Source organism: Microchirus variegatus (genome assembly GCF_963457635.1).
Source record: "Microchirus variegatus genome assembly, chromosome: 19".
NCBI lineage: Eukaryota > Metazoa > Chordata > Actinopteri > Pleuronectiformes > Soleidae > Microchirus > Microchirus variegatus.
The window spans coordinates 8345198-8417286 of record NC_139820.1 but is presented as its reverse complement, the minus strand read 5'-3'; the positions used below and the strand labels follow the sequence as shown (position 1 = coordinate 8417286).

Genomic DNA, 72089 nt, shown 5'->3' with positions numbered 1-72089 from the left:
AATATTCCGTGCACCCGGAGACGACGCAGAGGCTCTTCAACAGGTTCTGCGTCGACGCAGAGGACTCTGCGTAGCTACGCAGAGCACTTTACGCAGGAGTATAAATTGGGCTTTAGTCCACTCCTGTGAGTTGTGAATCAACACAGCAAAGCACAACCTATAAAAATGCAGAGCATAAATAATGTTCCTAAATTGTATTCCTCAACAAATGATTAATTTAAGTCACATATGGATAATGTCAATAAAGCCATTAATCCAACAAGCAAAATCAGATCTCACATTTACTGGAACATTAACTAAACTACAACACTATCAATGTCAACCACTTCATTCACTGTAGGGTCAAGTAGTAAGAAGCTCTACTTTGACATGATAAACGTTCACGTTAAATGATAAACATTCACGTTAAATGATAACCACTCAGACCATATACCCTTCTTCTAAGCTTCATGAAGAAGCAAAGAACAGTCATCAATGACACTAAACATATGAATTGAATCATTACTTAAAGCCAGCTTCATGCTCAGAAGAGAATATCAAAACTCATCATCGTGGTAAGCGAAACCAAACTCTTTAGAAACACATTTCTCAAGTCAGAAACTATAGAAATGATCCCTGAAAGTATAGTCTTAGTTTGAGAGAAGGCAAAGACAGGATTTTACTCTTCAGACTATCCTGGTCACTTATGGTTTTCTCCTACTGTCTCACACAGTTTGCCAACCGTTCTTTTTTATATGCAAATTGTATATCAGTGTCATTTTTGATTTATTGGCATTGAAGTTAATTGTAGCCTGCTAATGTTTTTATTGTGCCACAAAGGTTTTTATTAGTGCTGTCAAACGATTAATCGCATTAATGTCATAGTTAACTCACGATTAATCACACATTTTTTATCTATTGCAATTTCAAGACACAATATTTATAATATATTTGTTCAAGCCTAAATCTTATTTTAGATGAATTATTATTACACATCTTATTCTACAGACTGAACCACCCTGACAGACAAACTAATCTGTGCTTAAAAGTTAAATTATCATAAAAGATAAAACAATGACAGCATGAATGATTGAAAAATCACTATTTTACCTAACCTATAACGCGCTTTCAACAAGTCAAAGATATCTTGTGCACTCAACAGCAACAAATAGATGTTTCATTTTTTAAATATAAACATGTGATACCAAAATCAAATCATGTTGTCCATAATATAATTGATCTAAAATAATTGTGATTACTATTTTGGCCACTACAAATGAACAAAAAATGAGGTGAACAACTAAACGAAACAACATAACCTATTAGATATGTGGGCTGTGACATGGGAATGGTGCACTATTCACAGGATGACACATTCAGGCTATTGACAAGTAAAAACTAAACATACTATGACTCATTTCAGGTTTACATTTAATAATGACCACTCTGATCATATTCTCTTCCTCTGAGCTTCATGAAGAAGCAAAGAACAGTCATCAATGACACTGAGCATATGAATTGAATCATTACTCAAAGCCAGCTTCATGTTCAGAAGAGAATATCAATACTCATCATCGTGGTAAACGAGACCAAACTCTTTAGAAACACATTTCTCAAGTTAAAAACTATAGAAATGATCCCTGAAAGTATAGTCTTAGTTTGAGAGAAGGCAAAGACAGGATTCTACTCTTCAAACTATCCTGGTCACTCATGGTTTTCTCCTACTGTCTCACACAGTTTACCAAGCGTCGTTCGCAAGCCGTTCTTGATGCAAGTTGTCCATGCTATCGTTTATATTGTTTTTTCTGTATTATATCAGTTTTTTTTATCTTAAATTTTTTTTTTCTAATTAATTATTGTTAAATATATAGCACTGCCTTTTTTACTGAAACTATTTTAGTAAAGTTTTTTTTTTTGCATTGAAGTTAATTGTAGCCTGCTTATTTTTTATTGTGCCACAAAGGTTTTTAGGTGAAGGAAAAGCCAAAATAGTGATCTCACTGTCAAAGCATGGGGATGCAATGCTACCTTATCGAATGTTTACAATGAAAGCACAAGCCAAGTAAAAACATGATCAATATTTGAGAAAATCTTCCACCAAAAAAGTATATATTGGTGGAATGTGTAAATTTGAATCTGATTGTGATTATTTTATTGATGACAATCATTAACCTTATATCAACAAATATAAGAATGAACAGCTACTCAAGTTGAGGTATCCTTCAAAAACCCATGATACCAACAGTAGAACTGAATACATTTTGACCATAAAAACAAGTTAATATATGTAAGTAGATCTCCATAACCAACATATATATGTGCAACAGGACCACTCTATGTGAGCTTTAAACAGACTTTCTAATCTCTAGTAGAAACTTATTTCTATTCACTAGATGGATAACCACTCTGATCATGTTCTTTTCCTCTGAGCTTCATGAAGAAGCAAAGAACAGTCATCAATGACACTGAGCTTATGATATAAATCATTACTCAATGCCCATTTCATGCTCAGAAGAGAACATCACATCTCATCATCGTGGTAAGCGAGACCAAACTCTTTGGAAACACATTTCTCAAGTCAGAAACTATAGAAATGATCCCTGAAAGTATAGTCTTAGTTTGAAGGTGGGCAGAGACGGGCTTCTACTCTTCAGACTATCCTGGTCACTCATGGTTTTCTCCTACTGTCTCACGTAAACGACACAACACGTCAACTCACAAGTTAAGACTTCAATAAAACATTTCTAACCATTAGTTCACTTCAAAGAACCACTCTGATCTTATTGTCTTCATCTAAGCTCCATGAAGAAGCAAAAAAGCCTCATCAATGTCAGAGAGCATATGAAATGATTAATTACCCAGTGTCTGCTTTACACTCAGCAGATAATATCACAGCTCATCATTGTAGTCAGTGAGACCGTTCACTTCACAAAACACATGTTCATAAATTAGAATTTACAGAAATAATCTCTGTAAATACTGTTTTAGTGGGCTGTGACAACTGGCAAGACAATATGCTGCTCTTAGTCCACACCTGTGAGTTGTGAATCTAAACAGCAAAGCACAACCTATAAAAATGCAGAGCATAAATAATGTTCCTAAATTGTATTCCTCAACAAATGATTAATTTAAGTCACATATGGATAATGTCAATAAAGCCATTAATCCAACAAGCACAATCAGATCTCACATTTACTGGAACATTAACTAAACTACAACACTATCAATGTCAGTCACTTGATTCACTGTAGGGTCAAGTAGTAAGAAGCTCTACTTTGACATGATAAACTTTCACGTTAAAGGATAACCACTCAGACCATATGCCCTTCTTCTAAGCTTCACGAAGAAGCAAAGAACAGTCATCAATGACACTGAGCATATGAAGCAAATCATTACTCAAAGCCAGATTCATGCTCAGAAGAGAATATCAAAACTCATCATCGTGGTAAGCGAGACCAAACTCTTTAGAAACACATTTCTCAAGTTAGAAACTATAGAAATGATCCCTGAAAGTATAGTCTTAGTCTGAGAGAAGGCAAAGACAGGATTCTATTCTTTAGACTATCCTGGTCACTTATGGTTTTCTCCTACTGTCTCACACAGTTTGCCAACCGTTCTTTTTTATATGCAAATTGTATATCAGTGTCATTTTTGATTTATTGGCATTGAAGTTAATTGTAGCCTGCTAATGTTTTTATTGTGCCACAAAGGTTTTTATTAGTGCTGTCAAACAATTAATCGCATTAATGTCATAGTTAACTCATGATTAATCGCAATTAATCGCACATTTTTTATCTATTGTAAATGTCCCTTGACTTCTTTTTGTACCATTATTTTTCCTCATTTTAAAACTCTTATAAACATAGAAAAGTGGATTGGCCTGCTTTGTGTAAATGTCATTTGCATATTTTGGCATATACTGTAGTGTAGGGCTCAACAATTAATTGTAATTTATCTATATTGCAATACAGCTTACTGCAATTTCAAGACACAATATTTATAATATATTTGTTCAAGCCTAAATCTAATTTTAGATAAATTATTATTACACATCTTATTCTACAGACTGAACCACCCTGACAGACAAACTAATCTGTGCTTAAAAGTTAAATTATCATAAAAGATAAAAAAAATGACAGCATGAATGATTGAAAAATCACTATTTTACCTAACCTATAACGCGCTTTCAACAAGTCAAAGATATCTTGTGCACTCAACAGCAACAAATAGATGTTTCATCTTTTAAATATAAACATGTGATACCAAAATCAAAACATGTTGTCCACAATAAAATTGATGTAAAATAATTGTGATTACTATTTTGGCCACTACAAATGAACAAAACATGAGGTGAACAACTAAACGAAACAACATAACCTATTAGATATGTGGGCTGTGACATGGGAATGGTGTACTATTCACAGGATGACACATTCAGGCTATTGACAAGTAATAACTAAACATACTATGACTTATTTCAGGTTTACATTTAAGAATGTCCACTCTGATCATATTCTCTTCCTCTGAGCTTCATGAAGAAGCAAAGAACAATCATCAACGACACTGAGTATATGAAATAAATCATTACTCAAAGCCCATTTCATGCTCAGAAGAGAACATCACATCTCATCATCATGGTAAGCGAGACCAAACTCTTTGGAACACACTTCTCAAGTCAGAAACTATAGAAATGATCCCTGAAAGTATAGTCTTAGTTTGAAGGTGGGCAGAGACGGGCTTCTACTCTTCAAACTATCCTGGTCACTCATGGTTTTCTCCTACTGTCTCACATAACAACACAACACGTCAACTCACAAGTTAAGACTTCAATAAAACATTTCTAACCATTAGGTTTTGTTCACTTCAAAGAACCACTCTGATCTTATTGTCTTCATCTAGGCTCCATGAAGAAGCAAAAAAGCCTCATCAATGTCAGAGAGCATATGAAATGATTCATTACTCAGTGTCTGCTTTACACTCAGCAGATAATATCACAGCTTATCATTGTAGTCAGTGAGACCGTTCACTTCACAAAACACATGTTCATAAATTAGAAACTACAGAAATAATCTCTGTAAATATAGTTTTAGTGGGCTGTGACAACTGGCAAGACAATATGCTGCTCTTAGTCCACTCCTGTGAGTTGATGTGAATCAACACAGCAAAGCACAACCTATAAAAATGCAGAGCATAAATAATGTTCCTAAATTGTATTCCTCAACAAATTATTAATTTAATCATGTCAAGTCACATGGATAATGTCAATAAAGCCATTAATCCAACAAGCACAACCAGATCTCACACTTATTGGAACATTAACTAAACTACAACACTATCAATGTCCTCCACCTTATTCACTGTAGGGTCAAGTAGTAAGAAGCTCTGCTTTGACACGATTAATTTTCACATTGATGGATGACCACTCAGATCATATTCTCTTCCTCTGAGCTTCACAATGAAGCAAAGAACAGTCATCAATGGCAGAGAACATATGAATTGAATCATTACTCAATGCCCATTTCATGCTCAGAAGAGAATATTACATCTCATCATCGTGGTAAGCGAGACCAAACTCTTTAGAAACACATTTCTCAAGTCAAAAACTATAGAAATGATCCCTGAAAGTATAGTCTTAGTTTAGTAGAAGGCAAAGACAGGATTCTACTCTTCAGACTATCCTGGTCACTCGTGGTTTTCTCCTACTGTCTCACATTAACGATACAACACACACCACTTAAATAAAGCACTATCTTGACAGAACCACACAAACCAGTGTAATCTACAATATTGAATGTATCAGTTGCTTCCATATTAACCCATAGTGTTTTCCTCTAGGAATCAAGAAGAAGTAAAAAAGAAACATTAATCAGTCACAAACAGCATTTTTACTGAATCAGTCTTCATTATCTATGAAAGGTTCAGAAGAGGAAACCATTTCTCACCATCGTGTGAAAGAGTGGGGTAACTTCATGAGAGAATATTAGTTTCAGCAGCGCAGTAACAAGAGAAATGTGTTGAATCGTGAAGCAAATAAAGTGCACATAGTTTATTGTAGTTGGCTTTCATCATTAAAATTACAGTTTGGGGTCCTACGAGCCTCTATGACAAGACTATTCAACCTAAGGCCCGGGGGCCAGATCAGGCCCTTCAAGCAATTTGGACCGGCCCACGGCCCATTAATCCATAAATAATGAATGTATTATTAGAAAGCCAATAAAACCGTAGCTTCGCCTATTCCTGGCACTTTGCGACACTTTGTGATACTTTGCGTCCCTTTTGGGCAAATACTTGTACAGCTGTAAATGTCGGCAACATGTGTGTGTACCAGAATATTTTGCACTAAGAGCCAACTGTAGCAGTTGTATCTGAATATTATTGGTAGGTTACTTATATTTCTGCAAAAATAGCCTATTGTGGCCATTGCACCTTAATATTGTTTATATTGTTACCTCTAATTTTGTAAGAGCCAATTGTGACTTTATACCCAAATGTTGGTGTAACTGTAACTGTAACCTTTTTGCACTATACGCAAATTGTATTGTACCTGAATGTGGGTGTTTTTGTTACTTAACTTTTTAGCACAAAACTAGCAGCCATTTCAATAAATAAGTGCTAAATAATTGAAAACATTTTGTATCTATTTGTATCCGTTTGGTGTCCATGTAACACGAAATAGTTGTACAGGGGTTGACCGGCCCACTGGCTGGACAGCCTTCCGAAAAGCTGGCCCTCTGGAAATTTTAGATGAACAGCCCTTCTCTATGATGCTGAAACTAATGATGTGCTTAAAAGTGAAATTATCATAAAAGATAAAACAATGACAGCATGAATGATTGAAAAATCACTATTTTACCTAACCTGTAACACGCTTTCAACAAGTCAAAGATACCCTGTGCACTCAACAGCAACTTAAACAGGTGTTTCATTTTTTTTAAACATAAACATGTGATACCAAAATCAAAACATGTTGTCCACAATAAAATTGATTGAAAATAATTGTGATTACTATTTTGGCCACTACAAATAAACAAAACATGGGGTGAACAACAAAATTAAAAAACATCCTATTAGATATGTGGGCTGTGACATGGAAACTGTGTACTGTTCACGGACGACTCAGTCAAGGAGCATCATCAAACTATACCAGATTCTGCTCTTTCCACAATACAAAACACATTCAGGCTATTGACAAATAATAATTAAATATACTATGACACATTTCATGTTTACGTTTAAGAATGACCACTCTGACCATATTCTCTTCCTCTGAGCTTCATGAAGAAGTAAAGAACAGTCATCAATGACTCTGAGCATGTGAATTGAATCATTACTCAAAGCCAGCTTCATGTTCAGAAGTGAATATCAAAACTCATCATCGTGGTAAGCGAAACCAAACTCTTTAGAATCACATTTCTCAAGTTAGAAACTATAGAAATGATCCCTGAAAGTATAGTCTTAGTTTAGTAGAGGGCAAAGACAGGATTCTACTCTTCAGACTATCCTGGTCACTTATGGTTTTCTCCTACTGTCTCACACAGTTTACCAAGCTTCGTTCGCAAGCCGTTCTTGATGCAAAACATGCTATCGTTTATATAGTTTTTTCTGTATTATATCTGTTTTTTTTAATCTTAAATTTGTTTTTTCTTATTAATTATTGTTAAATATATAGCACTGCCTTTTTTACTGAAACTATTTTAGTAAAGTTTTTTTTTTTGCATTGAAGTTAATTGGAGCCTGCTCATTTTTTATTGTGCCACAAAGGTTTTTAGGTGAAGGAAAAGCCAAAATAGTGATCCCACTGTCAAAGCATGGGGATGTAATGCTACCTTATCGAATGTTTACAATAAAAACACAAGCCAAGTAAAAACATCATCAATATTTGAGAAAATCTTCCACCAAAAAAGTATATATTGGTGGAATGTGTAAATTTGAATCTGATTGTGATTATTTTATTGATAACAATCATTTACCCTTATATCAACAAATATAAGAATGAACAGCTACTCAAGTTGAGGTATCCTTCAAAAACCCATGATGCCAGCAGTAGAACTGAATACATTTTGACCATAAAAACAAGTTAATGTATGTAAGTAGATCTCCATAACCAACATATATGTGCAACAAAACCACTGTATGTGAGCTTTAAACAGACTTTCTAATCTCTAGTAGAAACCAATTTCTATTCACATTGATGGATAACCACTCTGATCATATTCTTTTCCTCTGAGCTTCATGAAGAAGCAAAGAACAGTCATCAATGACACAGAGATTATGATATAAATCATTACTCAGTGCCCATTTCATGCTCAGAAGAGAACATCACATCTCATCATCGTGGTAAGCGAGACCAAATTCTTTAGAAACACACTTCTCAAGTCAGAAACTATAGAAATGATCCCTGAAAGTATAGTCTTAGTTTGAAGGTGGGCAGAGACGGCGTTCTACTCTTCAAACTATCCTGGTCACTCATGGTTTTCTCCTACTGTCTCACATAAACAACACAACACGTCAACTCACAAGTTAAGACTTCAATAAAAATTTCTAACCATTAGGTTTTGTTCACTTCAAAGAACCACTCTGATCTTATTGTCTTCATCTAAGCTCCATGAAGAAGCAAAAAATCCTCATCAATGTCAGAGAGCATATGAAATGATTCATTACTCAGTGTCTGCTTTACACTCAGCAGATAATATCACAGCTCATCATTGTAGTCAGTGAGACCATTCACTTCACAAAACACATGTTCATAAATTAGAAACTACAGAAATAATCTCTGTAAATATATTTTTAGTGGGCTGTGACAACTGGCAAGACAATATGCTGCTCTTAGTCCACTCCTGTGAGTTGTGAATCAACACAGCAAAGCACAACCTATAAATATGCAGAGCATTAAATAATGTTCCTAAATTGTATTCCTCAACAAATGATTAATTTAAGTCACATATGGACTATGTCAATAAAGCCATTTATCCAACAAGCACAATTAGATCTCACATTTACTGGAACATTAACTAAACTACAACACTATCAATGTCAACCACTTTATTCACTGTAGGGTCAAGTAGTAAGAAGCTCTACTTTGACATGATAAACTTTCACGTTAAAGAATAACCACTCAGATCATATGCCCTTCTTCTAAGCTTCACGAAGAAGCAAAGAACAGTCATCAATGACACTGAGCATATGAATTGAATCATTACTCAAAGCCAGCTTCATGCTCAGAAGAGAATATCAAAACTCATCATCGTGGTAAGCGAGACCAAACTCCTTAGAAACACATTTCTCAAGTCAGAAACTATAGAAATGATCCCTGAAAGTATAGTCTTAGTTTGAGAGAAGGCAAAGACAGGATTCTATTCTTTAGACTATCCTGGTCACTTATGGTTTTCTCCTACTGTCTCACACAGTTTGCCAACCGTTCTTTTTTATATGCAAATTGTATATCAGTGTCATTTTTGATTTATTGGCATTGAAGTTAATTGTAGCCTGCTAATGTTTTTATTGTGCCACAAAGGTTTTTATTAGTGCTGTCAAACAATTAATCGCATTAATGTCATAGTTAACTCATGATTAATCGCAATTAATCGCACATTTTTTATCTATTGTAAATGTCCCTTGACTTCTTTTTGTACCATTATTTTTCCTCATTTTAAAACTCTTATAAACATAGAAAAGTGGATTGGCCTGCTTTGTGTAAATGTCATTTGCATATTTTGGCATATACTGTAGTGTAGGGCTCAACAATTAATTGTAATTTATCTATATTGCAATACAGCTTACTGCAATTTCAAGACACAATATTTATAATATATTTGTTGAAGCCTAAATCTAATTTTAGATAAATTATTATTACACATCTTATTCTACAGACTGAACCACCCTGACAGACAAACTAATCTGTGCTTAAAAGTTAAATTATCATAAAAGATAAAAAAAATGACAGCATGAATGATTGAAAAATCACTATTTTATCTAACCTATAACGCGCTTTCAACAAGTCAAAGATATCTTGTGCACTCAACAGCAACAAATAGATGTTTCATTTTTTAAATATAAACATGTGATACCAAAATCAAAACATGTTGTCCACAATAAAATTGATGTAAAATAATTGTGATTACTATTTTGGCCACTACAAATGAACAAAACATGAGGTGAACAACTAAACGAAACAACATAACCTATTAGATATGTGGGCTGTGACATGGGAATGGTGTACTATTCACAGGATGACACATTCAGGCTATTGACAAGTAATAACTAAACATACTATGACTTATTTCAGGTTTACATTTAAGAATGTCCACTCTGATCATATTCTCTTCCTCTGAGCTTCATGAAGAAACAAAGAACAATCATCAATGACACTGAGTATATGAAATAAATCATTACTCAAAGCCCATTTCATGCTCAGAAGAGAACATCACATCTCATCATCATGGTAAGCGAGACCAAACTCTTTGGAAACACACTTCTCAAGTCAGAAACTATAGAAATGATCCCTGAAAGTATAGTCTTAGTTTGAAGGTGGGCAGAGACGGGCTTCTACTCTTCAAACTATCCTGGTCACTCATGGTTTTCTCCTACTGTCTCACATAACAACACAACACGTCAACTCACAAGTTAAGACTTCAATAAAACATTTCTAACCATTAGGTTTTGTTCACTTCAAAGAACCACTCTGATCTTATTGTCTTCATCTAAGCTCCATGAAGAAGCAAAAAAGCCTCATCAATGTCAGAGAGCATATGAAATGATTCATTACTCAGTGTCTGCTTTACACTCAGCAGATAATATCACAGCTCATCATTGTAGTCAGTGAGACCATTCACTGCAGAAAACACATGTTCATAAATTAGAAACTACAGAAATAATCTCTGTAAATATAGTTTTAGTGGGCTGTGACAACTGGCAAGACAATATGCTGCTCTTAGTCCACTCCTGTGAGTTGATGTGAATCAACACAGCAAAGCACAACCTATAAAAATGCAGAGCATAAATAATGTTCCTAAATTGTATTCCTCAACAAATTATTAATTTAATCATGTCAAGTCACATGGATAATGTCAATAAAGCCATTAATCCAACAAGCACAACCAGATCTCACACTTATTGGAACATTAACTAAACTACAACACTATCAATGTCCTCCACCTTATTCACTGTAGGGTCAAGTAGTAAGAAGCTCTGCTTTGACACGATTAATTTTCACATTGATGGATGACCACTCAGATCATATTCTCTTCCTCTGAGCTTCACAATGAAGCAAAGAACAGTCATCAATGGCAGAGAACATATGAATTGAATCATTACTCAATGCCCATTTCATGCTCAGAAGAGAATATTACATCTCATCATCGTGGTAAGCGAGACCAAACTCTTTAGAAAAACATTTCTCAAGTCAAAAACTATAGAAATGATCCCTGAAAGTATAGTCTTAGTTTAGTAGAAGGCAAAGACAGGATTCTACTCTTCAGACTATCCTGGTCACTCGTGGTTTTCTCCTACTGTCTCACATTAACGATACAACACACACCACTTAAATAAAGCACTATCTTGACAGAACCACACAAACCAGTGTAATCTACAATATTGAATGTATCAGTTGCTTCCATATTAACCCATAGTGTTTTCCTCTAGGAATCAAGAAGAAGTAAAAAAGAAACATTAATCAGTCACAAACAGCATTTTTACTGAATCAGTCTTCATTATCTATGAAAGGTTCAGAAGAGGAAACCATTTCTCACCATCGTGTGAAAGAGTGGGGTAACTTCATGAGAGAATATTAGTTTCAGCAGCGCAGTAACAAGAGAAATGTGTTGAATCGTGAAGCAAATAAAGTGCACATAGTTTATTGTAGTTGGCTTTCATCATTAAAATTACAGTTTGGGGTCCTACGAGCCTCTATGACAAGACTATTCAACCTAAGGCCCGGGGGCCAGATCAGGCCCTTCAAGCAATTTGGACCGGCCCACGGCCCATTAATCCATAAATAATGAATGTATTATTAGAAAGCCAATAAAACCGTAGCTTCGCCTATTCCTGGCACTTTGGGACACTTTGTGATACTTTGCGTCCCTTTTGGGCAAATACTAGTACAGCTGTAAATGTTGGCAACATGTGTGTGTACCAGAATATTTTGCACTGAGAGCCAACTGTAGCAGTTGTATCTGAATATTATTGGTAGGTTACTTATATTTCTGCAAAAATAGCCTATTGTGGCCATTGCACCTTAATATTGTTTATATTGTTACCTCTAATTTTGTAAGAGCCAATTGTGACTTTATACCCAAATGTTGGTGTAACTGTAACTGTAACCTTTTTGCACTATACGCAAATTGTATTGTACCTGAATGTGGGTGTTTTTGTTACTTAACTTTTTAGCACAAAACTAGCAGCCATTTCAATAAATAAGTGCTAAATAATTGAAAACATTTTGTATCTATTTGTATCCGTTTGGTGTCCATGCAACACGAAATAGTTGTACAGGGGTTGACCGGCCCACGGGCTGGACAGCCTTCCGAAAAGCTGGCCCTCTGGAAATTTTAGATGAACAGCCCTTCTCTATGATGCTGAAACTAATGATGTGCTTAAAAGTGAAATTATCATAAAAGATAAAACAATGACAGCATGAATGATTGAAAAATCACTATTTTACCTAACCTATAACACGCTTTCAACAAGTCAAAGATACCCTGTGCACTCAACAGCAACTTAAACAGGTGTTTCATTTTTTTTAAACATAAACATGTGATACCAAAATCAAAACATGTTGTCCACAATAAAATTGATTGAAAATAATTGTGATTACTATTTTGGCCACTACAAATAAACAAAACATGGGGTGAACAACAAAATTAAAAAACATCCTATTAGATATGTGGGCTGTGACATGGAAACTGTGTACTGTTCACGGACGACTCAGTCAAGGAGCATCATCAAACTATACCAGATTCTGCTCTTTCCACAATACAAAACACATTCAGGCTATTGACAAGTAATAATTAAATATACTATGACACATTTCATGTTTACGTTTAAGAATGACCACTCTGACCATATTCTCTTCCTCTGAGCTTCATGAAGAAGTAAAGAACAGTCATCAATGACTCTGAGCATGTGAATTGAATCATTACTCAAAGCCAGCTTCATGTTCAGAAGTGAATATCAAAACTCATCATCGTGGTAAGCGAAACCAAACTCTTTAGAATCACATTTCTCAAGTTAGAAACTATAGAAATGATCCCTGAAAGTATAGTCTTAGTTTAGTAGAGGGCAAAGACAGGATTCTACTCTTCAGACTATCCTGGTCACTTATGGTTTTCTCCTACTGTCTCACACAGTTTACCAAGCTTCGTTCGCAAGCCGTTCTTGATGCAAAACATGCTATCGTTTATATAGTTTTTTCTGTATTATATCTGTTTTTTTTAATCTTAAATTTGTTTTTTCTTATTAATTATTGTTAAATATATAGCACTGCCTTTTTTACTGAAACTATTTTAGTAAAGTTTTTTTTTTTGCATTGAAGTTAATTGGAGCCTGCTCATTTTTTATTGTGCCACAAAGGTTTTTAGGTGAAGGAAAAGCCAAAATAGTGATCCCACTGTCAAAGCATGGGGATGTAATGCTACCTTATCGAATGTTTACAATAAAAACACAAGCCAAGTAAAAACATCATCAATATTTGAGAAAATCTTCCACCAAAAAAGTATATATTGGTGGAATGTGTAAATTTGAATCTGATTGTGATTATTTTATTGATAACAATCATTTACCCTTATATCAACAAATATAAGAATGAACAGCTACTCAAGTTGAGGTATCCTTCAAAAACCCATGATGCCAGCAGTAGAACTGAATACATTTTGACCATAAAAACAAGTTAATGTATGTAAGTAGATCTCCATAACCAACATATATTGCAACAAGACCACTGTATGTGAGCTTTAAACAGACTTTCTAATCTCTAGTAGAAACCAATTTCTATTCACATTGATGGATAACCACTCTGATCATATTCTTTTCCTCTGAGCTTCATGAAGAAGCAAAGAACAGTCATCAATGACACGGAGATTATGATATAAATCATTACTCAGTGCCCATTTCATGCTCAGAAGAGAACATCACATCTCATCATCATGGTAAGCGAGACCAAATTCTTTAGAAACACACTTCTCAAGTCAGAAACTATAGAAATGATCCCTGAAAGTATAGTCTTAGTTTGAAGGTGGGCAGAGACGGGCTTCTACTCTTCAATCTATCCTGGTCACTCATGGTTTTCTCCTACTGTCTCACATAAACAACACAACACGTCAACTCACAAGTTAAGACTTCAATAAAAAATTTCTAACCATTAGGTTTTGTTCACTTCAAAGAACCACTCTGATCTTATTGTCTTCATCTAAGCTCCATGAAGAAGCAAAAAAGCCTCATCAATGTCAGAGAGCATATGAAATGATTCATTACTCAGTGTCTGCTTTAGACTCAGCAGATAATATCACAGCTCATCATTGTAGTCAGTGAGACCGTTCACTGCAGAAAACACATGTTCATAAATAAGAAACTACAGAAATAATCTCTGTAAATATAGTTTTAGTGGGCTGTGACAACTGGCAAGACAATAAGCTGCTCTTAGTCCACTCCTGTGAGTTGTGAATCTAAACAGCAAAGCACAACCTATAAAAATGCAGAGCATAAATAATGTTCCTAAATTGTATTCCTCAACAAATGATTAATTTAAGTCACATATGGATAATGTCAATAAAGCCATTAATCCAACAAGCACAATCAGATCTCACATTTACTGGAACATTAACTAAACTACAACCCTATCAATGTCAACCACTTTATTCACTGTAGGGTCAAGTAGTAAGAAGCTCTACTCTGACATGATAAACTTTCACGTTAAATGATAACCACTCAGACCATATACCCTTCTTCTAAGCTTCATGAAGAAGTAAAGAACAGTCATCAATGACACTGAGCATATGAAGCAAATCATTACTCAAAGCCAGCTTCATGTTCAGAAGAGAATATCAAAACTCATCATCGTGGTAAGCGAGACCAAACTCTTTAGAAACACATTTCTCAAGTTAGAAACTATAGAAATGATCCCTGAAAGTATAGTCTTAGTCTGAGAGAAGGCAAAGACAGGATTCTATTCTTTAGACTATCCTGGTCACTTATGGTTTTCTCCTACTGTCTCACACAGTTTGCCAACCTTTCTTTTTTATATGCAAATTGTATATCAGTGTCATTTTTGATTTATTGGCATTGAAGTTAATTGTAGCCTGCTAATGTTTTTATTGTGCCTCAAAGGTTTTTATTAGTGCTGTCAAACAATTAATCTCATTAATGTCATAGTTAACTCACGATTAATCGCACATTTTTTATCTATTCTAAATGTCCCTTGATTTCTTTTTGTACCATTATTTTTCCTAATTTTAAAACTCTTATCAACATAGAAAAGTGGATTGGCCTTCTTTGTGTAAATGTCATTTGCATATTTTGGCATATACTGTAGTGTAGGGCTCAACAATTAATTGTAATTTTTCTATATTGCAATAAAAGCTTACTGCAATTTCAAGACACAATATTTATAATATAATATTTGTTCAAGCCTAAATCTAATTTTAGATGAATTATTATTACACATCTTATTCTACAGACTGAACCACCCTGACAGACAAACTAATCTGTGCTTAAAAGTTAAATTATCATAAAAGATAAAACAATGACAGCATGAATGATTGAAAAATCACTATTTTACCTAACCTATAACACGCTTTCAACAAGTCAAAGATATCTTGTGCACTCAACAGCAACAAATAGATGTTTCATCTTTTAAATATAAACATGTGATACCAAAATCAAAACATGTCCACAATAAAATTGATCAAAAATAATTGTGATTACTATTTTGGCCACTACAAATAAACAAAACATGAGGTGAACAACAAAACGAAACAACACATCCTATTAGATATGTGGGCTGTGACATGGAAACCGTGCACTACTCACAGGACGACACATTCAGGCTATTGACAAGTAATAACTAGACATACTATGACTTATTTCAGGTTTACATTTAATAATGACCACTCTGACCATATTCTCTTCCTCTGAGCTTCATGAAGAAGCAAAGAACAGTCATCAATGACACTGAGCATATGAATTGAATCATTACTCAAAGCCAGCTTCATGTTCAGAAGTGAATATCAAAACTCATCATCGTGGTAAGCGAGACCAAACTCTTTAGAAACACATTTCTCAAGTTAAAAACTATAGAAATGATCCCTGAAAGTATAGTCTTAGTTTTAGAGAAGGCAAAGACAGGATTCTACTCTTCAGACTATCCTGGTCACTCATGGTTTTCTCCTACTGTCTCACACAGTTTACCAAGCGTCGTTCGCAAGACGTTCTTGATACAAATTGTCCATGCTATCGTTTATATTGTTTTTTCTGTATTATATCTGTTTTTTTATCTTAAATATTTTTTTCTTATTAATTATTGTTAAATATATAGCACTGCCTTTTTTACTGAAACTATTTTAGTAAAGTTTTATTTTTGCATTGAAGTTAATTGTAGCCTGCTTATTTTTTATTGTGCCACAAAGGTTTTTAGGTGAGGGAAAAGCCAAAATAGTGATCTCACTGTCAAAGCATGGGGATGTAATGCTACCTTATCGAATGTTTACAATGAAAGCACAAGCCAAGTAAAAACATCATCAATATTTGAGAAAATCTTCCACCAAAAAAGTATATATTGGTGGAATGTGTAAATTTGAATCTGATTGTGATTATTTTATTGATAACAATCATTTACCCTTATATCAACAAATATAAGAATGAACAGCTACTCAAGTTGAGGAATCCTTCAAAAACCCATGATGCCAGCAGTAGAACTGAATACATTTTGACCATAAAAACAAGTTAATATATGTAAGTAGACCTCCATAACTAACATATATGTGCAACAGGACCACTCTATGCAAGCTTTAAACAGACTTTCTAATCTCTAGTAGAAACTTATTTCTATTCACATTGATTTATAACCACTCTGATCATGTTCTTTTCCTCTGAGCTTCATGAAGAAGCAAAGAACAGTCATCAATGACACTGAGCTTATGATATAAATCATTACTCAACGCCCATTTCATGCTCAGAAGAGAACATCACATCTCATCATCGTGGTAAGCGAGACCAAACTCTTTGGAAACACATTTCTCAAGTCAGAAACTATAGAAATGATCCCTGAAAGTATAGTCTTAGTTTGAAGGTGGGCAGAGACGGCGTTCTACTCTTCAAACTATCCTGGTCACTCATGGTTTTTTCCTACCGTCTCACATAAACAACACAACACGTCAACTCACAAGTTAAGACTTCAATAAAAATTGTCTAACCATTAGGTTTTGTTCACTTCAAAGAACCACTCTGATCTTATTGTCTTCATCTGAGCTCCATGAAGAAGCCAAAAATCCTCATCAATGTCAGAGAGCATATGAAATGATTCATTACTCAGTGTCTGCTTTACACTCAGCAGATAATATCACAGCTCATCATTGTAGTCAGTGAGACCGTTCACTGCAGAAAACACATGTTCATAAATTAGCAACTACAGAAATGATCTCTGTAAATATAGTTTTAGTGGGCTGTGACAACTGGCAAGACAATATGCTGCTCTTAGTCCACTCCTGTGAGTTGATGTGAATCTTAACAGCAAAGCACAACCTATAAATATGCAGAGCATTAAATAATGTTCCTAAATTATATTCCTCAACAAATGATTAATTTAAGTCACATATGGATAATGTCAATAAAGCCATTAATCCAACAAGCACAATCAGATCTCACATTTACTGGAAATTAACTAAACTACAACACTATCATTGTCAACCACTTTATTCACTGTCGGGTCAAGTAGTAAGAAGCTCTACTTTGACATGATAAACTTTCACGTTAAATGATAACCACTCAGACCATATACCCTTCTTCTAAGCTTCATGAAGAAGCAAAGAACAGTCATCAATGACACTGAGCATATGAATTGAATCATTACTCAAAGCCAGCTTCATGTTCAGAAGAGAATATCAAAACTCATCATCGTGGTAAGCGAGACCAAACTCTTTAGAAACACATTTCTCAAGTCAGAAACTATAGAAATGATCCCTGAAAGTATAGTCTTAGTTTGAGAGAAGGCAAAGACAGGATTTTACTCTTCAGACTATCCTGGTCACTTATGGTTTTCTCCTACTGTCTCACACAGTTTGCCAACCGTTCTTTTTTATATGCAAATTGTATATCAGTGTCATTTTTGATTTATTGGCATTGAAGTTAATTGTAGCCTGCTAATGTTTTTATTGTGCCACAAAGGTTTTTATTAGTGCTGTCAAACGATTAATCGCATTAATGTCATAGTTAACTCACGATTAATCACACATTTTTTATCTATTGTAAATGTCCCCTGATTTCTTTTTGTACCATTATTTTTCCTCATTTTAAAACTCTTATAAACATAGAAAAGTGGATTGGCCTGCTTTGTGTAAATGTCATTTGCATATTTTGGCATATACTGTAGTGTAGGGCTCAACAATTAATTGTAATTTATCTATATTGCAATACAGCTTACTGCAATTTCAAGACACAATATTTATAATATATTTGTTCAAGCCTAAATCTAATTTTAGATTAATTATTATTACACATCTTATTCTACAGACTGAACCACCCTGACAGACAAACTAATCTGTGCTTGAAAGTTAAATTATCATAAAAGATAAAACAATGACAGCATGAATGATTGAAAAATCACTATTTTACCTAACCTATAACTCGCTTTCAACAAGTCAAAGATATCTTGTGCACTCAACAGCAACAAACAGATGTTTCATTTTTTAAATATAAACATGTGATACCTAAATCAAATCATGTTGTCCACAATAAAATTGATCTAAAATAATTGTGATTACTATTTTGGCCACTACAAATGAACAAAACATGAGGTGAACAACTAAACGAAACAACATAACCTATTAGATATGTGGGCTGTGACATGGGAATGGTGTACTATTCACAGGATGACACATTCAGGCTATTGACAAGTAATAACTAGACATACTATGACTTATTTCAGGTTTACATTTAAGAATGACCACTCTGATCATATTCTCTTCCTCTAAGCTTCATGAAGAAGCAAAGAACAGTCATCAATGACACGGAGATTATGATATAAATCATTACTCAGTGCCCATTTCATGCTCAGAAGAGAACATCACATCTCATCATCGTGGTAAGCGAGACCAAATTCTTTAGAAACACACTTCTCAAGTCAGAAACTATAGAAATGATCCCTGAAAATATAGTCTTAGTTTGAAGGTGGGCAGAGACGGGCTTCTACTCTTCAAACTATCCTGGTCACTCATGGTTTTCTCCTACTGTCTCACATAAACAACACAACACGTCAACTCACAAGTTAAGACTTCAATAAAACATTTCTAACCATTAGGTTTTGTTCACTTCAAAGAACCACTCTGATCTTATTGTCTTCATCTAAGCTCCATGAAGAAGCAAAAAAGCCTCATCAATGTCAGAGAGCATATGAAATGATTCATTACTCAGTGTCTGCTTTAGACTCAGCAGATAATATCACAGCTCATCATTGTAGTCAGTGAGACCATTCACTTCACAAAACACATGTTCATAAATTAGAAACTACAGAAATGATCTCTGTAAATATAGTTTTAGTGGGCTGTGACAACTGGCAAGACAATATGCTGCTCTTAGTCCACTCCTGTGAGTTGATGTGAATCAACACAGCAAAGCACAACCTATAAAAATGCAGAGCATAAATAATGTTCCTAAATTGTATTCCTCAATAAATTAATAATTTAATCATGTCAAGTCACATGGATAATGTCAATAAAGCCATTAATCCAACAAGCACAATCAGATCTTACACTTATTAGAACATTAACTAAACTACAACACTATCAATGTCATCCACTCTATTCACTGTAGGGTCAAGTAGTAAGAAGCTCTGCTTTGACATGATTAATTTTCACATTGATGGATGACCACTCAGATCATATTCTCTTCCTCTGAGCTTCATGAAAAAGCAAAGAACAATCATCAATGACACTGAGCAGATAAAGCAAATATCACTCAATGCCCATTTCATGCTCAGAAGAGAATATCAGATCTCATCATTGTGGTAAGCGAGACTAAAGTCTTTAGAAACACATTTCTCAAGTTAGAAATTATAGAAATGATCCCTGAAAGTATAGTCTTAGTTTGAGGGTGGGCAAAGACAGGATTCTACTCTTCAGACTATCCTGGTCACTCATGGTTTTCTTTCCTGTATTCTACCTGTTTTTTATCTTAAATATTTTTTCTTATTAATTTTTATTTTAAAAAATTGCATTGAAGTTAATTGTAGCCTGCTTCTTTTTTTTTTATTGTGGGAAAAGCCATAATAGTGATCCCACTGTCAAAGCATGGGGATGTGATGCTACCTTATTGATTGTTTACAATGAAAACACAAGCCAAGTAAAAATATGATCAATATTTCAGAAAAACATCCACAAATAAAGTATATATTGGTGGGATGGGTAAGTTTGAATCTGATTGTGATTATTAAATTGATAAAAATCAGTTACCCCTGTTAGCTTCTAAAATAATCATCAAATTTAGGTTAGAACAGCTACTCAAGTTGAGGTATCCTTCAAGGACTAATGATGCCAGCAATAGAACTGAATTAATTTTTTAAAGTAAGTGAAAATATTTTCCTATCACTCCTACACATATAAGACTAATATATCCAGAGGTTCTTACTTCTTGGTCTAAGTATAGTAACAAACTGTTTTTATTCACATAAAGGATAACCACTCACATTGATGGATGACCACTCAGATCATATTCTCTTCCTCTGAGCTTCACAATGAAGCAAAGAACAGTCATCAATGGCAGAGAACATATGAATTGAATCATTACTCAATGCCCATTTCATGCTCAGAAGAGAATATCACATCTCATCATCGTGGTAAGCGAGACCAAACTCTTTAGAAACACATTTCTCAAGTCAGAAACTATAGAAATGATCCCTGAAAGTATAGTCTTAGTTTAGTAGAAAGCAAAGACAGGATTCTACTCTTCAGACTATCCTGGTCACTCGTGGTTTTCTCCTACTGTCTCACATTAACGATACAACACACACCACTTAAATAAAGCACTATCTTGACAGAACCACACAAACCAGTGTAATCTACAATATTGAATGTATCAGTTGCTTCCATATTAACATATTCCATAGTGTTTTCCTCTAAGAATCAAGAAGAAGTAAAAAAAAAAAACATTAATCAGTCACAAACAGCATTATTACTGAATCAGTCTTCATTATCTATGAAAGGTTCAGAAGAGGAAACCATGTCTCACCATCGTGTGAAATAGTGGGGTAACTTCATGAGAGAAAATTAGTTTCAGTAGGGCAGTAACAAGAGAAATGTGTTGAATCGTGAAGCAAATAAAGTGCACATAGTTTATTGTAGTTGGCTTTCATCATTAAAAGTACAGTTTGGGGTCCTACGAGCCTCTATGACAAGACTATTCAACTTAAGGCCCGGGGGCCAGATCAGGCCCTTCAAGCAATTAGGACCGGCCCGCGGCCCATTAATCCATAAATAATGAATGTATTATTAGAAAGCCAATAAAACCGTAGCTTCGCCTATTGCTGGCACTTTGTGATACTTTGCGTCCTTTTTTGGCAAATACTAGTACAGCTGTAAATGTAGGCAACCTATGTATGTACCAGAATATTTTGCACTAAGAGCCAACTGTAGCAGTTGTATCTGAATATTATTGGTAAGTACTGTTACTTATATTTCTGCAAAAATAGCCTATTGTGGCCATTGCACCTTAATGTTGTTTGTATTGTTACCTCTAATTTTGTAAGAGCCAATTGTGACTGTTATACCCAAATGTTGGTGGAACTGTGACTGTAACCTTTTTGCACTATACGCAGTGTTGGGAACGTTACTTTTAAAAAGTAGTTCGTTATAGTTACTCACTACTTGTTCCAAAAAGTAACTGAATTAGTAACTGAATTACTCTATAATAAAAGTAATTTGTTACCAGGGAAAGTAACTATTTGCGTTACTGTTTAAAAAAAAGTTGCTATATGTCAAAGAATTTACATTTTTTTGAGCAGTTCTTGAAATAGTAGAACAGACAGGTGTTTGCACATAACTTTCGACTTTTTATTGCACGTCAACAGACAGCAAGATGTTTATCCTGCACTTCAAGTATTATCTTTGTAAGAAAAGCAAACAGTTACACCATATAAAGTGCATTTAACTCTAGCAAATTAAATCAAACCTGAGACAACTGGTCAAGTAAACAACCTATACTTCCAAGTATTTTGGTCACAACAAAGGTAAACTTTTAAACAACAATAAAGTGTGTTTAGCTCTGTAGTCTCATAGTTTAACATGATGGAGTGCTTTTAAAGATTGATCTTTGGCTCCTAGATAGGCATCTACCCATCCAAACACTCCTTCTAAAATACTCATCTATACATGTGTCCGTCGTGTATCCGACTAACCCATGTAGCCTACCCTAAACGCTCTGCTTGTATCTAAGAAGCAGCAGCATTTCAAACCTCTTGTCTGTCAGCCTGTTTCTCTTTGGGGTGAAGACCAGCTCTCCCAGGCTAAATAGTCTCTCTACTGGGGCACTGGATGGAGTGGCTGCATTGTATTTGAGTGAAATTTTCTTTATTAGTGGGAATCCGTTAAGAGTGTCCATCCCTTGTGCTCCTGATTTTAAATAGTCAGCAACTTGGCTTTCCCCAGAAGCAGAGTTGCCCTCCTCATCCTCAAAGGAAAATAATTAATCCTCTAAGGCTGAGTCTGTGCTGAGGCTGCGCATTGGTGCGTTGGTACCTGTTGGCTGGTCTTCATCTTGGGCACTTTTTCGGCACTCCGCCAGCAAACTTGCCTTGGCATTGTCCTTCCTTTCCTGTGTCCGCAGCCAACGTAGTTTAAATCTGGGCAGTGTCACCGCAGCCAAGACAGCAGTCTCACTTTTGGGCACCTGTGAAAATCTGGTTTTGACTGCCTGAGATGAGAGACACACGCACATACACGCATGCATGCGCACACACACACAGCATTACACATCATGAGCTAAGAGATATACAAATCATTTTACTTTGATTTCATAGTTAATACATATTTCATGTATGGGAGTATGTATTCACTGTATTTGAAGAAATACTAGCTCTTACCTTGACAACAGCTTCCGGAAGGTCACCAAGGATTTGGGGGCCAGTCTTCAAGTCCAGGGTCTTGGAGATCAATGTCTCTAGTGTGGGTAGCAGGGTGCCATAGAAACAGTTGTCTTCGCCCTGAAGAATGTCAAGGGCCACTGTCAGTGGCTTCATCACTGTGTAGTATTCTCTGAGGAGCTGGTACTCCCGATCTGTGATGGCCTTCAACCCAAAATTGTAGGAAATAGTGTTCAGCTCGGTGATTGGGAATTCACAGACACGAGCAACGGCATCACGAAAGGAATTCCATCTGGTCATACTTGAGACAAGGAGCTTCCATAAAGGACTTCATCCACGATCTCTGCAGCCACTGTGGAACGGCTGGCCTTGTTCCACAAAGCTGTGCATTTGGAGATGGCACTTCTGTACACAGCTTTTATGCCTGGCCTTGAAAGTAGCCATTTGTCCACATCAGAACATGAAATAAGGTTTTCTGTGTGCGATGCACATCTGTGGTGTGGTGGCAAAGTCACAACATCCTCTTCCACATCCTCTTCCTCATTCAATTATTAGAGTTAGAGTTTAGGACTCACAGGACCACTCTATGTGAGCTTTAAATGTTATGAGAAATGTGCGAGAATGTGTGAAAATGCTTAAGACGACAAAACAGAACGACTGTGGTGAAAACTACATTTAAAATCAGGCTTAAACAATAAGTAGAAGTAACGCGAGATAACTCAGTGTTACTACTTCCACTCAGGCAGGAAGTCGTTCGAGCACAAATCGTGACTGTGTGTTGGTGAAGCCTCATTCTGATATCTTTATTTCCATTGTTCCAAATTGAGTTATTCTCTTGGAGTGAGGTCAAACTGAAATTACATTGTATATTAATCAAGCCCCTACAAGTGACAGAAACTTTAATGGAACACATAAGGATTTCTAGCTTACGTCTCTGTCAGATAAACAAAACATTTCTTTGAACAAATAAGTTGACCCCGCACTTAGCAGGGTGTCTAAAAATTGAGTTGAACTTATGTTGTTCCCCTCCACAGAAATCTTTAGTAAAAGGTGAAAGATTTGTACGATTTGAATAGAAACATAAGTATACTGTCCCTTCAGTTTCACACTAGAGTCGTGACCCTTTGACTTAAATCGTACAGTGATGGTCTCACTGAAACACCACAGTTACACTGTGATAAGGTCCCTAAGATGTATCAGCACTGGATATTGGGGAGGAACACCAGTATTTCAAAGACATCCAGTATGACCACTGCCAGGTCAGTCTTGCGCTAACCATCCGAAACATTATTGGCAGACAGTAAAGGAAAACACTATCCTGAAAAATAGTTACAATTTTATCATTATTTGCCAATATCCCACTAAACATGAATGAAAGTGAAATGAAAAGTGACTTCACTTTCTCCATTGATGTCTGTGGTGATTGTCATTACAGATATCTTTATTTCCATTGTACCAAATTGAGTTATTCTCCTGGAGTTAGGTCGAACTGGAATTACATTGTATATTAATCAAGCCCCTACACGTGACAGAAACTTTAATGGAACACATAAGGATTTCTAGTCGTGATGTTACGAGATGCGCCGAGGCTTCGAATTGGTGTCGAGTAATGAAGGGGGCGTTTCCCCGAAGCGCATATCGAGAGCAGAGAACCGTCTCTGGTTGAGCCAATACATCGATAAATGTTCATTTGACACTAATATCAAAGCGAAATGGTGGTAGTCCAGTGGTTAAGTAGATGGACTCTTGTTGGGAAGGTTGTAGGATCAAATCTCTGGAAGTTTTTTTGTTTTTTTTAAATATATACCTTATTATTGTATAAAGCATTATGAATACGTAAATCATATTGCAGAAAGAATTAATAAGCTTGGGATGCATAAAATATTACTATAAATAAATATATTGTGTGTGTGGTGGTAACTTCGACTGGGCCAGCCATACATTTGCCCCTCATGCCACGATGTCTCACTCACACACAGAATACATTCAGGGGTGACTAGTAAGAAGAACTGTGGCCGTTTCTCAATATCCATATTTGTCCGTACTTGATGACTAAAACGTCATCAGCCTCAGTCCAAGTTCTGTTCCATTTCTCAAGAACGCGAGCAGCGAGTACGGTTCTCATACACGGAAGTGTTCTCGCTCCGCCCATTTTACCAAGTATACATCGGGTGGTGACTTGAGCGTACTTGGGAAAGCCATATATCCCAGAATGCATTTCGGCGGAACATAGCAAGATAAAATACAAATATAAACCTGAAATAAATATTTTTCTGTGTCCCGGAACGCAGTTTTGAAATCATTTGAGGCGAGAAATTTGTCTTTTAGAATCCAAACATGTGGTTTGTGTAATAAGATATGACGTATTTATGGTATGACAGCGGCGCTATCGGAGGTGAGCAGCTCCGCCTCTGCGGACGCTCGGTGCTCACAGTGCCCGGCACAGAGCAGCGTTACCTCGGCCTGTCCTGATGAAATGATCCGCTGGCTCAGACGGCTCCGTCATTACAAACTTGGTGTGATCCATAGATTTGTTGTTGACATGTTGTTTTGTTTTTCATGCAAACATTTTGACCTGACAGTGTGAACTTTTGTATAATATTAATGTTTAATTTATTGTAACTTTGAATTTTAGATTTATATTAAAGTCGCACTGTCATTGTATATGTATTTACATATAATGGACACATTTTATAGTGTATATAATATTTAAAATGTGAAAATAACAACAACATATGTATTTATTAAAAGTATTTTATATGTTCATTCATCGCCACCCGCCATTCGGCTGTTCCAATTGAAGAATCGTGTACTTGGCAAGTATGTACTTCAGTCGTACTTCTCAAGTATGTACTTTCCAAGTAAGCAAGTACATACTGGCATACTTGGGTATTGAGAAACGGCCTCTGTCTGCCGTGCTGCTGTGATTCGTTCGCTGCGGACGCGAATCGCGCGAAAGAACTGACACACAGAGAGCTGGTGAACTGTGGCTGTGGACTGAATCCCGCGAACGTACTGATACACTGAGAATTAGTGAACTGTGGCTGAGGACACACATTTTTTCGACAGGAACCTTTTTTACTCGTTTTAATGAACTGATTGAAGTGATTCAGGAATCTCAGATGACCTGCATATCACTAATTGGTACATTTAACTTAGTTCATTGAATTGATGAATGCAGAACCATCTTACATAACAGACTATTTATATTTACATGATCCGATAGCCACTCTGATCATACTCTCTTCCTCAAAGCTTCACAAGGAAGCAAAGAACGGTCATCAATGACAGTGAGCATATGAACTGAATCATTACTCAAAGTCCGCTTCACGCTCAGAAGAGAATATCCAGACTCATCATCGTGGGATAGCGAGACTAATCACTTTAGAAACACATTTCTCAAGTTAAAAACTATAGAAATGATCCCTGAAAGTATAGTCTTAGTTTGAAGGAGGGTGAACACGGCTAGTCATTCTTCGCACAATCCTTGTCTGTCGCGGTTTTGTCCAACTGACACAACACACACCACGTGTATAAAGCACAATCTAGACAGAACCATACAGTCCATTTAAAAATATTATTATTACTCGCTAAAACAAAGCGATTTATAATATTAGGAGTTCACTTTCATAAGAACCACAATGCTTTGCGGTTAAGTCACAACTGTCCGTTCGTTCAAGCTTTTATCAATTCTTTACAATATTTTCACAAGCCGACATATTGATCGGTGGTAGATCAGATTGTACTACTGCTTACTCAGAATATAACAACACAGGTTTTTGTATGTTGACTAAAACATCTACATTTAGTTTTACAGGCGCCGTTTACGTCGACCTGTGCGTCGTTTATAACGCCGCTGACAGAAAGCCGACACTGAAGTACAGTTCCGCTGCTCCGCAATACGACTCGAGTTTCGCTAGGTTTTAAGGATGTCCAGACACATAATTAATTCAATTCAATAGTATAGAAAATGAAGAAAGGAAACGATGTTTAAAGTGTGTTGACGGCCACAATTGCACGACAACAGCACAAACTGTCTCAAACATATAGGGTTTCAATGGGGGTTGACTTTTGTATAATATTAATGTTTAATTTATTGTAACTTTGAATTTTAGATGTATATTAAAGTCGCACTGTCATTGTATATGTATTAACATATAATGGACACATTTTATAGTGTATAAAATATTTAAAATGTGAAAATAACAACAACATATGTATTTATTAAAAGTATGTTATATGTTCATTCATCGTCACTGTAGGTGGCGGTAATGAGGCCTAAGTGCTTCGCGCCACCCACCATTCAAACAGTAGAACAAGGAAGTACGCTGCTGTTCCAACTGAAGAATCTGCTCGTGTACTTCCGTACTTGGCAAGTATGTACTTCAGTCGTACTTCTCAAGTATGTACTTTCCAAGTAAGCAAGTACATACTGGCATACTTGGGTATTGAGAAACGGCCTCTGTCTGCCGTGCTGCTGTGATTCGTTCGCTGTGGACGCGAATCGCGCGAACTAACTGACACACAGAGAGCTGGTGAACTGTGGCTGTGGACGTGAATCCCGCGAACTTACTGATACACTGAGAATTGGTGAACAGTACTGAGGACACACATTTTTTCGACAGGAACCTTTTTTACTCGTTTTAATGAACTGACTAAAGTGATTCAGGTATCTCAGATGACTTGCTTATCACTAATTGGTACACCTAGCTTAGTTCATCGCATTGATAAATGCAGAACCATCCTACTTAACAGACTATTTATATTTACATGATCCAATAGCCACTCTGATCATATTCTCTTCCTCAAAGCTTCGCAGGGAAGCAAAGAACGGTCATCAATGACAGTGAGCATATGAACTGAATCATTACTCAAAGTCCGCTTCACGCTCAGAAGAGAATATCCAGACTCATCATCGTGGATAGCGAGACTAATCACTTTAGAAACACATTTCTCAAGTTAAAAACTATAGAAATGATCCCTGAAAGTATAGTCTTAGTTTGAAGGAGGGTGAACACGGCTAGTCATTCTTCGCACAATCCTTGTCTGTCGCGGTTTTGTCCAACTGACACGACACACACCACGTGTATAAAGCACAATCTAGACAGAACCATACAGTCCATTTAAAAATATTATTATTACTCGCTAAAACAAAGCGATTTATAATATTAGGAGTTCACTTTCATAAGACCCACAATGCTTTGCGGTTAAGTCACAACTGTCCGTTCGTTTAAGCTTTTATATATTCTTTATTTAATAATTTCACAAGCCGACATATTGATCGGTGGTAGATCAGTTTATACTACTGCTTACTCAGAATATAACAACACAAGTTTTTTCTATGTTGACTAAAACATCTACATTTAGTTTTACAGGCGCCGTTTACGTCGACCTGTGCGTCGTTTATAACGCCGCTGACAGAAAGCCGACACTGAAGTACAGTTCCGCTGCTCCGCAATACGACTCGAGTTTCGCTAGGTTTTAAGGACGTCCAGACACATAATTAATTCAATTCAATAGTATATAAAACGAAGAAAGGAAACGATGTTTAAAGTGTGTTGACGGCCATAATTGCACGACAACAGCACAAACTGTCTCAAACATATAGGGTTTCAATGGGGGGTTGACTTTTGTATAATATTAATGTTTAATTTATTGTAACTTTGAATTTTAGATGTATATTAAAGTCGCACTGTCATTATATATGTATTAACATATAATGGACACACTTTATAGTGTATAAAATATTTAAAATGTGAAAATAACAACAACATATGTATTTATTAAAAGTATTTTATATGTTCATTCATCGTCACTGTAGGTGGTGGTAATGAGGCCTAAGTGCTTCGCGCCACCCGCCATTCAAACAGTAGAACAAGGAAGTACGCTGCTGTTCCAATTGAAGAATCGTGCTTGTGTACTCCCGTACTTCTCAAGTATGTACTTTCCAAGTAAGCAAGTACATACTGGCATACTTGGGTATTGTGAAACGGCCTCTGTCTGCCGTGCTGCTGTGATTCGTTCGCTGTGGACGCGAATCGCGCGAACTAACTAACACACAGAGAGCTGGTGAACTGTGGCTGTGGACACACATTTTTTCGACAGGAACCTTTTTTACTCGTTTTAATGAACTGATTGAAGTGATTCAGGAATCTCAGATTCACCTGTATATCACTAATTGATACATGTAACATAGCTCGTTGAATGGATATATGCAGAACCATCTTACATAACAGACTATTTATATTTACATGATCCGATAGCCACTCTGATCATATTCTCTTCCTCAAAGCTTCACAAGGAAGCAAAGAACGGTCATCAATGACAGTGAGCATATGAACTGAATCATTACTCAAAGTCCGCTTCACGCTCAGAAGAGAATATCCAGACTCATCATCGTGGATAGCGAGACTAATCACTTTAGAAACACATTTCTCAAGTTAAAAACTATAGAAATGATCCCTGAAAGTATAGTCTTAGTTTAAAGGAGGGTGAACACGGCTAGTCATTCTTCGCACAATCCTTGTCTGTCGCGGTTTTGTCCAACTGACACGACACACACCACGTGTATAAAGCACAATCTAGACAGAACCATACAGTCCATTTAAAAATATTATTATTACTCGCTAAAACAAAGCGATTTATAATATTAGGAGTTCACTTTCATAAGACCCACAATGCTTTGCGGTTAAGTCACAACTGTCCGTTCGTTTAAGCTTTTATATATTCTTTATTTAATAATTTCACAAGCCGACATATTGATCGGTGGTAGATCAGTTTATACTACTGCTTACTCAGAATATAACAACACAGGTTTTTTCTATGTTGACTAAAACATCTACATTTAGTTTTACAGGCGCCGCTTACGTCGACCTGTGCGTCGTTTATAATGCCCCTGACAGAAAGCCGACACTGAAGTACAGTTCCGCTGCTCCGCAATACGACTCGAGTTTCGCTAGGTTTTAAGGACGTCCAGACACATAATTAATTCAATTCAATAGTATAGAAAACGAAGAACGGAAACGATGTTTAAAGTGTGTTGACGGCCACAATTGCACGACAACAGCACAAACTGTCTCAAACATATAGGGTTTCAATGGCGGTCGGTCTGCTATGAACAAATACACACGAGGGCAGCATTTCACCAGTTGACAGGTTAAAAAATTAAAAACACCAACAACCACATTGAAAGTTTAAGTTACTTCACATTAACAGTTATTAAAAACAGCCTCCAGTAATTACACAACCAGAAGGAAACAAACAAAAAAAAAAGAACGACGCTAACGTTGCCACTAGTTAGCATGTACGCTACAAATGCGCCTCCATCTTGTTCAGGTGACAATTAACTCTCTTTAATTCGACAACATTTGTAACAAACTTACCTGAATGACACACGCGAGGCTGTTGCATAGCGTCCTCACCTGACACGACAAGTTTGCCGTTGTAAAGAAAAAGCCCAGGTGTAGCGTTCCGAGGATGTTCACCTGACCGTGGGAAAGTGGCTGCGTCAAAGCGTTGCGCATGCGCAATGAACACTTATAGGTAGACCGGGTCCCAAAATACTTACTACAGATAAATCTACAACTGTAATATATATATATATGTATATATATATATATACATATATATATACACTCTTATGTCCATGTGTAAATCAAAATATGTACAGTAAATAAAATTGATAGAAAATTATTACCTGCACCCACTGAAATTGTCCTAAAATCCATCCTTAATTTTGCTGCTCACAAACAAGACAAACAAAAGCAAAAAAAGGCCTGCTTGGCATATGTCATTATAACATTCAATAGTTTATTAACATATAACAATAATAGAGATCTTATTGTTCAAATCACACATATATTATTTATAATGTAGCCTGATTATAGCACATGTTGTGTGGTTTCTTTTGGGTGTAAAAAAAACTGCAGGACAAAGACAAATAATGTAAAAAGTAAAGCAAAAGACAGAGGACCAAAAGTCAGCAGAAGACAAAACAACAGTGATTTAATTCCAAAACTTTGGTATCATATATTTATTTGTATACCATCCATATTTTATCAGGATGACAACATCGTCTTATGAATATATACATATGTTATTACATTATTGTTGTGCTCTTGAATGTGTTTCAGAAACATAGTGTTGATAAGTAACTGGTCACATCAATCATTAAATAAGTAAAGATTGATTTGGTAGAACCTAAAAGCTACAACCTGCTGCTGTACTGCATAATAATAATATTGCTTAAACAATGAGCTTGCAAATATGCTGGTCAGACAATGTATAATGATAGTTGTTAGTAACAGTCCCTGTTATGAAGAAACCATGCTCGGACAGTTAAGCTGAAGTTGCTGCACTGTAACTCATAGTTGGAATAAATAATAAGATTGAGATGAGTGGTGAGCATAATATACAGTCAGTTTGTGGTGCAGTCATGCATGTACACTTGTGTACTTTTTTGTTGTTGTTTTTTTTTATGTTGAAAATAGACAGTTGCTATAAAAGTTAGAGCTCAGTCATCAGGCTCTTTTTATGTTTAATCTCCTTCCTTCGTGCCATCTGTCTGTGTCCTCCTACTTCTCCTTGTACCTCCTCCAGAGGTGGTTCACCTGTCTTCTGGCCTCAGCGCGAACGCAGCTGGAGAAGGAGGTGTAGTGCCGGCCCTTTACCTTTTAAAGAAACAAACAAAATCATGTTATCAAGTAGATATAATTTGATCTTTATTGAAAACATGATGGTATCTGGTGCTGAAACTCTACACCTAACGGTAAAATAACAAAAGACTGACAAAAATGTCACATTATTAAAGAGAAAAACTCCTATTGTAATAACAACATTTACATTTGATCTTAATGTACTGCAACATTGGATCTGGCACTTTTTATTTAACTGTGTATACCGAGTAACAGTTGAGAAAATGTTGAGCTCTCGAAGTAAACACCATTATCTCCAATGTTAAAATACAGTGGTGTAAATAGGCCAAGTAAAGTCTTTTCACAGGAGGCAGATTTATTCCCAATAAGATAATTTGCTCTCTCATCATCCTCTTCTTCCTCACATATACTTCACACACTGGTATAGTGGAATTAGTTTAAGATGGGTCAAGAGATAGGTTGACTCTAATTATTATTATTTCATTATGAATACTTTTTTGCTATTCCCACTCCGGTCAAAAATCACACACCCTAATATATACAGTAGAAGAATATTCCTGACTTTCCACCAGAGGAAGCTCACGTACCACATTTTGAGCTCATTCAAAATGTATAGGTTACAATAATTAATGATACTTTGACGCTGCTGCTACTGTATTACTCTCCCATTATTAAATTGTATACAGTAAATAAGATTTGTTGTTGTTGTTGTTGTTGTTGATGATGAAGGTGATACTTATCTGCTTGCCAGCTCCTTCTTCAGACAGGATCTGAAAGATGTGGATTTTGCCACAGCTTTATAACCCTGCACGGTGAGGTGACAGAGGAGGAGAAGAGGAGTACGGGAGAGGGTGTTAGATTAGATTAGGAGGGACAAAAAGAGGAGGAAGTAGGAGAGAAAGAAAGAGATGGAAATAAACTAACAGCAGTGTTAAGAAGCCAAGACTGTGAGGCCATCACAACAATCAAATAACATTGACATGTTTTCTGTAATATCATGGCGCTTTTCCACGACACGGCTCGACTCTACGCGGTTTAGTTTTCCATTACTGTAGTAGCTCCTCAACGTGGGCGGAGTCATCACTGCACGGCTGCATGAAACAGCCGTGTCTTGGTTGGATACGCGACACACACAAACTAGTGACTAGTGACCTGTAAAGCAGTTGTTTTCGATGAAATTAATCATTAGAACCAGTTAAACAATTAAAAAGATTAGTTCAATACTTCTTGCATGACCGAAGCACAGACTACGTATGAAACAGTCGTTTTCAGCTTTCAGCAGTGCTGTCACTAAATACACCAGACTCCTCTGTTATATAGTGAGATTTAAGACATTTTCTTCATGCTAAATGTTGGAGATTTACGCAAAGTTTTCAGGATTTGTAAGTCTTTTTAATTGATCTACAGTGCGGCACTGTGTCGGAAGTCTTGCTCATGACTCTTCCAGTGACGACACTGTGACCAATCAGCCAAGACTATGTAGTGGAAAAGCCCTATTAGTGAAGCTTGAAACACATTGCCAAACTACCACTAGAGGGCAGTATCTGTCCTTGAGAACAACCATGACAGTCACTTCAGCCAATTCACTGGGGTTGTTACTTCACAAATCCACTCTTCTGCATGGGCCATACGAAGAGGAACATTTTCAATATGGTGCAATTTCTTTCTCTTTTTAAAAAAAATTCACAGGCCTTTCAAAAGACAGGTTCTTCCTGATTTCCTGGACATCCTTGTATAAACTGTAACGTGAATGTATTTCCTCACCCTGGCTCCCCTGTGCAGCCGGTCCTTCATGATGCCGATGAACTCCTTGTAAGAGAGCTGATCGTCGTGATCGACATCAAATATCTTGAAGATGGTGTGCACAAGGTGACGTGTCAGCTTCAGGCCGGTAGCTACGTAGACGGCTCTTGCAAATTCATCTGGCAAAAGTGGAAAAAAAAAAACACATTCACCATTAACTAGGTGCTTACTAACATACAAATAAGTGCGCTCTTAATAAACACTCTTAAAATATAAAATAAAAAACAAGTACCAAGTAGAACCATATAAGGTTCTTCGGGTTTTCCTCATAAAAGAACCCTTTTTGGCTCCAGGTAGAACTTTTATAGAATGAGGTTATGTAGAACAAAGTGTTAATACGTGCTTAATGATTACTAATAAAGGGCTAGTATGCTACTAGTTAATGATGAACATGTGTTCCCTACTCTAAAGTGTTACCAACACTTCTTTTTGGAGTACACTGTGTCGCTACATCTCTGTGTAAACACAAAACCCTCAGAAACCCTGCAACACTACTTCCCACTGCTCCGTTCCTACCTTGTCCGATGGAGCGAGAAGCGAAATTATACATCTGCATGGCGATGGCAAAGTCCTCCAGGTTGTTGAGAAACTGGAAGAAGGATCTGAACTCGTCAAAGGTAATTCCCTGTAACACCAGTGACAAAAGAAACTAAATTAAAATTGGAACCAGCAGCAAGACTGAAGACTGAATTGGGAGAAGTTGTGACAAAGATCTTGTTCTTAAGCGGAGTGGACTGCCAGTTAAAGTCACCTTCATACATGCACATAGATCTGAGATGTTAACTGAGAGTGAGCGATTAATGACATCAGAAGTCATTAATGCAGTTAATTCCCCAGCAGCCTTCTTGATGTGCATCATAACCCTGGAAGTAGCAGCATACAGTAACTCAGACACATGATTGTTCGATGCAGATGTAAAAGTAAAAAATATGAGTTCCTTCATGTGAAGATATTGTGCTTTCACCAATACGTATGACAAAAAAAATCCCACGAGCCCAAGCTTTTGAGTTTGAAATGAGCGTCAAGATTGAACCTGTTATAACACATTTACATTAAAAAACACATTCATGTACAAATAATAAAAGAAATGCAGTCTTTGAAGAGATGCAGGTTAAAATGCACATGTATATAAATGAATATAGCTCACGCATAGACTGTATGAAAAAAATGGACATAGTCTTACAGTGTGAAAGTGAAGCCCAGGACAAGAGTAGCAAATAGCCACCAGGGGGCGACTCTATTAGTTGCAAAAAAAAAACTCAGTTTAAATGAAAGTATAATGGGAAAACAGGCCTCCTTTTAGTTATCCATAGACTTTGATTGAAGTTGATTTAACAATTTGCGAATGTTATATTTGTTCACTATTGTTCCATATATTTGCTAAACGTTTATATTTCCAGACATATTTTTGTAAAAGTGTTGAATGATTGTTTGTTCAATGTTCTAAAAAAAAATGTCAGGGTGATTAACCACAATGGAGTAAGTTGGCAGGCTCTACCTCCTTTTTGGAAGATGTCTCACTCAGGAATTAATGGTCTAAATGACTCTTTTTAGGTCTTCAATTGCACACGTCACTCGACAATAAAACATGTCACATTATGATGAGTGGACATACTGCGTGATTGACAGCTAGTATAGTCCATCAGGAGCCTGGTTGGAGGTGACGCCTGTGATTTTTCCAGTTGCAAAAACTGTCATGGTGCTTCAAAAAAAGGAGTTTGTTGTACAACCAGAAGACTATGTGCACTTTCTAAATACAGTCTATTAGCCAGCTGTGTCTTCGCCCAACCATAAGCACAGATGACGATCTAATAATAATAATAATAATAATATAACAGCAGAATGTGACTGCAGGTTTTGTGCCGTACGAGGTCGAGACCAACCTCCTGCTTCTTCCATAGCATGAAAAGGAAAGAAGGGAGGAACAGAAGAAGAGTTGGGTTGCGTAAGGACTACACATCTAAAGACAATCAGACAAGAAGGACATTCACATGTAGCTGGGAGTGCTGTCGAGTGTGATTGTGAAGCAGTGGAGTGCTGAAGTGTGGAGGGTCACAACAGCCTCGGGCAGAGACAGAGGTGGGACATTGTGGACACGCTAGATGACTGGAAGGCAGGGGCACACACGGAGGAGGAAGATGGACAAAGATAGAGCGATAAAGGGATGTGAAAGGTAAACTGTAAGTCCTTCACTTTGAGGTTTATGATCAGCATGAAAAATTTACAAAAGCAAAGACACATAAATATACAGAAATTGTTGATTAAAAAATAATAAAGAAAAACGTTGATCTAATCTTTTAAATGACAAGTAAATCTTAACTTTAACAAAAGAACAACTCGCACAGCTGGAAAAGAATCAGTGAATCAGCTTAAAAACCTGTACAGAAAACACATCTAAAGAGATATATGAATGAAGATATGTGTTAAATGTATATAGAACTGGCATAGTTCATAAAAACAGTAATATTTGTTTCTATTTATACTGTATTGGGTTGTATATCGGGATAACAATCATATTAGTAATGTGCTGAGTAAGTGAAAAAGGAAGGCACTAATAGTTATTATCATACTACTAATAATAATAATATCTTTCTTTGTCTTGTGCTTTTGTCTTTCATTTGTATGTTTTTATTTTGCGTGTCCATTAAAAAAACAACTCAAACAATTGTACCTTCTCATCAGGTATACAATGGCGGACATTCTCCAGGTAGGCGTTGATGTTCTCCACGTTGGTGAAGCGCAGCAGGATTTTGGCAAAGTCCTCTTCGCTGATGGTGGTCATTCCTTTAGAGTAGGTCAGAAACTCGATTTCCAACACTTCAGTCTGCAGGTTATCCATAAATCTGAGGAGCAGACAAGAGAGGCTGTGGGTTCTAATCGAATATTGATCAATCGAAGTGTGTTTCTGTCCAAAGAAAAGTACCTGTAGAAGTCGTCAAAGGTGAGCTCCGCCTTCCCTTTCTTCCCAAAGAAATGAACCAGTAGTGTGGTGTCGATGGTAATGGTCTCATCTGTTCGCTATGAATCACCAGAGAGGGAGGAATAACAAGAGATTGATGAGTGGCAAATTGATAAAGGTGATCAGTGATCGGAGGTGAAGCAGAGGGCAGGTATCCATCATCCATCCAACATGGCGACTGAGGCGCCAGGCGACCAGGGAGCAGGCTAGCGCAAGCCGATGAGCAACAACAACAAACTTGTCAATCACATTGAAACGGCTCCGACAAGCAGCCTCGTGACATCAGCGTACCAGTCTAGGCAGCAGCTCCATTTAAACTAACCCTCTTCGGTCATATCAGCTCCAGTAAAATGCAGTATGTGCAAACAAAAGGGAGAAGTAAAACGTTTATCCGTCAACAGTCAGGATCATCTGCATTATCGGGCCCTTTTCAAGAAAGTCATAAAAGACGCCATGCAGCCTAGACTGGTGAGGATTGTTGTTAACAGCAGCGAGACAGAGCAGGAGACGGGAGGAGTGCAACATAAAAAACTTAATATTAACCAATCATGCCTTTAGTCACTGCAGAAAATATGGAGGCAAAAGGAGAGCGAAGGGAAGAGCGGGTGAAGAACTACGGCCAAGAGAGAGAGAGACAGACGGGTACATAGACGACGTGAACTGGCAGACATTCACAGACACAATGAAGCCACGGCATCTCATGCAATTTCTCTGCAATTGCCGCACGGAGACACCCGAACACAATCTGAAATCACAACAAAACCCAACATACAGTAGGCACGAATGCAGAGAATGAGAGCCGATTCCACCTTTTTCCATCGACCGATGAGAATCGTGTGTGCAACTTTGGTTCCTGTTGTTTAAATGTGTCTTTTTCTGTCTGACGTGCAGTGCAGTCTTTGGGAAAGCATGTTGACTCAATTAAGTTAACATCTGAAGGCTTTTTTTTAATTTGTCCTGTTTATGTTATCTGCTCATGTTTAAAGCGTTTTTTTTTTTGTTAACACTAATGTAATCCCGTGATCAGTCAAAGCGTGTAATCCACAATTTGCCCTTCTTGATCATCGCTATCATGTCTAGCTCAGAAAAAGGTGAGTGTGCTTTTTGAGCACTTCTAGAAAAAAAAGAAAAAGAAAAATCAGCTGGCAAACATTATTTAAATTATTCTTCCCACCATGCCCTCCCCCAGCAACCCCCCCCCCCCATCCCCTGTCCAATCCATGGCCATGCAGACATCAGATTGAGAGAAATATCATGTCCTTCTGGGGGGGGGGGGAGCATTTGTGCCATTTCCATCAGCATCATCATAACTTTCATCATCGCCACAATGCCATTCGCGGTTCTACCTCGAGGGTAAAATCCTAAAATCCAATGTGGGATGAGAAGAAAATATCAAACAGGATAACACAGGTTTACAAAAGAAAAGGGAAAGAACGTGTTCAAGTCAAGCCGTTACAGTTTTTTGTCGTTGTTGTTGCTTGTTTGGTGTAACAGAGTTGCAGGGATAACAACTGAGGGTGTTTATTAATGGATGATTACCGTTGCAGACGTTATGATTTCCGTGTCTCACTTATTTGAGGGTCTTTGAATTAAGCCTCTGATTATGGACAAACAGGACAAAAACACTTTAATCTTTAAACTGACTCATAACTTATGCCTTTATGACACACAAGCTGTTCATAACTTCCAGACAGAGTCCAGGTGGCGTGTCTTTGCCCCCTCCAGTATGCATTTTTCTGTCTTTCTGTTTAGACGTTTTTCTTTTGAACTTGGTTTATCTTGTGCAAAATGCATGAATATGATTATATGACCTGATCCTGATTTCTATGTACAGGAACCAACGTGAGATTAGTGACGACTGGAGTTGGTTCTGAGGGGGAAAACACTTTGGTAAATGTAATTTAACTGCTTTTTAACAGAGCAGGAAAAGTTGTCAACCCAAAAATAGGTATATTCACATGCATGATAACGGACAGGAAAGAGACGCGTGTGACGTCATGTTTACGTGACTCCCGATTGTTAAAATGAGTCTCTAAAGTAACGCTAACCTAAAAAAACAGAGGTACAAACATACGCAGTACACAGGTTCGCTGGTTATTTGTAGCACTGCTCCTTTCCTTTAATAAACAGACTGCTCCAGTTCAAGTGTAGGCACGCTAACCGGCGCTAAAGGAGCTAACTGGTAAACGGTGCCTTGACTTCCAGTGTTGCGGCACGTAAACATGACGTCACGCGCGTCTTTTTCCTTTCAGTCGTCATGGAAACGCGCTGTGCGTTGTCGTGCGTTAACCTAGTTCTCCGCACTAAAATTAACTTTCTTTTCTTTTCTTTTTTTGTTTATTTCGGGCATGATACCAGACCAGGGTTATATTTGCGCCTTTACAATAAGCATGTTTATTACGATCGGGCTATTATTCCAATTATTTGTGTCCATGAAAACAAAGGTGATATTAATATGCAGTAAGCAGCGTTGACGCAGTTTAGAGTAGGGTCTTCGGGGGGGGGGGGGGGGGGGGGGTCCTAGTCAACCTGATATGTCCTTTATGTTACATTGTCTATTTTGTTTGTTTTCTATGTTTTGTTTTGTTTTCTCTGTTGTGTTTTATCAGCATACAATATCCTCTTCGACTTTGTGAGCATACTTATAAGCAAAAAAAAAAGGAGCCTGAAATGTATTAATGATTGTACCTGTATCTTGAATGCTCAATAAAATATATTTGAAAAAAAAAAAAAAAAAAAAAAAAAAAGAAAACAAAGGTGATATAACTATAATAATTTGCTATGGTTTTAATATCCATTTTGAATTGTTTACAGCCTTCTGGCTTCATGTTATAAATAACTAATCAGGTTTATATTACACACAGGGGTGAATTAATTCATTGATAATATAAAACAATATTATTTTGGATTATTTTATAGTTAATGCAAAGTATAACCTGGTAAGACTGGAATCTGAAAAGTGCTGGATGTCCCACGCTAGTTGACAATCAAGGTGTTTGAGCCGGATCATTTAAAAAAAGACTTCCATTATTATTAGTATTATTATTATTGTTGGCCCACATCAGTTTACCCATGGTTAGGCGTGATGCCAACCTGATCAAAACAAGCGTATCATTCCTGGAAGTGCAGTAGTGGCGGAGTGAGCTCATCATCCACATGAAGACGTAATGGTTAGAGTCACGCCCACAAGGCACGAGCCGACACCTGGTGTGTGCATGTTCCTATGTGTCTCAGTGTGAGTGTGTGTACTTCAGCAGTCTTTGATCACGCAGTCAAAGGTAAAAACAGTCATTACACGTGTAAACACTAAACAGTCTTCCTCATCCTCTCGATCTGTGAGTAATACTTCAGAGGAGGAGCTCATTGTCACCCTTCAGACTGACCGTCCTGGATAAAAACACCTGACCTGTTCCCTGCACTTCTCTTCCATCTTTATCTTCCATCTATCTCTTCTTTCTTTTTGCACCCCCCCCACCTCCACTCACCCTGCCCCTGATCTGATTACCCAGATTTCCTTTCTCCTCGTACCCGTCAGTACCTCCTTCACCTGACAAACACCGAGGTGATTAGATCTTTCCTTCCCTCCCTCTGAGCCTGTCAGTCAGTCCCTCCTTCTCCAGACAAAAGCAAAGAGGTACAATGGTGACTAATCTGTTGAGTAAACACATGTTTCTCTAAATACAACCTACTTCTTTCTTTTCCCCTAAATGGGCTTCCCAAACCACTCTTCCCCCCCCTCCTCCACACGCACACTTTGTTCCTGAAAACATTTGTCCTCCCCGCTGACCTGTGTCCTCCGTGTCATCTTCTTTGGGCCTCTCTCACCTTTTTTGTTGTCTCTGTGATTTTATCTCTTCCTTTTTTTTTCTTTACCCTGAGGTTTCCCCCCTGCTGTCATCCATTTGTCTTCATTCACTTCTGCTATTTTATTTCCTTTTTTTTTTTTTTTGACACACAATAAATCTAGTTGACGTAATCCCTCGTACTTTCAATGTCCCTGTTTTTCTTCCTTTTATTTCCCCCCCCCTCTCTGTCTGATTCGTCCCTTCTGTCCGTCTGACGTGCCGGCGGATGAAAGGCTGCTCAGTGTAAATACAAGGTCAGCTCCATTACACTCCACTGTCATTACCTCCACCTCAGCTTCCGCTGCCACCACAGTGCACAGCCTGTCATTAGTCAGGTTAGCATGCTAGCACCACTTTAGCTCTTATTAATCATTACCAAGGATATTATAGTTATATAGAAAACTAACGCAATAGCGACAACTAAAATCGAAAAAAAACATTTCCGTTAACTGGAATAAACTAGAGTTTGAAAAAAAAAAAAAAATTGCTGGCAATTTTGAAAGGTTGTATTTAGGACATTACTCTTATTATCACCTTTTTGAATCTTGCACCTGGCAAACACTCCATAACGAATAAAAACTAAACTAAAACTATGCATTTACGAAAACATTTTTTAAACTCATTAAAACTAGCAAACTCGCTGTAAATACTGATTAAAAGTCAAAACGGAATGAAAAGTAAAACTAACGAAAAATCCCAAACTATAATAACCTTGATCATTACCTGCACCGTCGCTGTTGTTTGACAAAGAAGTTGACATAAAAATAAGCTAATTATTCAGATAAATACACAGCCGAGACTGATAACTCTTGTAAACTCTTAATTTTTAGAAGTTTGTTAGCACAATCTTTTTAATTATATGTACGGTAATTTGCAGGGATTAGAGATAACTTGACTTTTCACATAGTAATGGCTCGATATCACTATTTTGTGACCAATATATACTGATATCATAGCCAATATCAATATTTGCAAACACAATATTAGTCTAATAAAGGTTTTTTTGTTGTTTTTTTTACAAATATATGAATACTATGTCCACATGATCACTGCATCCCTCACACTTTCCAGTCACGTGACGTCGGATTGTATCAGATTTATATGGAGACCTGATCGAGTGATGTTGACCCATATAATTAACACTGAATCAGCAAATCCCTTGCAATTATAAGATTAAGATTAATTATAAGATACATAGTGGCTAGACATGGTAATCTGCAATATTACTAGGGCTGGGAATCGCCAGAGACACCACAATACCACCACAATATTATCATGATAATGAAATATCATCATATCGTTAGCCTAATAGCATTATTGCCTACGTCTTTTTATTTTTTGGTAATTGTGATATCTGCCTAACTTTACCAATGTGCTTGCTAAAAAAAATAGTTTTTTCTTGTTTTCAGAAAACGTTCAATTATGACTCGGCACCATCTAGTGGACCGAAACATCAGTTGGTATTTTTATTCTAATACACAATGTTTATTTGTCACATCGGTTGAAAAAAAATGTATACTATCGGATACCCGGTGTCTCAAAAGCGATATAAAAACACCACGCAAATTACCTAAAACCCCAACCCTAAATATTACGCTGATCAATTACTCACTTTGCAAGAACTGCCTTCCTCACATAAACATCAACCTTTTTTACCCCCCATCAGGCTCAACTGTGCTCTGGGTTTATTGTTAATAAGCAGATGTTAGCTAACATGGGGAACATGATAAACGTTAGACCTGCTAAACATCAGCACGTTAGTCAATGTGAGTGTGTTAGTAAGCTGAAATAAGCATTTGGTGCTAAAACACTGTGAAACACTGCAATGCCGACAGTTGCATATCTAACCCAACATGTGGTATTACATATTAGGGTATTAAAGCGAGTGAATCAGCGTATTTGTCAGGAAATGTCCAGAATGGGGCCAGGAACAAGTGATTACATTTTGGGCGTGATCCGTAGACGCTAGCACTATTTTCATCACTATTTTGTAGGCACTGAGCGGCCTTGGCGGAGGTCTGCGCTCTCCGAGTGCTTTTCTAGTTGACCTCCGTCAGGAGGTATGTTTTCGACGGAGTTTGTTTGTCTGTCTGTTAGCAACATAACTCGAAAAGTCGCGGACGGATTGGGACGAATCTTTCAGGAAATGTCCACAATGGGACCAGGAACAAGTGATTAAATGTTGTGCTCTGTACACACTGCGCGCCGGCAGGGTGTATTGTGGAGGCACTGAGCTGCCTTGGCGGAGGTCTGCGCTCTCCGAGTGCTTTTTCTAGTTTTAAAAATGTTTTATACTGTTCAAACTTCAAATTTAACATACAAAATCTGGTGTTCATGTTTTCTTTTTTTAATAAAACTTTTTGTTTTGCTGCAGTAAATTGTAAATAACTGCCAGATATTGAAAGTTATTCTGGAAAAATAGGCGAGACAGACATTTTGAGGCTTAGGTGTTAAAGGGTTAACACCACACCAGCAATCGCTCAAGTCTGTGATAAACATTGCACTTTTGTTTTCTATGCTCCTCTTCAATTCATAAAATTAAAGCAACCGACTACTGGAATAAAAATGTACGTTTTTTTGTATGTGCTCTGCAGTCAGCTGCCTTCTCTTTATCATTAATATATACCAGCCTCTTAAAACGTGTTGTGGAATAACATGAGAAGGATCTCAACACCAAAGCTACAACACGGCACAGATAACAAGGCACAGAGACACATACAAAAAGCAGAATGAAGACCGGAGACCAAAATGACAGAAGGCAGGTTGACAAACACAACAGGTCATTAGAATGCGTCTATCATTAAAGGAACATTTAAGGATCAATCCTGACACATCAGTGCACTACAGCAAAACAAACGGTTCAAATGTCTGGTGAAATATTAATAAGTGAGAACAAATATGGTGAGAAATGATCGACACTCTGATGTGAGCAACTGACACAATGAAATGGGATAGGATCGAAGATGCTCAGATTACTGCAGATCCCTTACAGATTCATAAAATTAGGGTGTTTGACATATTACTGTCACTGGGCACAAATGTGAAAGATGCAATGGGGGGAAATAATTCTATATGGTGAGGGATACAGGACAAAATAAGGTGGGGAAGGAAAAGGAAGGATGCTGGAAAAGATTGGCATGTACTGTAAAAAGAAAAAGAGAAGATGGAAGATATAACAGGGGGAGTCTACGCAGAGAACTATCAGGAAATCAGGATCAAGCCAGACCAGAACGAAAGAGTAGACATTTTTTACAATTAGCCCACATTAACCAGCATGTCTGATTCTGTCAATTGACAGAATTGTGCATCTTACTGAACTTTGGCCAACAAAGTGAAGCACAATGATCGTGCTATATTTATTTAATTCTGGTCTTATTCTGGCAAATGCTCGATGCAGCTGTAGGACTCTGAGCCTGCGGGGATGTACGACAGTAGGATCTGCACTAACTCGAGGGATCAGAGAGGATGAAGGAGTGACAGATGATGAAAGGAGGGATCAAGGGACAGAGGACAGTTGGGTATGTGTACCTCCGCCAGGTCAGAAAAGAGGACTTGACTGGCACTTCGCCTCAGAACGTCCCAGTAACTCCGCGCCACAAACTCCTGACCGTCTTTTTTAAGCACCTGTAGGAGCGGGTCAAGCAGGGCCGGGGTCAGTTCACCTCCAACACAACAACGTCACCATGCTACTTATATTTACTCTCTTACTTCCGAATAATATAAACAGATTCAAGTAGAGGTTTTTTTGTTGTGACAAAGAAAGCATGTACATATCATACATACTCATGAATGATGTCACACAAAGTGAAAATATGTCTTTAGACTAATTGTGACACTCACAGCTCGTCTATCGCCGTCATTTCTAAAGCTACCACTTCATTCAAAATCAGGATATTTGAATATAATCTATAACACTTAACCTAATTCATTAATTTAGGAAGTAATTGCACTTTTTCTATGTACCTAAAGCAGTTAACTGCATCTGCCCAATACAAAAAAGAGCTCTCTCTCTCGCTCCTGACCACCCACCTTGTCCTTGTCTCTCCAGGGAGAATGAGGCAGCAGCCATTTTAACATGACCCTGCACCACTCTTAACTTCACGGTGACAATGCAGCTATCCATCACTCCTCTGACAGGGTGTGTGTGTGTGTGTGTGTGTGTGTGTGTGTGTGTGTGTGTTACAGAGAGAGAAAGAGTGTGTCTTATGGGTACATCATTGCACTGAATGTGTGATTTGAATTTTCTCAATGTAAATGTTTTGTAAAACAAATATATATATATATATATCTGCAATTTTATCTCAATGGATAAATAAATCCTTGAAAAACGTAAGATCTAGAGAAGACTATAGACTATAAGCACACACACAACAATTATAAAGGACAGTGGCTGATTATATTTGGAGTCTCGACTCGTTCTAAATCACATCACTCTCCTTTTGCCAGAGTCCATCTCTCCTGAGCCTTTAAATCTATTACTCTTTTCTTGCCATCCCTCGCTCCATTCATACCCCCCTGGATCAATCACTGATCAGCTGACCTGACAGATGGACACCCTGTCTTTTTTTTCCCCCTCTCTTGCTCACCCTTCCTCCCTCTCTCTCTCTCTCTCCTTCCATCCGTCCTTTCAAAGAGCCTGTGAGTACATTTTACCCACAACAGAGGATCAGGATGGACTGGGTGAACATTAAAGGGATAAGGTTTTTTAAAGTATGGTTGTATGAGGTACTAACACATCACCGACTTCACTATGTGCACCCCCCCCCCGCCCCCGCGGCGCTGATGGCACCCAGAACCAGCCTGAGATTCAAAAGCTCGCTCTCCTGATGGAAAAGGCTGTTTAATGGTCAGATAACAGATAACAGCTTTTTTGTCTCACGTTCAGTGAGGACTTTATTTCAGTACCTGACACAACCACACTTCAAAAATTCTCAAATCTCAATTAAAAGGTTTTTAATGACCAGATCACATGACAGGGGCATTAAACATCAGTCTACCAGGGCGCTCTCACGTTTAAGCACCATTTTATAATTGAAGATGGATGGGCCAAGTGTTCCTAATGTTGCCAAACTGATGGCAATGTGACGTCCGCCATTGTTGAGTGTGCTCAGACAAAAACAAAACACCAGCAACAAAGAGAATGGTCATGTCTGAGAGCTCTGTTTGGACGGTAAAGGTAAACACAGTGCTGGGCAGTATACCAGTTCATACCAAAAACCTATGAATTTTATGTAAAAATAGAACATGGGGCAGAAAAACACACTGTTCTACAGGGGGACACTCTTTGAAATAAAAGTGCTAAGTAGAACCATAAAAGGTTTTTCGGCTTGTCCTCATAGGAGAACGCTTTTTGGCTCCAGGTAGAACCTTGGAGGATGTGAAACTGATCATAACATTCATTATTATATAATATAAGTGTCTTGGAACAGTGACATACGCAATCTGTTATATGAACCTACAGGATCATATGCCTCATAATCCAGATGTCTACCTTCATTTTCTTCCTCTATCTCTTGTTTTTCTCTTTACTACAAACAACAAAATGCTTTTCGTGAAGGTAGTCCAGCATGTTTGGGAACTTCAGTTATTTGCATTTCTTATTGCAACCGGTATGGGCTCTAAAAAAGAAGTCACTGCACCTCACCAGGCTTTAATTAGTGCATTAATAAGTGAGCTTTATAGGTGCCAGGAGAATCTCAGTTAACCAAATACATATATCTTAATAAAAACACTGATTTTCCATTGATCTAATGTTAAAAATAAGGGTAAAAATTTACAAAAAACACTAAATCAATCATGTGTATAAAATCTGTCTACCATGACATTTCCCCCATTGCTGATTTATGAATAAATAGTGAATTAAACTGGCTCTTTTTCTTCTTCTCTGTCAGATAAATACACACTGCAAACCCTACAGGCAGAAATAAGTATTTCTGTTCAGCTCACTTTGTACAACATCTGAACACAAGCAGAAAGGACACTGAGGGGTTATGGGCTTCGGATACATACGCTGTTCATGGGAGCAACCTGATATCCATACAGCTGCATAGTCTGACACACAGAGAGAGACACGAGGAGGAGAAAGAGCGAGAAGCCCGTGAGAAGAAGGAGGAAGAGGAGAAAAAAGGTAAAGGACAAGTTAGTACATGCCAGGAAAGAGGTTGTGTTATTTCCAGCACTTCTATGACCACACTGGAGCACAACACACACACTCTCTCTGAGTTACGACATTGCACTTCTCTGCTGTCAAAGTATGCGTGTGGTGGATTAATGGAACATTCGTCTCCCTCTACACTGTGTGTGATACTTTCTTTAGTTCAGATTGACTGTAAAACAACAACACATGGATTATTATTATATGGGTTTTCAACAAAACTTTGGCCTAAGATATAAGTAAATATCCAATATATACTTGCAAACAATAGAGCTAGAAAGACAATATAAAGCTGCTATAAATTCTAACATTGTTGTTTTCCTGTGTATATTTAAGTAACATTTCTGCAGAATACTTGGATAGGTTTATGTTTGTTTGTGTGTCTTTAGCTATATTTAAATCGATTGTGAAACTATTTCTGATAATAGGCTCACAGTTTTTATTCACGGTTTTTAGTTTTGCCTTAAGTTTTGTATCCGTTTCCTGTTTTATTGTGTGCACTAATGTCTCGTTTTGTTTCAGGTAGCTTCACTTCCTGTTCTCATTTGTTTCCCGCCTCTACTCAGCCTCTGCCCTGCCCTAATGTTTTTCACCTGTGCCCAATTGTTTTATGCAAATTGCTTTATGCCTTTTACTTTTTGGATACCTTTGCCGACCTTGTTTTTGACCTGTTGTGTACTGACTTTGGACTGCTTACAGGACAACTCTCTTTTGGGGTTTTGCATTTGAGTCCTTTCCTCCTTGACCCAGTTCCTTGACACTTTTTTTATATGTGGAAAATAAACAAATACAAAATAATATCATGTAATAAGTGACAGGACTAACAAAGAAGCCAGAAAGTGACTTCTTTGATCAATATACTTGACACATCATTTAGTAGTGTGTTTGGAATAACTTAGTCCTTACATCACTATTAAGTCATACAATTGTGCCTTATTAAATGCATTTACCAATGAGTTGGGACACATGATTGCTTTTGATTATATGCTATAAATGCCATTATAAAATTGGGTCATTGGGTGTATACAGTGTGCACACAGAGGCTACATTGTCCCTCCAATGCCTGACATTGCCACTTCTAATAATAATAATAATGGGAACATGCAGTGAGAGTGTATAACAAAAAGATAACCGAGAGAACTGTCAGTGGACATTTAAGACAGAGGAAATCAGGTGGTGCCTTAATTACTAAAACTTAATTATTAACTCAATAAAACAAGGGCATTTTGGAGTTGGGCATTTTAGCAGGAAGCAACATGACACAGGCTGATGACAGCAGCAACGACACTGAATTTCGTATTTGCATAGATTTGCAATTCATTGTTGTTTCACTGATAAGCCTCGTTCGTGCCAAAATTAGTAGTGGGTTTACCTTGGAATTATGAACCCGGGTGAACAAGCTACAAACATGAGACGTGACGTCTGTAAATGTGCAAGAAACAAAACAAGTTGCAGGACGAATGGAGCTCAGTGACAATGAAACAGTCGTTAGTGTATTGTATCTTTTTGGAACATTCCTCACAAGTAAACCGCATTAAGGCACCAATAAAATGAAATCAAATGGAGTAAGATGAAATGTAAAAATAGCTAATGCTGGCAAACAGCTATGTGAATTTGCATCACTGTCAAAAAGGGAAGTGGAGCAGAAAGAAAAGGAGACAGAGGGAAAACAAAACAACAATAACACTGAGCGTATAAAAGATTAAATCATTTATTTTTTTTTAAATCGAGCAATGTCCAAACATTCCTGGCTATTTATGTCCTCATAACCAGAAAATGAAGCAAGTTCACCCAGGTTTTGTATTCCCATCAATGCTAAAGAGTCATTTGACCACTGGTCCCACTCGTCAAAAACTGGTTTACTGGTTTTTTATCAGTAGGAATGGAGGATAAGTAAAATAATTACATTTTACATCCCATCACTTACTCACACACAAACACACACTGACTGTCTTACCAACTGCGCCGACTTCTCTGCATCTCCTTTCCTTCCTCTCTTCTCATTTTTCTTCCGGAAGATCTCCTGAAGCTGTAACGAGAGAAACAACCAGGATCTCATTGACAGTTCAAAGTCACATCTAAAGCTCTGTTTGAAGCTTAAAATGCTCACATACACAAACATTCACAGAGTTCACGGGGTCGTCCGCTCGTTCAGGCCGGGCCTATGATGTGATACAAGTGCTGCTCTTGTGACAAGGTGACTGAGAGAGTGTTGGTTTTCTAGTTTTGGCAGTGGGAGTCACTTATGTTCACAGATGTATACATATAAATTAATTCTAAATCACACGCAGTAGGAAACTGCAGCCGTGGTATCAAGCAAGGAAGTGGTCGTATATTTACGTCACTTTCAGCCAAGGAAAGTATGGAGGATAAGAGCCACAGGAAAAAAATATTTGAGTTCTGAGTTTACAGTCAGAATTCTGAGGTTTAAAGTCAGAAATTCTGAGAATAATGTCAGAAATTCTGAGCTTAAAGTCAGAATTCTGAGAATAGAGTCAGAATTCTGAGTTTTAAAGTCAGAAATTCTGAGTTGAAAGTCAGAATTCTGATTTTTAAATCAGAAATTCTGAGTTGAAAGTCAGAATTCTGAAAATAAAGTCAGAATTCAGATTTTTAAATCAGAAATTCTGAGAATAATGTAAGAAATTCTGAGTGTAAAGTCAGAATTCAGAGAATAGTCAGAATTCTGATGTTTTTTTCTGTAAGTATCAAATGCATCTTAAAAATTTAATTTTTTTAAATTATTAAAGACAATAAAAAGATGATTAAAGACAATAAAAAGCATTTTGTAAGAAGATTTTAAAAAGATTACAACAGATTAGCAACTGTGTCTTGTGTGTCTGTGAAGGCTTTTGTCAGCGGAATATTCCCTTCATTGGACCACATATGTCACTTGTTGGCAAAATCAGAGCCTTTTACCCAACCCTCAGTGTGGGAATTCTTTTTTTGTTCGCACACCTGTCCACTCCCGCAGGATTTTTCACCATTACCACCCACTCCCGCTGATCCGCCATCATGCACGAGCCTCCGCTGAGATTCTGATCACTTCCCTCCTGTGGCACTGGTTTTGATCAAAAATCTGTGTGTCTCTTCCCACGTGGAAAAACGAGACATATGCAGCTCTACATGTAGGTTTTCTGCACTTTGATTACTCGAGCCACTTTTAAAAAGATGTGGACTTGATTTGCTTTAAACTTGAAAACATTGCAGGGTAATGGGAAATAAAAAAAAAAAAACGTGGCTTCATTTTAACTCTCTGTTTTTCCTTTGTTAGTGTCTTCTCCCACACAGACATAAACAGACCAGATAAAAGGAATGTCAAACATCAGAGCAGCAAATTATTGGTGTTTTTAGGTCGAATGAAAAGCAATTATACATGTAAGAAAGGAGAGGTCAAGTGAAGGTCATATTTAGACAATAACGGTGACCACAGCCTATTGTAAAGTGAAGTAAATGTGTTTAAATCTTTAAAAAAAAGGAGGAAGAGGAAGCTGCTTTTCTCTTAAATTCACGATCGGCACCAATTGTCAGTGAAAGTAAACATTTTAAAGTGATAATATTAAGACTTGAATTCATCCGAGGACGGATTTTCTCTCAGTTTCGTCAGCGACTCACCACCAAGAACTCCCTCTTGTCCACCATCTGGTTGCCGTCCGCATCAAACATATTGAAAGCAATCTTGAAACCAGCGTGGGGCTCTAGAGAACAGAGAGCAGAGCACATAGGGTGAGCGTGTGCATGTGCGCGTGAGGTAAAGGTAATTTGGAATCCAGAAATAGCACAGGGGGCAACATAGGATAGACGGGACAGGGGGGGAAGTATGTAGATTGAGGACAGTGAGTTCAACAGCTCCCTTTAGACTTGAGTTTAAATTAACATAAATTAAATTGATTAGACAGAGACGATATATAAAGCCTCATCAGTTTCCTGATTAATGAGGTCATGATTCATGGTTTCCCCTCCAACATATGGAGCTTCAGCAAACTGCGATTAAAGGTAGGGCTGATCGATTTTGAATAAATATTTGTAAATACTTAGCGATATCAGAGGGAATCATCAATTTCTACACAATTATTGTCGTTTAATTTGAGTGACATACTGACTGTGTGATCTTCAGTCTGTAGAACATGATGTGTACACGTCAGGACAATATTTAATACAAACGAGGGCTGTCAAGTATACTAATTTGCAATATACAACCGTTTTTGTGTCCATATAAACAATGTCATCAAATGACTGAAAAGAAAGTTACTTCAGGAACTATGACTTTTAGATTAATATGATTATTTCAAATTGACAGAAGTGCAATACACCTGATGTAACGCGACGTCTATGCAACAGCATTTGCACTTTAAAGGATTCCACCTGAACTGCCTTTACTTTTTCATCCAGATTATGTCAGGTCAATGTACCAGGCTGCAGAATTAAAGCTCCCATAGACCCTGAAGTTCCAATTAATGCTGTTTTTTGGTGTGTATCTGCGCCATTACCTCGTTTATGAAGCCCTAAAGTTTCAAAACAAACTGCTGAGAACGCTGGATTTTATTGTATTCTCGCTCTCTGCAAGAGATCTGAAAAAGCCTGGAATCGTGACGTAAGGATGAACAGCAGATCCTCCTGCTCCGGGCACTAGTCCGGGCACACCTGGTTGCGTACATTGACCCACAGAAGAAAAAGAACGTCCGTTGTGGAGGTGATTCAGTTGCGACAGTGTCTTCTGACTCTGGGTCCGACGCCGGGTCGTAAAAGGGACTGCGGCGGGGAGTCGTGACGAAGCCATTTTTAAACATGTTTTGATAATGAGTAGCAGTGCATCCACCGTTCCAGAAGGGGGAGTTGCGCTTCTGAGAGCTGACATGACCATCACAACACAGTCTGTCTTCTGGGGGCGAGATTTCGGTCTGGAACAGCGCGGCTGACAAGATCTTCAGTGAGGAGAGATTTCTATCGGCTAGTTTGCAGCAACTAGGAGGTTTTTGACCATAAAAACAAGTTAATGTATGTAAGTAGACCCTCACATATATGTGCGATAGGACCTTTAACAAATAACGTGTGAAGAAGCAGCAAGGTGTTTATCATTGTGTCCCAGCAGCTGCAGCTCCATTTATTTATTCAGTTATTTATTTATTTCACTTCCTGTCTTTTTCCCAAAGTCGCGTTGTGTTCCATGTTTTTTTTAGTTACATATGACACAATAACATCAGCTGTTTCAAAAGTGGGACACAGAGTGACTCCTCTCTCTCTCTGACACACTCCTTGTATGAGACACTACACTCAAATTATGCGATTTTTTTTGGTCTAATTTGTGACAGCCCTATTTAAAATGTAATGCAGTAATTACTGTTCTCAGAGAGAGGGGAAATATTTCTACTTGATGAATCTCCAATGATCAGTTTTTCCTGACATGTAAGTTTTGAAAGGTTTCAAGTGGAGCTCTTTTCTTTTTTGTCTTTTCTCTCTGCATCTCCCTTAATTTCTTTCTTACCCTAAGGGAAAGGGAAAATCCACCAGTTCTGCGTCATAATTGTGTCTTGTTAAGTTCTGGGTGGGCCTGGGTTTAGTTCACATCATGCACCTTCGGCTCAGCTGAACTTTGTTCTTGTTTAAAAAAAAAAAGAAAAAAAAAAATAGCACGTAGTGCTTTAAGGAAAAAGTGAAGAAGAAAGTGGAGGACGAGGTTAAGTGAACGGGAGGACGTGTGGGGAGACTGCGTGGACTCACTTGTCAGGATGCAGAGCAGAAACAGGTACTCGGTGTAAGAGATGATTCCTAGTAATGACAAGCGAGACAGAGAGAGTTAAAGAAAAGGTCACACACACACACACAATGTTTACAGATGTTCAAAGACCATGGGCCTCTCGACACACACTCACACACACACACATAGTAACACACATAATCCTTCCTTTCATGAAGATAGCATCTTTAAATGTGTCTTCCTCAAGCTGAGCTGCCAACAGCCATTTGGCCACACACCGTTTTTTTTGGTTTTTCTAAAACCCCGAGTGTCCAAAGTGAAGACACTGGCGGCGATGGGTGTGAGCGTGTGTTTGGATAAGCGAGTGAAAAATGTTTCAGGAGGTGATTCTGTCTTGCCTCAGGCCCATTTAGAAATCTCTATAGCTCCGTCTCATCTCTCTCTCCCTCTTTGTCGCTTTCTGTCTGATCGCTCAGATAGTTCAGGGTGACTCGCTTGAGTGTTACGGGAGACTGCTTTCCCATGTGCGTGTTTATGTGTGTGTGTGTGTGTGTGTGTGTGTGTGTGTGTGTGTGTGTGTGTGTGTGTGTGTGTGTGAACACGACACTAGGTAGAAGCAGTTGTGCTTTCCTGATGCATGACTGCTCTTTGTGTAGAATTGAATTCTCTTGTCTTTGTGTTGCCCCGAACTGAGCAAAGACCAGGAGAGACACTCTACTCGGGTTTCTCCAATGCATTCTGTGTTTACAATCATTAATGTACTACTGACTATAATGGTCTCTTCAGCAGCTGTTGACAGCTGCGTAAAGATCCACTTCACAATGGATTTCACATCAATTATGGAACCTCAGGTCGAAGATAAAACAATATGCTATATCAGATACAAATGGAAAGAACATGACATGTCATCCACAAAATGAATACATGATGAAGCAAGGTAGAAACACACAACCTAACAACCAACACTGACAAATTGTGCAGCGCTCTCTCTCTCTCACACACACACACACACACACAGTCAGCAATGCTGCATTCCTCTGTCTGACACACAGCTCTGTCATTCTCAGAAATCTGAAGCAATTCCAAGGACTTAAACTGTCCTCGCTCATCATGGCATGAATAGGAGAGCATGTTCAAACATAAGCACACACACACACACACAGACACACTGCACTGAATAAATGTGGGAGTAAGCAAAAGCTCAGACAACACACACACACACACTTCTTACAGTACGTTGATGAGCTTTCTTGTTTCTCAGTTCATTCCTCCTTTTTTTTTTCCTCTCACTATTCTCCCTGTTTTACCTTTTCCCCCTTCCATATCACTCCCTCGCTCTCATATCTCATTCTTTTCCTCTGTCATATTAGAGGAACAGAGGGGACGCATCACAGAGGGCACCATATATTTAGCATCTCTCGCTGTGTGTGTTTATGCGTGTGTAATTATCACTACGGGGACTCACTTCCGGACTGTTTGACTAGTGTGTTACACACTCCTGTAACAAATGCTTTAAATAGAGAGAGAGGGGGGGGGCTGCTTTTCTGTCTTTTCTTCTTAATATTTTCACTATTTTACCTTAGTATGTAATGAAGAGAGGCGAGGAGAAGAGAGGAGAGGTTTATTTTTAGTTTTTTCAGCCGGTTGTGTGGCCAACCTCGGATTAGCGCCACCTACAGCGACACACACACAAGCTCACAGGCACTGTTTAGTCACACATCAGTAGGTAAAGGTTCCACATACACTTAAGAAAATGTACTGAAATCCTGTTAAAATCTGACTGTTGCTTATTTACTCTGATAACAGCCAAAGTGTGTTTAAGAGTCTTTAAGTGTGTAAGTGCATAAGACCGTTTAAGGTGCCTTTGCACGACTAGTTATGTCGGGGTAGGTTTTGGGATTAAGTCAATTAGTTGAAATGGTAAAGATCACGGATTATATTCCCTGTGTGTGCGCGCATGCTTGTATTTGTGTCCTCTTTAGGACCTTTTATGGCATAAACACTGACCTTGTCAGAACCAGTAGACCTCCTCATTGAGACCATAACATGATCCTAAAGAAGCACAATCAAATTTCTGAGGAACAGGTTAAGTTTAAGGCTCAGATTTGAATTTGTCCTCACATCTTTCAAAGAATTTTTGGTTTTAGGGTTAGGGTTAGAATTTGGTTAAATGTTAGGCATTTAGCTGTGATGGTTAAAGTCTGAGTAAGGGGTTAGGGAACGCATTATGTAGCATCCCTGGCTGAATAATGGTCTGGCTCCTTTACTGATAATTCAGTATGCTTTATTGAAAACTCCGCTCCAAACAAACATGCCCTTGATTTATAATTATAATATATAATATATTATAATATTATAATATATAATTTTTACAAAATTTTACTCACGTGAACATAGGAATTGTCTCTCTTTAACTCCCCTTTTAATGCTATTTCAGATAACGTCTACTGAAGTGCTAAATGCACACTATTTATATTTTAGTAAACAACACTTTAATATGGTAATATTGCAATAAAATGTGTAAAACAAAACAACCAACCTTAATAACGTCAAACTATATTTTTCCTTGTTAAAAAAAAAAAAAAAGGTTGACTGCAAATAAATCTTCCATAGGATGATGCTAACAGTAAGAGTGAAGTGATGCTACTAGCATAGCATTCACATCAACAGTAAACTCTATAAAGTACTAACTGAGATTAAAAACAACTCAAAACACACATAATATAAAATAAAACATATACAGACCGTGTGGCCTCGTCAGTCAGGTGCTAAAACAAACCATGAAAAGTGTTTAAGACTCCGTTTTTGCGGCCTTATTTGGCACTATTTCACTCGTTTTTTTTCTACTTCCGGTATTTTACCCTTTCAAAATAAAAGCATCCCTTTTGAACGGATGACCACAATAAAAGTGAGACCAAATTTTCCTCACTACGAATGCTGCGCAAAAATGGTTCTGTGTGGCTTATACATTTAGTTATGACAATTAAGGTCAGGGTGAGGGTCATTATGTTGATGATGTGTCCTCACTAAGAAATGAAAACAAGTTTGTTTGTGTATGTTTGTGTTTGTGTGAGAGAGAGAGAGTGTGCGTGTACTTTCTCTGACCTCGTTCTCTCAGATTGCGGAACAGTTTGGAAGATCCTCTCCATACTGGTGGTGTGTCTGACAGGATCTTCTCCAGCTCCTGACACACATACACAAACGCACACAAAATCACACACAGGTTCAGTAGATACACTGCAAATATGCAAATCAGCAGAGGGCAGCATGCCATAGGTGCGGAGGCAAAGACATGCAAAAAAAATGCATTTATCTTTAAGTTTTATTTACTTAAAATGTGACTTCTGTGGACATAAGTGATGTCCAAATACATATTTGTGTTTGAATACAGCAACATGTTGTATATACTGGCAGAAAATGACCTACAAAGCATGCACTGCTACTTTCACAAAGTGATGAAAAACATTTGGATTCACACAGTTTGTACGAGTACAAAGTCTGCGGCAGACGTGACATGCACCAGATGCCTGCAAACATGGAGGAGCAGAAGAAAGAAACATTAGGAGTGCGTCTCCCACCTGTTTGGTCAAGGACCTCCAGGGCCTCTTGTCTGCCAGGGAAACGAGACAAAAGAGGAGAGAAGAAGAAGAGAAAGAGGAGAAGAGTTTGGGTGGGCTCGGACAGATAGCATCTGTATGATCTAGAAATGGGTCTTAATGTGCCGGGTACAGCCACAACACACACACACCGACACACACAGGCACGCTCACTATTTATACAGTGTCATCATCACAGGCCATTTATACTGTCTAAAGTACCCCTTTGCTTGTCTTTGTAGAATGTGGAATGTCCCTGTAAAAGCATGCACTATTTTTGCTCCCTTTTATACAACAAAGTTCATCTAATTCAACTTCAAAGAGGGGCATTAGAGGATCGCGCTTCAGAGAGAGAGCGTCTGCGCGGCCGTATCGTGTGTCGGCGAGCCACACGAGATGTAAACACACGCATACAGGTGCACCGTTTGCACGCAGGACAATCGCAAGCCTTCTGAGGGATGGAGTGATAGCCTTTTTGGATGGATGTTTGAGATAACCTCAACCTATGAGGACATTTTTAAAGCAGCTTTTTGTGTGCGTGTGTGAGACGAACGTTAACCTCAGACTAAACAACAGCAGCAAAGTCATCTGCTTTGAGGCTGGCTGACAGGGACTGGCAGCAGGTTGACAGAAACAGCAAAGACCTGCAAGACTTTTAAAATGACAGAATACCAATAACTGAACATCTATGTCAAATTGAAATTGCTTTAAACATCGATTCAAAAGGATAATGTAGTTGTAGAAGTAGAAAAGACATTTAGCTGTCTTGGTTTGTCTGGGCACTTTCTGCAGCCAGTAAGCAGCAGATGATGATACATTTTAAGCCAGCACAAATAAAGTGTATATAACATTTTTCCCCCTTTTAAATTTGGTCTCATCTGACACATCAGATCACGACAAACAATAAAAGAATGATGCCTGAACAGAATCTGAGATTTTTCTTTTTGTTTTGGGTCATTCTGTCGGTTAGAGTGATTTAAAATTAAAAATTAAAAGTGCTCAAATTTGAATATTTTCAAGTTTCTACCTTACTCCATTTAATAAAGAAATCATTCAAACTTTCGAGAACCTCATCATTTCAGGGTATGTGATATTTTATGGACCAAGGAAATCTATAGCTTAAAGTCCTGTTGCACATATATGTGAGTTATTGAGGTCTACTTACATACATTAACTTGTTTTTATGGTCAAAAACCTTCTAGTTGCTGTAAATGAGCCGATAAAAATCTCTCCTCACTGAAGCTCTCGTCAGCCACGCTGTTTCAGACCGAAATCTCACCCCTAGAAGACAGACTGTGTTGTGATTGGCCAGCCAACGAGAGCTTTCCCAACTGTCTTGTGATTGGCCAGGTACCTGGAAGTGACCTAATTAGCACACCAGCTCTCAGAAGCGCAGCTCCCCCTGTGGAACGGTGGACGCACTGCGACTCATTATCAAAACATTGTTTTAACAATGTTTAAAAAGGGCTTCTTCACGACTCCCCGCCGCAGTCCCTTTAATGCCTTTGACCCAGAGTCGGACCCAGAGTCAGAAGATACTGCCCGGAAGTGAAACACTTCCATAACGGACATTCTTCTTCTTCTGTGGTTTAATGTACGCAACCGGATGTGCCCGGAGCAGGTTCATACGATACAACACAGCGTTCTCAGCAGTGGCTAAACTGTTTGTTTTGAACCTTCAGGGCTTCATAAATGAGGTAATGGCGCAGATACACACAGCAAAAAAAACAGCGTTAATTGGTACTTCCATTCTATGGGAGCTTTAACGGGAGCATGCGAAGGTGACGTGGGATTCTGTGATACGTACTCCGCGGTTCGCTCATCGTGACCGACTCGATGAAGTTCTGCGGAGTCATGTACAGCTGGCCTTCGTACTCCACGGAGCTGAACATGCGGAAGCGATGCTCGTGGGACGACATGTACACGTCTCCGTCCTCAAAGTCGAATGGTCGTGCCTGCAGAGAGAGAAAGAGAGAGAGAAGGGAAGAGAGGCCATGAGCAGAAGGCGAAGCCTGCATATTTTGCTTCAGAAACAGTGATGCACTTGACTTGACAGCCAGAGGATTTCACTTAAGTGATGTGAGCGTTTCCAGCTGTGACAGCTTTTCGTCTGCGATGACAGCACCCTGTGCCGAACTGAAACGGCGTGTGCCTCTTCACCGCTTTTGAGCCTCCATAATGAGGAGAATCCATCCATTCTTTGCGCCGACTCTTTCCATTTAGCTCTGCGAGATTATAAATAGAGTCTGTACCTCTGGCACAGTGCAATAACGGGAGGAAACAGACACACACATACACGCAAACACCACACTTTCTACTTGATTAGCATCTCTGAATCCAGGGCTCCGACTTGATTAGCTGCAGTGTCGGAGAACTGCAGCACCGACAGATTGTGCAGCACGAAGCTGTGCAATTAGCAGAGAGGTTTCCAAATTTAAATCTGATTAGCTGCAGGGCCCGGCGCGCCGAGGTTCCTCCTGAGCTCAGCGAACAGGCTAATGAGCGCACGGATTCATTCATAAAGCTTTGATGCTGTTTTCACCAAAGGGGACTTTTTGTACGCGCGAGCAGGAGATGAGTGCAAGGCTTCATAGGAATGCGCTGTAATCAAGAGTAAGAGCCGAGACACCCACGGCTTTGACTCTAACGAATGAAGTTTACAAGAGTTCTGCAGCACTACACGGTGTAGCAAGGTTTTCAAACTTAGTGAATGGATTAAGCTCACGATGACTAAGCTTCTTCTTAAGACTTCTCAAACTGCACCACCATGTCCTCGCGGAGTTGTGACGATGTCTTGCAGCTACAGCTGACACTGTAGCCGGTTTGCCTGATCTTGTTCTCTTTGGCAGCACAGCAGATGCTCCAGGTGTTTTCCCCTCCGGCGTCCCCATATTCACAGCTTCACAGCTGCGTCCTCTTTCATCCACCCTCTGGGTTTTTCACAGCTCCGCTCGAACTTACCCTAATGAAAGTTAAAAATGTGGCCTGGATTGACCTGTGCACATATCAACAACAAGCTTGTGAATCTGACCTGTCACACATGGAATATTTACATTTACGACGATAAAACAGGTGCCTGGTTTTTAATGATAGACACAGGTACACTATTAGACGTAAAAGTACTAAGTAGAACCATTAAGGTTCTTCAGCTTGTCCTCATAGGAGAACCCTTCTTGGCTACCCTTTTGGAGGGTTCCACCAAAAACCATTTTAAAACCCCTTTATTCAGGAAAGGGGTTTTAAAGGGTTCTCTGGATCAAAATGGTTCTTACTGGAACCATTAATATTACCAAGAACCCTTCAAAAACCCTTTCTTCGGGAAAGGGTTTTTCAGAAGCAAATGGTTCCAGGTAGAACCTCGGTAGCCGTTTGTGATTTTCAGTTTCCAGCTGGAAATGGTGGTCTAAATGCCAGGTTCCAAGTGAGCTGAGCCGAAACTAAAATGTGACATCAACAGACTTAGAGTCACTCTATAGTGTGTATATCATAGAAATGTCAGTGCGTCATTTAGCGACAAAATACACCAGACTCTTCTTTGAAAGACATAGACATTTCCTTGCTCAATGCTAACGGAACTATGGCTTTAATTAACTGGCGTCCAATTGAATGATATCACAGTTCAAATCAGTCATTTGGTGCATCTTAGTCCGTCAGTCAGGTTAGCTGCAGGAGTGATAAATCATTTGATTTTATTGGTGATCCAGGCACAATCTGGATTGGATTGGTGTTAGTTTGTCGTCTGTGAGCAGCTCAACTCAAGAGTCGATGAAACCTTTTGGGGACATAGGTTAACACAAGGAAGAAACTGTTTGGTTTTTGTGGAATTCCTAGCATGGACCCATCTATCAGAAATGTTTTTTTTTATAACTGTGAACAAAGGTTTTCTAGGGTATGACTCCAAAAAGAAATTACAAAATGTTGATCGTAACCCAGACTTGACTGAATCCAGATTGACAATAAATGTTTAAAGGACTCATATTATACCCTATTTCTACTAGTGAACCTAGTTTCCTGGTGTCCTAATGAACATGTTTGTGACATGCTTTGGTCAAAATACTTTAAGTATGAATCACCACAGCAGTTCAATCACCCTGCCAAAACAGCCCTGTTCAGAACGCTCAGTTTTGAGTGCCTGTCTCGTTAAATGCAAATGAGACACAGGAAACTACGTCAGCGTCACTGAGGCTCCAGCAGCTAACAGCAGTTAGCATTTGGAAAAGCCATCATTTGCCGACTCGAGCCGGCACATTGCCGTCATGTATAAAATGTATCCACTGGACACGTAAATCCTCTGAGGCTGGAAGTTTGTGTAGAACTCTGTGCTGCACTGTGGAGCCGAGAACACAACACTTTGCAGACTTACGCTCTTCCGTATACTATTGCCCTCGTCTGCACTCTCGCGTTTCTTAGGGACAAAGCCGAGCTCCGCGAGACAACAATTCCAGGAATTTATATCGTATATATATCATATCATACATATCCTATACATACTGCAATGCATTATCTCCCTGTACATACTATATTATTTGTCCACAACTTTTGAGATACATGATTTAATTTCAATGTTTACATTTTCTATCTATATTTTACTTTATTTTTTTTATTCATATTTAATATTTGAAATGTGATACTACAAGGGGTCAGAAAATCCAATACTATTTTGGAGCTCACGTGCCCGAAGCAACACAGGATATTACGTCACTTTTGTGCTGGTGCTTATCACATCATCATTCGTCTGATTCTGGTGTATATTTATATATATATATATATATATATATATTTCCCCCCTGTAGGTCTTCATTTTGCTGAATTTTTATTTTTACTCAGTAACGGATAGGATTTATAAAGTAACTAAGTGCAATATTTGAGTCAATACGTACTCAAGTAAAACACAAAATCCTGATTTTAAATTACTTAAAAAATACAAAATACACACACAAAAAAGTATTCAATACAGTAACTTGAGTAAATGTATTTCGTTACTTTCCACTTCTGTGCAAGTAAAACATCCGAGTACTTTGTTTACCACTAGCTGCTACACACACGCACACACACACACACGCTTGTTGTGATTTCAGCACCAGCTGGAGCGGAGAGCGCCGTCGCTGCGTCTGCGCGCGCACACGCTCCACGCAGCCAAAACAGTGAGCAAACAGTTTCCACTGGGCGAGCTGGGAGTGTATGACACAGTTTGTCCACAGAAAGAGGAAAACATGTCATCCGTCTGCCTCAGAATAGAGGCGGGCCTGTGCTGGCTGAGCCCGAGAGTTATAGTTAACTGTTAGCGGATGGAAACGTCAGGAACTACTGCATGCGCGCTCTCTTCCCTTTCTCACAGTGTTTGTTGTTTTCTAACCTCCAGATGCTGTCTGTCTGTCAACAGTGAAGACAACACGTTTTGTAAAAGAGTCCTCCTCCTCATACCTTGTCTTTGGCCTCGACGGTCGGGATGGACGGCAGTAAATCGTTGATGCTGAGCCTCTCCATCCTCCTCCTCCTGCCTCTGCTGCTCCACATATCGCTGCACAGGTAAAGAGCGACGGCGCCTCCGGTTGCGAGACACATCCCGACAGCCACGCGCCCCCGCGTCCTCCCTGCACGGACCGTGTGACCGCCGAGCAGCTCGTTTCTCGCCCCCGACCAGAGGTTGAGTTTCCCGGCCAGCGCTACCACTCTGCGGAAAGCGGCCATCGCTGCTGCTGCTGCTGCTGCTGAATGGAACTTTGCGGGCAGCTCTGAATTATCGCGTTCCCCCGGGTTTATCGCGAGATGTGCCGGCGTTCAACAACGCTGCTGAGGATGAGGGCAAAGTCCCAAACAGAGGAGAGGACTCTGATGCTTCACGGAGTGAGGGGATTAATATATGTGGTCAAAAGACACACTTTGGTGACGTCATTCATGAACAGTGTTTAACAAACTGACAGGAAGTTAAAGTAAAACTGATTATACATCACTTTAAATAAAAGGTACTAACCCGTTTGTCTGTAGATCATAGTTTTCATAGGGTAAATTCAAATTATAACCAAAGAAAACGTAATTATATACATAATATTGTATATATGATTATATAATGTCATATCTATCTCTATCTGTTAGCTTAAAGTTAGCTAAAAGAAGACATTGCTGTCTGTCTGTCTGTCTGTCTGTCTGTCTGTCTATCTATCTATCTATCTATCTATCTATCTATCTATCTATCTATCTATCTATCTATCTATCTATCTATCTATCTATCTATCTATCTATCTATCTGTTAGCTTAAGTTAGCTAAAAGAAGACATTGCTATCTATCTATCTATCTATTAGCTTAAAGTAAGCTAAGAGAAGACATTGCTATCTATCTGTTAGCTTAAAATTAGCTAAAGGAAGACATTGCTATCTATCTATCTATCTATCTATCTATCTATCTATCTATCTATCTATCTATCTATCTATCTATCTATCTATCTATCTATCTATCTATCTATCTATCAGCTTAAAGTTAGCTAAGAGAAGACATTGCTATGTATCGGTTAGCTTAAAGCTAGCTAAAGGAAGACATTGCTATCTATCTATCTATCTATCTATCTATCTATCTATCTATCTATCTATCTATCTATCTATCTATCTATCTATCTATCTATCTATCTATCATAAGAAAATACATATAGACCTAGGACCTATTGTAATTAGAGATGGAACGATACCACTTTTTCTTGCGTCTGATACCGATATATCGCAAACTCGAGTATCGACCGATACCGATATCAGTGTGATGCGGTCATTTGAGGCCATTTATGAACGTTATGAAGGTGTTAAACACATTAGTGCCGAGTCACTTCAAAGACACAATCCTCCGACTGTGTGACAAATATTCCTCTCCCCGAAAAGAAGAAATAAACAGCTCAAACATGACTCAGCTAAAATTATTTTGTTGATTTGGGTTTATATTTTGACAGCATGTGATATATAGTAATGTTGTCAGAGATGGACATGAACATAAAGGGCTGTTTCACCCATTTTATAAAATAAATAGTAGCCAACTGACTTCCTGTCTTACCTTCCCTTGTGGGATTTGTAGTGTCAAATGGAATTTCACATAGCGGTGTTGATGTCACTCGGTTGCCAGGTTTGTGCACAAGGCCGAAAAAGACACCCAGTGTTTCCCTATGTTTTTTGGAAAACAAAACAGATTGTCACGTTAACTCATCAATATTTAAAATCGAAATGTAAATATTCCATAAGTCAAGTTATTTCCAGCCATTTAACTCTAGTCTAATAAGTCGAGTCTTTTACCAACGTAAATGATTAGTGTCACGTGAGGTCAAGTGGAAGTAAAAAGTGCCATGAAATGGTTTACCACCACAGACATGTTGCTCTTTGTACAAAATCACATTGAACATGAAAGCCCCCTCGGTTTCCACGACAGATTATCAGTGACCAACAACGTCAATCTGCAGCGATCTTCACTTTTCATGGAGGGGTCAGCGTGTTATCACATTTCCAGTGGGAAGCGTGGGATCAAAGCGGCGAGAGGGGAGCGGGGAGGGAGGTATCAAACGATTATATCAAAGATGAACTCTTCATTTAAGTCTTTGCGTGTAGGACTAATGTTCACCTGATGGGGCTTTTCTTAGCACTTTGATGCCGAGAGAATAAAGGAGACACGTCTCCCAGATGGGGTGTGTCACCTGTTCACACATGAAGCCCGGCGTGGATCACTCTAACCATGTAAGCTCCATTTAGCCAAAAGTTGACAACAGATCAAACAATGACTATCAAAACCACCGTTTAAAGGGTCATTGGATTATTAAAAACCCTTTAATAGGATCCTTTTGATTTATGTCCTCTTTATTTACCAAACGAGTTGACTAATGGTCACAATAATGTTGTAATGGACGAATTATAAATTACAACTAATGTGGAATGAGCAGAATCTTTGGAAACCAACCATGTTCAATTATTAACATATCTGAAATATGTTTATATTTTGACATGGAGCTTCTGAATCCATGTGTTCAAGGACTCATGGAGTTTCCCAAACCTTGCTTTGGAAACCACTTTCCTAATAACCCCGAGGCTACTTTTCATCTATTCATTTATTCCATTACCCAGGCATTCGATTAGGTTGCAATTTCTGTGTGTGTGTGTGTGTGGGTGTGGGGTGGAGGTGTAACCCTGGGGGCCTCCTTCCTAATTCTCCTCCTCCAAGACAACTGCCATGCCGGCTGCATGGTCGGCTTCACTCAGAGCAGCAATAACCCGAGAAAATGTTATTTGTAAAGCATAACCACGTGACCGCGAGGAGCTCAATGAGCGCCGTGTGAAGTGGAAATGTGCCGTTGTCGTTGACGTCTTCATTGTGGCCATGTTGCGGCTGCAGATCGATATCCAAATACACCAGGACCCGATCAGCCCACAGGCGATTTAAGATCGATCCTGTCTCCTTTAGAAAAAAAGAAAAAGTTCAATTTTTTTTTTGGCTGGTCATAAATACTAATGAACCGAGGGAGAGAGGGAGAGAGGGAGCCACGCCAATCAAAGTCAGGCTCTATACGTGCGCGTATTCCTTTTACGCACGAACTAAACAGTAGAATAAACATGTTGCGCATTAGTAAAGTGTGAACCCGCATCTTTATATCATGCTGCAGGAATCCACATTAGTTCAAAAAGTAAATAAATAAAAAATAAAGCCACTTGCGCGCTCGCGCGTGGACACAAACACCTCTGCACCTTCGACTCATTTATCAACGGGACTCCCGAGGGAGGGGACAGCTGTGCGCGCGCGCTTGTGCGTGCCAGCGCGAGCCTGTGCGGTTGCCAAAATCAATGCCACATACATACACATATATACATATATATATATACATATATAGTCCAGGCCACGTGGCCCTGCGCCTCTTTACACCAATCCAGTCGAAATCAGCCGTGAAAGCTGCAGTTTGATCCCTCTGACAATAAACCCGTGGTGCATTAAAGGTGCAGTATGTAACATGTGTATGTTTGCATGTGGCTTCGGCTTGTCCTCATAGGAGAACCCTTTTTGGATCCAGGTGGAACCTTTTTATAAAGGTTCCACCTGGAACCCCTTTGGAGGGTTCCACTAAGAACCATTTCAAAACCCTTTATTCAGGAAAAGGGGTTTTAAAGGGTTCTCTGGGTCAAAATGGCTCTTACTGGAACCATTAGTGTTACCAAGAACCCTTGAAAAACCCTTTCTTCAGGAAAAGGTTTTTCAGAAGCCAAATGGTTCCAGGTAGAACCTCAGCCCGTGTAGAAGGACCCTTTGGGAACCCTTATTTATAAGAGTGTATAGCCTTAGAACACACGTGTTAAATTCAAGGCCCGGGGGCCAGATGTGGCCCGCCACGTCATTTTATGTGGCCCGCGAGTGATTAATTGGTCTTTAAAAAATCTGTGTTAAAATTGGTCTATGCTGCTTTAAGGCGTGCGTTGTCCATAAACTACATTTCCCACAAAGCATGGCGATTGCGTTGCACATAAAGTGACGGCACCGCCACTAGATCGGAGCGTATGACTGTATATGCATCATGCGACAAGTGAAATTTTATTAGTAATAAATACAGAAAGTTATTTTAACAAAATGTTACGGAGTAGTTACATTTATTTTACGTTATATTTGGTTACATTTATTCTGTATGACAGTTACATCTGGCCCTTTGAGGGTAACCATTATATGCTGATGTGGCCCTGGGTGAAAATGAGTTTGACACCCCTGCCTTAGAATAATACTTCTTTATATATATATATATAAGTATTTTAGACTGTTGGACAAACAGCTTGAATGGACAGCACCTTCTTGCTGTGAAGCAGCAGTGCTAACCACTACTAACCACCAGGGGGCGACTCCACTGGTTACAAGAAAAACAAAATGTATTCAATTTAAATGTGACACATGATTGACAGCTGGTATCCCTATAGGTGCCTTATCGTTGCAGGTGACATCCATGTATTTTCCATTTTCACAAGGATTGTTGTTGCAACTGAAAATATAATATGTTGAGTCAAGTTCCCTGATGCACTTTGGGTAATTTTTCAGAATGGCTCACTATTAGAATCTGCAGGGACATTGATACGCAGTCAGATTGATGATCAATGAAAAGACATGAATATGCATATTAAAGGAATTGTTTACATGATGAGGTGAGTAATGTTCTTCACCCCCCCCCCATCTTCCATCTGAAGTTCTTCAAGTGTCAAGTGTCGGGGGTATTTTCCTTTTTCCGAGCCTGCAGTTCAAACAGGTGTATTCCCCCATATTGGCCCCCGATTCTCTCTTTACAAGATCCGCGCACTTTGAAGCGTCTGCGTCTTTGATTCGTCTTTTTAAGACCACAATTAAGGATCCTGCGCTGTTCAAAGCCTGGTAGGGAAAAGATCAATGAAGGGATTGACAGTCAAGTGATGTCGTTTGCACAGGTGTGTGTGTGTGTGGGTGAAGCAGTGTGTGTGTGTGTGTGTGTGTTGTAAACGTGCGGCTGCGTTACATAAAACGGCCAATAAATCAACAGCCGAGTGCGAAAATTACGCAAATGGGGGCTTTCCTCTCTCTCTCTCTGCTTGCCGCACCTGAGTCATTTCGAAATGGGGATGTGTGTGTGTGTGTGAGGCTGTAAAGCGTTTAAGGTAATAATGACAATATCACTTTCATGCCGTGTGACACACACACACACACACACACACACACACAGCTCTCTCCTTTTCTCCAAGTTGCTGCAGAGTTGCGCGCTCCCATTGCGGCACATGGCAGGTGTCCAACAGTGCTCAAGCGCCTGGAAAATACGCAAAATGACACTGCAGTTGTGCAGCTGGAGGAGAGGAGGGGGGGTGGGGGTGGGGGAGAAGAACCATGTCAGGCTCATTTCTTTATTTTTTTTAATTATTTTAATTTCCTCATGTGCACATCAAAGGTGATGCAGGACAGGGAGGAAGACGAGCATCGGGGATGAAGGAGCTCCGTTTCAAACGGGAGCAAGAAATGAGCCGTAAATGGGGAGGAAGGGGATCCGGGGGCATGATTTGCATGAGGAGGCAACTTGAGGTGAATCTCTATATATGGATGGAGCTGATTTATGGGATGCGATGGGCTCACTGCTGCAAGCTGAGAGAGCAGAGGGAGGCTACCGCAGAAATAAAAGAGAGAATAGAGGGAGAGAGAGAGAGAGAGAGAGAGAGAGAGAGAGAGAGGGAGGAAAACCCTCCTGATGTGCACTGGAGCAAAGGGGAGTATCCCGAGGTGGAGGGGTTGAGATAGGGAGCGGACAGAGGACAGGAGAGAGGGATAAATAGAAGGGAGGAGAAGGAGGAGGAGAAGGAACGCGCACGAGCAGCCACAGATGAGGATCCCTGCATTCAAGCGCGCGGGAGTTTGATTTCAGGTCGCTGGCGTTTTTAATTAAAAAGCCGCCGCTGCCGCTGCTGACTGCGCCAAATAACGCGCACTGATTCTGATTCTGATTGAGGATTTTCCTGCGCCTTCCTGCGCGTCCAACTTTTCCTTTCCTCCCCTCCGGCGCTGTATCTGCTCATCACTTGGACTCGGATCTCTTAGCGCAAACCGGATAACCGGGTGTCTTCCTCCTCTGTGATGGGGCCAGCGGGCGAGATTGGGAGTTTCGGATTTCTGGACAGCTTCGGAGCCGCGGGTGGCGCTCCGGCTCCCGTTGGCTCTCATTTCGTTCTCACCCCAGCCGGGGCGCTGGACTACAACTCGGTGAACGGGCTGATGATGATGATGGGGGGACACGGGGGGCGGCGGCAGCAGCAGCAGCAGGAGCACGTCGTGTCCGCAGAGAGGCTGTCCCGCAGCCTGGCGGACCTCAGCCACCTGAAGGGGATTCTGAGGCGGCGGCAGCTCTACTGCAGGACCGGCTTTCACCTGGAGATCCGTCCCGATGGCACCGTGCAGGGCACCAGGAAGGACCACAGCAGATTCGGTAAAAATTATTATTATTATTATTAGTAGTAGTAGTAGCAGCAGCAGTGTAGTAGTAGTAATGATAATTTATTGCACGATACACACACAGGTTTGCACAGCTATTCTTTTAAGGACACTGCATTCACTTCCATTCACTTAGGACAAAGCGTTATTCCTAACCATAACCATTACATCAACATCACCACAGGACACATCTTAATCCTAACTTCAACCAGAGCCTCAATTAAGGTCATATAGGTCCAGGTTTAGGTCCCCATGAGGACCTCTGGTCCTGAAGAATGCAGAAAATGTTCAAAAAATGAGAGCAAAGACACCAAAAACGTTTTGGTGTCTTCTTGGTGCCAAATGCAACTTTTAAATGAGAAATAACATAAAAGTATGGAAGTGCATCCTTCTGAAGTGACCTTTAAAGAACATGACAGGTTGCTGCATTTACACTAGATGTTAGAGTGCATCCAGCTGCTCATCACAGATGAGACATTTGCACATTTCCACCACATTTTCCCCCCTTTGACATGAGGTTGAAAGCCTTTCTTTTGAGTCCACGCGCTTATCTTCAGCTATCAACATTAACAGCTGCAACTCGCGGCAGATCAAAAAGTAAGACCTCTTGGAAATGCCTTGTGCTGCGAGCCCTTAGCACTTTTCTGGCACTTGATTTATTCCACTTTCAAGACTTGGATGTAACTTGCCAGAGGCCACTCCAGACACACAGACGTGCTTGTCAGAGTCAGCTGCTGCTGCTGCTGTGGACCACACTACTGCAGAACACGTAGTTCACTTTCCCGCAGATACATTTAAGTCTCACATACCGTACAACGTAGGATACTGCTCGTGTAGCTGTCATGTAGAGTTTGAAAAATGAAGCCCTAAAATCATGTCACAGATGGGGTTGATGATTATTGTGTGAAGTGCCTGCCAAGTGAATATAACGTGATGTCATGCGCACACAGGTATTCTGGAGTTCATCAGTCTGGCTGTCGGACTGGTCAGTATCAGAGGGGTGGACAGTGGACTTTACCTCGCCATGAACAGCAAGGGAGAACTGTATGGATCGGTAAGCAAACATTTAATATACAGTCTATATCGATATTTTTTTTTAAGTTGTCAAACCACGATCCTCAAATTTTCCTCTTTTTTTCCCCCCTTGCAGGAGAAACTATCCGCAGAATGTGTTTTTAGGGAGCAGTTTGAAGAAAACTGGTACAACACCTACTCTTCCAACATCTACCGGCATGGAGAAAAAGGTCCATTTTATTTTGTCGCTCTGAACAAAGACGGGACTTCGCGGGACGGGACACGGTCAAGGCGACATCAGAGGTTCACCCACTTCCTGCCTAGGCCTGTAGACCCGGATAGAGTACCAGAGCTGTACAGGGACTTACTGGGCCAGAGCTGAGAGCGATCGGGGTCGTCATTTGACCTGAGCTGATCTGAGCTATCAAAAAGAAAAAAAGAAAAAAGGCAAGCCAAGTGCACCCAAATCTTGGGCTGTGCTTGAGGGAAAATGGGAGATCTTGTTGATCTAAAGAGAATTAGATCATAAAAAGACACTCCTCACTGGAGTGGACGAAGGAACCAGAGCCTGAAGAAGGTGGAGTTTGAGTGAACAGCACCAAGGATCTTCTGTGGAAGTTGGGAAACCTCTGAAAAAAAGAACCTTTTTTTGTTGGCTGTGGTGACCAAACAGAGACATTATGGATTTCCTATGAGTTACCACTAATGAAAATCCAACTCCCTACTTTTCCAAAACTGCATGTTAAAGTGGACAAGTGAGGAACTCCTAGTTGAGATTAACAACTGGCTGCTATTATGTAATTTTTTTTTACTGCTGTGGCTGGTGAATCTTACCATTTACAGTAGGGCTTGTGATGTTATTATTACACTATGTGGCTGCTATGTGAACAATTTGTTGAAATGTCTAATTCACGATATACAGAGTGGCTGGTTTACACTTAAAGGTAGTTTCATGCACTGGAGATCAGCCATGTTTGTTTTGGGATGTTTCGGACACAGAGCGCTCAGAAAACGTGATTTTTTTTTTTTTTTTTTTGGACAAAGAGCCTGAGGAATAAAAGAAAGAAGAGGACCAGTGGCATTTAAAAAAAAAAAAAAAAAAAAGGATTCCCTTTGTGGTGGAACTCATTCTGGATCCCAGTGAAGGAAGTCTGTTGTTTCGCCCCACGTGACCACATGGAACTGACACAGACACTTTTGTTGACAGATTTTATTCTTATTTATAAGGTTTTGTTACCTAGGACAAACAGTATATTTATTTCATATATTTATTTATTTTTGAGAATATATTTTTACAGGTATGAGATGAGATAAAATAAAAATTAAAAAAATATCCCAAACAAGCCATGATTTTTTTGTTTTGGTTTTCTGTTGCACCATGACACCAGATACTGTTTTTTTTGGTATGAATCCTCACTGTGTGAAGACGTCTTCTTCTTCTTTGGTGTTTTACAGCAGCGGGAATACATCACGTTACATTACTGCCTCAATCTTATTCCTTATCATTGCCTTATTCCGAGCATATTCTCATATTTAGGTTAAAGGTGCCATATGTAAGAATGTGGCCAAAAAGGGTTACTACATTCAAATTCAAAATACCGAGGTCTTTTATGTTTGGTTTTCTGACGTAACTGGCAACCCGTGGTTGCTCGGCAGCTGAGACTCTACTGACTGCAATAGTTGGTAGACGGCGGTAGGTGGCGCCACATGCCAAAACAGGATTTCAAAACATAGACATGATTTGCAGTCTGCAAAATATTTTTTTTAATGCAAATATTTTGGCTGTACTGTTGTTGTTGGTGAGTTCAGTTTGTTATATGAACATTATTCCTGAGTCTCTGTGCAGAGCCGTTTCTTTCTATATGCGGACTATGCAGCTGCATAGGGCCCCACAGCCACCAGGGGGCCCCAAACTGCAAGTTCAGACTCATATTTTGAGAATTTAAAGTACCTGTCATTATTTGCATGTATTGGATACATTCATTATGCATATATTTGCAAAGCATGTAAGTGTTTGTGGGGTAAGTTTGAAAAAAATAGGGGCCCCTAAATAGTATCTTGCATAGGGCCCCGAAACAGCTAGAAACGGCCCTGCTCTGTGACATATTAGGAGGATTTTAGGGCCAATTGCTTTAGATTTATTACCTAATGCACCTTTAAAAACGTCATTTACTTTTCCTGCCATGTGTCAGTTTGGTTCATTTGACCGTGCTTATTAAAAAAAAAAGAGAGAAAAAGTGAATTCATATTTTATGTGGAGCCTACATCCCTAACTTCCATACTGGTGATTTGTATTGCATTTCAGTAAAGACAGGAATTGATTAGCGAAAAAAACCTATTTTAAGAGACTGTCCATATCCTGTCCTTGAGAAACTGCTATGTAACTGCAATTGCTGTATACCTGCCCATAAACAGTGGGACAGTGTCTTATTGGTGCTTCAATACATCAAATAATGCCACTGGCCTTTATCCCAACAGTCGTCGATAGGATATGAGCTTCTGCATCTCACACAAGCAATCTATTGGGTTTTACTGCCCAGCTTTACGTATATATACACATAAAAACATGGTATGTTTATTTTCACACCATAAACCATCTGTAAAAGTGCAAAATGGGAAGACTCATCCTGCACTTAAAGATGTCTACATATCTTACATCCAATGTCAATGCTTTTTCCATTTTTCACCTCCCTCATAACCACAATTTGGACCAACACTGTCTCATTCAAGTGTGCCACAGGATTGTCATGCACACTCTATTGCACTATTGGCTATTAACACCAATCATTAGCATTTTCCTCCATTGCCTTGTTCTTTTACCAGACACACGTAAATATGCAGACTCAAAACAATTCCTCTAAAGGGGTCATATTCTACCCTATTTCTCCAAGTTAACCTAGTTCCCTGGTGTCCTAATGAACATGTCTGTGTCATGTTTTGGTCAAAATACCTTAAGGATGAAGCACCACAGCAGTTCAATCACCCTGCCAAAACTGCCCTGTTCAGAACGCTCTGTTTAGTAGTATCTCTTTAAAAAAGAGTAAAACAAAACAGACAGGAAATGACATCAGCCACAGAGGCTACTGGGAGCTAACAGCAGTTAGCATTTGGAAAAGTGATAATTTGCAGGCTCTAGCAGGCACATTGCCGTCATATATAACATGTATCCAC

At 38.8% G+C, this 72089-nt stretch overlaps 2 protein-coding genes across 2 annotated transcripts; one reads left to right on the top strand and one right to left on the bottom strand.

Moving 5' to 3' along the window:
* Positions 1-32647: 32647 nt before the first annotated feature.
* On the bottom strand, positions 32648-61657 carry LOC310940770 (calcium uptake protein 3, mitochondrial-like; the record flags this gene model as incomplete). The annotated part of the gene is made up of 14 exons (XM_083905769.1): positions 32648-32716; positions 33676-33833; positions 34231-34339; positions 36386-36557; positions 36638-36732; positions 44047-44142; positions 46528-46569; positions 48630-48701; positions 50288-50370; positions 52394-52441; positions 55476-55554; positions 55949-55980; positions 57774-57921; positions 61391-61657. 14 exons carry the CDS (start codon positions 61655-61657, stop codon positions 32648-32650), a joined length of 1470 nt encoding a protein of 489 aa, XP_083761895.1.
* Positions 61658-67550: 5893 nt separating this feature from the next.
* Positions 67551-69300, top strand: LOC310940805 (fibroblast growth factor 20-like; the record flags this gene model as incomplete). The annotated part of the gene is made up of 3 exons (XM_083905817.1): positions 67551-67899; positions 68855-68958; positions 69055-69300. The coding sequence occupies 3 exons, from the start codon at positions 67551-67553 to the stop codon at positions 69298-69300; spliced, it is 699 nt and encodes a 232-aa protein (XP_083761943.1).
* Positions 69301-72089: the final 2789 nt, after the last annotated feature.